This window comes from Cnephaeus nilssonii (genome assembly GCF_951640355.1).
Source record: "Cnephaeus nilssonii genome assembly, chromosome: 15".
NCBI lineage: Eukaryota > Metazoa > Chordata > Mammalia > Chiroptera > Vespertilionidae > Cnephaeus > Cnephaeus nilssonii.
Genome location: NC_137086.1, coordinates 7,559,061 through 7,625,726, shown reverse-complemented (window position 1 = coordinate 7,625,726; position 66,666 = coordinate 7,559,061). Strand labels below are relative to the sequence as shown.

The 66,666-nt window shown below is 60.3% G+C and overlaps 2 protein-coding genes across 3 annotated transcripts; one reads left to right on the top strand and one right to left on the bottom strand.

Annotated features, from left to right (window-relative positions):
- Positions 1-8,819: 8,819 nt before the first annotated feature.
- GDF7 (growth differentiation factor 7) lies at positions 8,820-12,877 on the bottom strand (the record flags this gene model as incomplete). Of its 2 annotated transcripts, none has more annotated exons than XM_079792440.1 (2): positions 8,820-9,808; positions 12,469-12,877. In XM_079792440.1, 2 exons carry the CDS (start codon positions 12,875-12,877, stop codon positions 8,820-8,822), a joined length of 1,398 nt encoding a protein of 465 aa, XP_079648566.1. The 2 variants fall into 2 exon arrangements, with proteins under 2 accessions (XP_079648566.1, XP_079648567.1); XM_079792441.1 differs by having other exon boundaries at positions 8,820-9,796.
- Positions 12,878-19,318: 6,441 nt separating this feature from the next.
- HS1BP3 (HCLS1 binding protein 3) lies at positions 19,319-39,468 on the top strand. Its single transcript, XM_079792481.1, has 7 exons — positions 19,319-19,397; positions 21,035-21,200; positions 22,451-22,658; positions 22,927-23,131; positions 30,591-30,751; positions 31,975-32,110; positions 34,559-39,468. The coding sequence occupies exons 1-7, from the start codon at positions 19,366-19,368 to the stop codon at positions 34,821-34,823; spliced, it is 1,173 nt and encodes a 390-aa protein (XP_079648607.1). The 5' UTR covers positions 19,319-19,365; the 3' UTR covers positions 34,824-39,468.
- Positions 39,469-66,666: the final 27,198 nt, after the last annotated feature.

Here is a 66,666-nt window from a genome sequence, read left to right as displayed (position 1 = left end):
CCACGCCCGCCAGGCAAGACTATATTTTTTGATGGCAGGGTCATAAAGCTTATACAATTATCGTTCCTACCTATGAGCTGGTTAAAGGGGAACACACTTTTTATCCCAAAGAGACTCCTTTAATTAGCAGTAATGAAATGAAGGAACAAAAAGGGAGCAGATTCGTTGAGTTTTTCTCCGCAGGGACTGGCATTAGCACTCGGGGACACGAGCACACAGGATGGGCACGCGCTGCCATCACGCTGCCCAGTGCTGGGTCCCACAGGCCCCACCCCCATCCCGCAGGAGCCATCCTGGCAGCAGGTCCTTCCCACCACCGCTGCTGTCACTGACCCTCTCCCAGAAACACGTAAGGAACAGATGAGGGCTCTCTCGTCACCGACAAGTCACTGTGAGCCAATAGCGGCGGCAAGCTGTGCGGAGGGTCCTCGGCCCCCGGTCTAGGAGCGAGGCCACAGGGTCCAAGGCCGTGTCCCCGAGTGAGCGCGGATCCTCGTACTTGTCTGGAAGCGCGCTGAGCGAAAGGGCCCTGCCGGAGCTGCAGGGCGGCGGGTGTCCCACACCCCACCGTCGGCCTTGCAGAGGCGGCGGCCACAGCTGGGCCTCGGGCTTCGGAGCTCAGAGCCTGTGGAGGGCGCCCCCGCTCTGAACTGAGCCGGGTCCCAGGGCAGCAGGCTGTGTGCACTCGGAGCAGCTCTGCACCACATGCACATACACACACATACACACATGCACACGCACACACACCCCAGCTGCTGGCAGTGGCAGCACTCTTACAGGCGACTGCTTCACTTTCCAACCAGAAAACCTTCTCCACTGCGTGTTGGCCCCTCTGCCCTGAGCCCTGCAGTGGCATGTAGAGTGTAAGGCTGTGTCAGGTCCCACCCAGCGTCACACAAGTCACAGGACCAGGAGCAGCAGCCGCAGCCTGAGCTGCTTGGAGGGGGAGAGACCAGCGTCAGGGCTGATGGACCCAGCGCTCCCGGTGGCCCGGCTTCCGTGCAGCCATCCGGCGCCTGCGTGGTTGACACTGTTCTCCGGGCCGAGGAGTCCGAGTCTGACCCAGAATAACAAGTCCCAAAAGAGTCCTTCTCCCAAGACCAGGCAGGAGGCGTTTTATCCATAAAATATTTAATCAGCTTATCTGTACAAAATATCAAAATGGCTACTGAAGAGTATGCAAGCGTGTGTAACAAATATATACTGCTATGTAATTGTCAAGAAAAATAGAGATTGCTGTTTTACAGTTCATTTACATCTCGATATGTACAATCTATTTAAACTTGAGAATACATGTACACAGTGGGTCTGTCCCTGCCCTTGAAGATTGCCCGGCTGGCTGGCCTGGCACGGGCAGCATTCACAAGGTCAGCTCCTGCCGCCCCAAGGGCCAGGCTGGGGGGCCAGGAGGCAACCCCATCTCCAGCCATGGAGTCCTGCTCTGGCCAAAGCAGTTCTGGAAGATTGCCCACAAAGGAGATTTCGGCTTGAGTGAAATGAGGGTTTAAAAACCACACCCGTTCCCCTTCTTACTCCAGAACCAAGCAGAGAAGCAGTGAGTGTCAATGCAAGATGCAAGGGCTTTCTAATCACCCCCAAATGATTAATGTTGTCTATAGCGGCTGAGGGAATGGCATGTCACTGAGCTGTGATGGCGCTGCTGTCACTTCGAGTTTTGCCCATTTCCTTAAAATCAGTGTTGGCGTGAGTCACTGATGTGCACGTGCTCGGTAAGGGGTGGGGGGCCCGTCACGTCCGGTGCTGCTGCCCGCCCAGGCCCTATGGAGACCGTACCACCTGGCACGCGGGTGCAGGAGCTCTGCGGAAACCTTTATGGAGAAAACAGCTGCTTCATTGTATGTATTTTTAGAAAAAAGCTTCAGAATCCCCTGTTGTCATCTGCTAAAGGGCAAGTTGCGGTCACCATCTTTTATTTTATTTATTGATTTTTAGAGAGAGAGGAAGGGAAAGGGAGAGAGAAAAAAACATTGATATGAAAGCGAAACATCATTCAGCTACCTCTTGCAGGCCCCCTCCCAGGGATGGAGCTGCGACCCAGGCAGGTGCCCTGGCCGGGAGTTGAACCAGCAACCTTCCGGTGCCTAGAATGATGCCCAAACGAACTGCCCCAACACTGGCCCCAGGGCCAGCAACTTAGTCCTCATAAAAAATGCACTAACTTTCCATCCGAGGGGAAATGCTTCGAGCTAAAAGACCTAAAGTGATGCAAATACGATTCTCTGTCACAGAAAACCTAAGAGCTGCTGGCACCACAGTGTAAAGCAAAACGCAGAGGAGGAAGACTCAGGATGCTCGTGTGCGCTCCGATGTGTTTGAAGTGGAGAATGCCAGAGAAATGCCCCTTCCCAGCGTCTCTGTGCCTGGCCGGGGACGCCGGAGCATTTCCCAGCCAGGCAAGCTTTATGCCGAGCTTGCTTGCTTCCTGGATCACCATTTTCTAAACGGAATGCTGAGTGGCTGCTTTGCTCTGACTCTGACGGGTCCTGACCCAGAAATATAAGTTGCCTAGAAATAAGCCCGGCTCGTGGGTGCACCCCCTCCTCAAGCCGCCTGCTCACCGCAAGCCAAGCGGCTGCCCCGAGCCACGGGGGACACTCAGACACGGACACGGGAATCTTTCCCTGCTCTTCAGCCTTCGGTCACTCAGAGACCAGTATGTAGACAAGGAAAGCCCTCGATATAACGTGTCCCTGCTTTTCGGGCTTGCTCACCCCGCTGACAACTGCAGGTGAGGACTGCCCACACGTGTGAGGTCCGAGCAAAGCCAGGCTCGATGGTAGGACAAGACATACAACAGGTACAAATTGTGTGCAGTTCCCCCAAACCTCCAGCTCACTGGCCTGGATGCTGCCCTTCCCGGCTAGTCGCCCTGGGAGCGTCCTCGAGGGCCGTGCAGCCCGTGCACTTGGATCAGCGTGTTTCCCTCTAATCCGCAGGACTCCTCTGAGCAAGCCTCACAGGGAGCCTGGTGTCCACGAGCACACCTCAGCCCTGGGAGGTTCTGCAGGGGCCCTAGGTTCTGGCAGTCCGGTGTCTGAGCGGGGCCTCGGCCCAGAACAGGCACCTCACCCCGTTCCGCGATGGAGCAACTACCTGGGTGTGGTGGTTGCCACCGCAGGTCGGTAGAACAGCGCAGGTGATTCTGCGAAGAAGACGGCCCCTGGCCCACCTCCAGCCTGGCCAGACCCCCAGCCCCTGCCTCGCCACACGCCTGTGTGCCGGCGCCCAAAAGGTGGGTGAGCACAGAAATGCCAAGCGGGCAGCTGGCCACCTCCCGGGAGGTCCACACCGTCAGGCCTAACAGCGCTGGGATCCCACTGCCAGGCGCTTTTCCTCGTTTTTCCAGACAACGTATTTCATATCCCGTTAGGAAAAAGGATAAGCAGTTTCTGCAGAAGGGAATGTGTCGGGCAAAAAGAGTGCAGACTGTGCTTCAGACACCAGCCCGCTGGGCCTGGGTCATCCCGGGCACACAGTCACCGGCCTGCAGAAGCACCTGGCGGGGAGAGGCCTGACCTCCGTGGGGGGGGGGGGTGGGGGGGGAGATGGATGGATGTAGGAAAGGCAGCCCGTTCTTCTGCCAGCACAGACGCAGGGCGGGCCCGCAGGACCGCTCCGGGAGGTGTGCATGGCAGGAGGAAGCCAACCATTGCCCACGGACCATGCACTTTTCAGTATAAGCCCGACCTGAAATGCAAACGAATTCTCGATGACCTCACGCCCTGCAACTGCCCCGTCCCAGGTGGCTCTGCTGTAACTACTGCTGCTGCGGCCACGAAGCACCAACCGGAACTTTTCCTGGCCAGGAGGGTCTCCGGCCGAGTCCCAGGCCCGCTGTCGGCCCGGCACCCGCGATGATGGTGAAGCTGGTGCGTGAGCATGAGCAGGAAACACCCCTGAGTGAATGAAGCCCACAGGGCAGACGCCAAGCCTTCAGTCACCCCCACAGATGATGGGGGCCAACCCTCCGACCCTCTCCCTGCAGCCCCGTCCACGCAGGTGACTCTGCAGACGGGAAGTGTGGCCTCCTGGGAAGAACAGGCTTCTCTCAGCTGGAGCCTCCCGGGGGTTACCTGCTTGTGCAGCCCCGTGCTCTGGGCCTGGATGGAGGAGCCTGCTCCGGCCTAACTGGCCAGAAGGCCCGGCTGCCTGGGAACTTAGAAACAGCATCTTTTCACTCCCCGCTTCTAGGGTTTCTCCATGTTAAACTCTGCCCCCATTTCCAGGCCATCAGGCAGGAGAGGAGGAGCCATCTGATACCCACCCCTGGTTCACGCCCCGGCAAGCTGGACCAGACATGGCCATGGGGCTGGGGACCTGCTGGGGACCTGGTGGAGCCGTCCACCCTTCGACAGGCTGGCCTGCCTGGCCCAGGGGCTCCGGGACAGACCAGGTCCCTGTCTGGGCTGCCAACAAGGCACAGCCCATTCTTTCCTCCGCTGCCCCGGGGAGCACCAGCAGCAGGTGGAGCCTTCCCAGGACGTGGCCACGGGACAATCCCAGCCCGAGGGTGGCTCTGCCCATCGCTCCATGCGCACAGGGAAACCTGAGCTGGGCTGGCAGTGCCCCTCAGCAGGGACACAGGGAAGGTGCTGGCTTTGGTGAGCTGAGCCCCAGCCCCGAGGTCCTGGCCTCCCTGCGCCGGCCTTGCCCCGGGTGGAAATCCACGCGGTACCCACGAAACACCAGCAGAAGCGGAGAGGACTGTGAACACAGGCAAGAGCGGTGATGCTGTGAGAGGCGGCTCTGGGACTGGGGTCAGGAGGGGACCTTTCCTGAGAACCACGCCACTGAGCTCGGCGGCGGGAGGAGACTGTCCACGGCTCGTGCAGACCTCTCAGGAGGCGCCTTGTGGGGCCCTGAACGGGCAGGTGGCTGCGTGGGGCAGTTCACCCCAGGGCACACGAAGCCCACAGCGGGCCAGACTGTGGCGCCACTCAGACAGCCTCGGAGGGATCCAGGCGCTTCTCGCTCACGCGCTCACTCCCAACCTTTTCTAACTGCTGGGTCCACGTGTCCGCCGCCTCCTTCCTTCCCCACCCTGACACTTTCTGAGAGGACCCTGCAGGCCCTGCCCTCCCTGGACACCCCGCTGCTTTCCAGAGCTCCGTCCGTCCGCCAGGCCCCCTGGCAGCCCACGTGAGGCCCCTGGCCCGCAGCCCACTGAGAGGGCCCTGCTTTCCACCTGGGAAGGTCTGCATCCCCACTGACACCCGCTCCCGGGAATCAGCAACCCACCCCCCCCCCCCGCCCCCCTCCCGCCCCCCATGACTTAGGTGGCCAGACACGGCTATGGTGCTGGCCCCCTCACGGGATTTCCTGGACACCAGATCCAAGCAGGGGAAGAGTCTGCCTTTTTCTGTGCACAAGCTGCTCTGGGCAAGCGTTCCGTTTTTCTCCCTGCTCCAAGGAGAAAACCCGGCTACAGCCCCCAGCTAGTTTCTGCCCTGAGTGAGTGAAACTGCGGACAGGACCCAGGATTTGTAGGATTCGCGAAGTCACTGCGCTGGGTTGGGCGGGCGTGTCTCCGCTGCCACACAGTCACACCTCTTCTCCTGGCCACGCCGCGCGAGCAAGACAAGGCCAGGCCGGCGACGTGAAGGCCTGCGTGTGCACACGGAAGGCGTCCCCAAGCCAAGGGGACACAGCCCGCCACGCTCTCGCAGGACCCAGCCCCACTGCTTGGAAAGCCAGCGTTCGGCCCAGGGAAGCGTTTGGGCAGCGGTGGGCATGGCCGCCTGCCAGGGTAGGGGTCTCCCTTCCTACGGAGCCTGCTTTCCAGCAGCAGCGACCAGACCGGGTCGGCGTTTGGCAGGTGCACCAGCCCCTCGGGCCAAGCTGGGGTGCCCAGCCTTCCTCTCTCGCAGGAAGAGTGGTTCAGATGGTCTCAACAGGGGCGCACAGTTCTCCCCAACAAAATGAGAAACTCGATTTGCTACCGGAGGAATACTGCGGTGACGGGGGGAGGCGGGGGGGTGGGGGGCTGCCTTTACTCACAGTCCTGACACACTACTCTGCTTGCCAGCCGCCAGCTCGCCCACCGGTGAGGCGCGGCGCCCCCAGCTGGGTGACTGGACCCCACTCCCCCCTGCCTGGCAGGCAGGCAGGCAGGCAGTCCAGGGCACTACCAACTGTGCTGGCAGAACCCCTTCCCCACACCTTGTCGAAGCTGGTCTAACCCGATCTCAGCAGCCAAAACCGGCCGCCTCCACACGTGGCAACCCTTGTGCTGCCATTTCCACAGTGAAGCACGCCCTCTCCGTTCCCCTATGTCTAACTCGGAGACGTCGGGGCTGAGCAGAGCTGCGCGGGGCACGGGTGGTCCCTGTGGTGCCTTGCAGCTCCAGGGGAAACTCACGAGGCATTCCTTCTGTGTGGGAAGCAAAGAGCACACTGAAGGCATCAGGGCCACGAAGGAACTGTCACTGGCCAGGGACAACCCCTCCCCACCCCCTCCCCACCCCCAGGTGCAGCCTGGGCTCAAGATGCAGGAAGACAGCTCCTCCTGTCACGTAGGTCGTGGTAGAAGGAGATCGTCAGAAGGAAATGGAGGAGTTTTACCCGCCACAGAAAGCTCAGGCTAAATCCTAACCTCTTCTCCCAAATTTTTTCTAGTCCCTAAAAAAAAAAAATCCAAATGTTTGTTTTTGTCCAAAGAGTAAGTACCCTAGAATTTCTTCAGGGCAATATTTAGCTATAGTTCTTCATTAACTCCCTTTTTAAAACCTCTAACATTACAACTTTTAGTCTTCATATGACAGGCATCGGAGCAATCGCCAGGCCGTCGTTATTAAAATCAGAGTTTAAAAAGGAGTGGGGCTTCTCTGGCAAAATCCATAAATGTCACAAGCCATCCAGGCCCAGCCACTGAGACGGGGGGACATGAAGTGGAGCAGGCACTTGGGGGGGGGGGGGGGGCGCGGATTTTAACCTGAAGAAACTGTTGCATTTTCTGGTTATTTATAGCTGCCCACATAGCCACAGCATATAAACTCACATTATAAATGTGTTTTCTTTTCCTTTGGGGGAATTTTACAGGATAAAAAAAGACTCGGGTGGGGCCCTTAAATAAATTAGCTGTATCTAAATCTTTCATATCTCCCCCCCCCCCTCTCTCTCTCTCTCTCTCTCTCTCTCCGCCCCCCATAAGAATGTAATCACTAAGAATGAAATGTGTATAATTGTTCCTGGGCCTCAGCATCCAAGACAAGACGGGTAGAATGCATCCTCTCAGGGACCCTAAAGACGAACACCCAGCACCGCCTTAAACAGGAGCACTCAGGAGCTGCGGGGAGTTTCACGCGAGTCCTCCCAGCCCCAGAAGGTGGACCCCAACTTATTTCTCTCCCCTCCGCCAACCATTTACACAGCCCACAAAGGACTCGCAGGCGGAACTGAAACTACGAAGGCTGTCGTGTTTGAGCTGCCCTTTCACGTGGACAGGCATTCTACCATCCACAAGGCGCTGTGTGGCAAAGTCAGGGCCTGGGGGATAGACTTCCACCTCTGCTCCCCACGCCAAGGCCGGGCCCTCCGGAAGGGAGCCCCCCTGCAAATGCCCCAGGACAGAGCCAGGACAGCGAGGACCTTCCTCCTGCTCTGAACCACCGGGTTTCGGGGAGCTGGATGCTCACAAAAGCACTTTGGTGTGGCTTCACTCCCCGTTAGGATCACACTGCCAAAAACTACAGCAACGACACAGTGGCAGCGTGTAAGGCACAGACTTGATAGCTAAGCACAAGCACATGTCGCCCACTCTGAGGAAGCACGCTGGAGGGGCTGCGCCTGCCCCCAGAATCCTCTGCAGGAGCCCGCCCAGGGCGGCCCTGCCTCTCTCAAGCCCCAGCGCCTCCTCCCCGCAGATCCCCAGGAAAACCTCCCGGCAGGTTTCTAGGAAAAGCCATGACTTCCTCCGGCCCCCATCCCCAGACACTGCACTAGCCTCCCCCTGAGAGCCCCCCAAGGCACGGCCACCACCCCTGGCTGCCCAGCTTAGGAGCTGCAGAGCCACCTCGCCCCTTTCATGTCAGATCAGACTTGCAGTTTAAAACCTCTCCCCTATGTCACTCCCCCTCCCAAAGAAGAATCTTTTTTCTGCTTTCTAGATCATTCCCAATAGGAACTGGTTTTTAAAGAGAGAGAGGGCGCCGGCCTTGGCAGAGATCTAGGAAGATCCACCACGTGCTCTGACAAACGCTCCCTGTCAAAACGGAGGGGCACCTTCCCCCTTAAAAGTCAAAGAAAAGCGACGAGGCCTTTGCAGCTGCTCCCTCCCAGAATGGCAGGCCTCGGTGTGCCCCAAACCTTCAGAAACAACGACGCTGCGGTCCCCGGGCCCAACACCCCAGCACTCAGCCACCCAGCCAGAAACAAAGAGGGGTGAGATCCAACTTAAGCAGGGACCCCTTTAGCTCCCCCATTCTGGAGCCGGCGGTTCCCTAGCCTGTTCCCACCTGATTTCGTGTCTGTTATTTGAACATGAACACAAACACCACCCTCCCCCCAGAGGAGGCAGTGGGTGCCTCGGTCACCTGTTTGCCGAGTGCGCGTGGCTGTGACACCCTCAGCGCGGCCATCTCCGCCCAGGGCTTGCAGGTGCAGTCACTGTCAACGGGTGCATGCGGAAACGAGCTGCGGGCGTGAGTGTGAACCTGCGCGTTCTCTCCTCCGTGCGGGCGGGCGCGGGGCCAGAGTCCGACCGGCCGGCACCCGCCCTGGGCGCCAGGCCCAGCCCTCAGCTGCTCTTCAGCAGGGGGTCCTCGGCGGCGCGGCTGCCCCCTCCCCGCCCGGCCCGCCGGCTACCTGCAGCCGCACGCCTCCACCACCATGTCCTCGTATTGCTTGTAGACCACGTTGTTGGCGGCGTCGATGTAGAGGATGCTGATGGGGCTGAGGCGCGCGGGCACGCAGCAGGAGGCCGGCGCCGCGTCGGGCGCCATGGAGTTGAGCAGCGTCTGGATGATGGCGTGGTTGGTGGGCTCGAGGTGCGAGCGCAGCGGGAAGTCACAGACGCCCTCGCAGTGGTACGCTTGATAGTCCAGCGGCGCGATGATCCAGTCGTCCCAGCCCAGCTCCTTGAAGTCCACGTGCAGCGGCTTGCGGCTGCAGCGGGTCCGGCTCCTGCGCCCGTGGCCGCGGCCCGCGCCCCCGCCGCCGCCGCCGCCGCCGCCGCCGCCGCCGCCGCCCTGCGCAGCCCGGGCCCCGGCCAGCGCGGTCCGCCGCCTCCTGCGACCGCCAAGGACGGCAGTCAGTGCCCCGGTGCCGGGTGCCGGGTCGGGCGGCTGTTCCGCGGCCGGCGCGGCCCCGAGGGTGCGGGCCTGGGCGCGGATCTCTCGGAACAGGCTCTCCTTTCTCTGCGTGCGGGAGGAGACCACCAGCAGCGCGCGGTCCTCCGCCGCCGCGCCGCCTCCGCCCCGAGCGCCGAAGCCCAGCCGTCTCAGCGCCAGCGGCCCCCGCGCCGGCCCCGCCGAGGCGCGCAGCAACAGGCAGAACGCGCGGGGGGCGCGCGGCTCCCGGCGGTGGCTCCCGACGGCGTCCGCCACGTCGAACACCTCCCAGCGCTCCCCGTGCAGGGGCTCGGCGGCCCGGGAGTGCAGCAGGCCGGGCGCGCGCGCGGCGTCGGGGCACGTGGACAGCTGCAGCAGCGGCGGGGGCTCCGGCGGGCCGCGGCCGGGCTCCGGGGGCTCTCGGCGCAGCACGCGCAGCTCCGCGCCCACCACCTCGTCCGCGTCGGAAAGGCCGGACAGGTCGAACAGGAACCTCTGGCCGGTCTCGGCTGCCGATTCGTCTGCAGAGGACGGGCAGAGACAGAGAGAGGAAGAGCCGAGTGTGAACGGAGTTCGCGCTCCTGGACGGGGGGCCTCCTAACTGCCAAAGGCCCGACGAGGATACAGGAGTGAGGCCCGCCGCAGCCGGCGCCCGCCCCCGCGTCTCGGCCTCGGCCCGCAGCTGCCCGCCGGGTTCAGAGTTAAGGAAGCTCCGACTTCCATGGGGCCAAAAGCCCCTCCACCCCGACAGCCCACCGGCATCCACTCATTGTTGAGCTGCGCGGCCAGACGCGCACCCCTCCCTCCCCGGCCCCCGCAGCCGAGACCAAGACTCCAGTCCCGCCGCCTGCCCCAGAGCCACGGATTTGCGGGGACTAAGTCGGAGGCCAGACTTTCTCGGCTGGAGGCGGACAGAAGGCCTGGTGGACGCATCCGAAGTCGTGCGCCCCTCCCCAGGCCCGGAGACTGTTTGCCCGGGGTCCCGAGCGATACGGGGGCCGCTCCTTTTTGCTCTGCCGAGCACCTACAGGAGCCGCGGGGTCCCGGCTGTACGGAACGGAACATTCTTGTCCCCTGAAAACCGCTCCTTCACGCCCTCAGCCCGGTCTGAACGTCCCAGCCGGCTCCCAGGCGGATTCGTCCAGAGGGGACGCGTCAGCAGGGCTCCAGAGACCCTCCAGTGCGCCCAGCCTCCTCGCTGCGCCCCAGGAAAACAGACCCGGGTCCGGCCCAAAGTCTCAGAGCGATGAGCGCTGCGGGTCGCGATCAGCTTCTCCCAGCGTTTCCTCCACCTCCGATGGAGGGAGAAAGGCCGCAAAGGAAGCACCAGGGGCCTTATCAGAAGGGTTTGGGCAATGCGACTGCCTGGCCACCCTGAGGTCTCTCCCCTCCAGGACCCCCGTCCCTTCGCTGGCTTCCTCTTTCTCTCTGCTATGACTTAGCTCGGGCTTCCGAATTGTATTTCTCGTCGCAGTCACTCTTTTCTTTGGGGGCTCAGGAAAAAAAAAAAAAAAAGTTGAAATTCCACCAAGCAGCAGATAAGAAATTCCCCCTTTGAAGAGGGTCATCTGGTTTCGTTTTGCCCCAAAGACTGCGCAGACTCCCCCCACCAGTGGAGATTTTTGCTCACCAACCACCGTGGCCAGGCCCTCGGCTCCTGAGGTCCGGCTCTTGAGGCCTGAGGTGAGGGCGCTGCCAGTGGCCTCCTGGGGCCTCCAGAAGCCCAGCTCCAAGGTGAAGCTCAGGATGGAGAGGGAGGCAGGAGCCTCAATGAGCAAATGCTATCCCCCAACGCACACGCACACGCACACGCACACGCACACGCACACGCCCGGCCTGCTTTCTCCCCAGGGCTGGCTCTGGAGCACTCTCTCTGACCTTGCCCTACAGCCTCTCCCTGCTTCAAGCTGCTGCCACTGCAGCCCCTCCCTCCAGAGGGAGGAAGGACAGGCGGCCTTACCTGCCTCAACAGCCAAGCTGGCGCCCCAGGAAAGGCTTTAGCTCAGGCGGAGGCGGAGGCTGAGGCAGGCCGAACAACCGAAGAAAGGGCATCTGGTGGTTCTGCCAGCCTAGGGCCCTGCACACCCCAGCTCTCCCCTCACCTGGCAGCCCACACAGTAGCCTTGGGGCCAGGACCCAGCCTTCCTATGAGTACCGGAGCCTCCAGTCCTGGGGGCGCGCCAGGCCCTAAAGTTCCCCCCAGACTACAGGGCATTGGGCCCAGGATTTCCCTGCACCCCAAGAAAAGCAATGTGTGTGTGTGTGTGTGTGTGTGTGTGTGTGTGTGTGTTGGGCGGGGTGGGTGACTTGGTCAATACTTACTTTCCATCCCCATTTCCCATCCTTTTCTCCTGCCTTTCATGCTGGGTCTCTGGCTGTTTAGAATTAAGGCTGAAATTACTTAAATCTCCCCTATCTATCTGCTTTAATGACATCAATAGAGATTAATAAAATCCAGATGACACAGCAATCACCACGGCCTCACCCAGTCCTACCTTTGGAGGGCCTGGGGGGGGGGGGAGGGAGGAAGGTGGGGTGCTTGGTCCTGGAGAGGCCTGCATTCCTGCCCCATCGCTGGGCCCTTCTGAGTCCTGGACCACCAGCGGGCCCAGGGCCCAGCCCCGGAACCCACAGCCACACACCTGCACCCAGACGCAGCAGAGACGGGCCTCTGGGTACCTGGTGATGCCGCCAGCCGCTCAAGGGCCATTTGCTTTGGTCTGATGCCTGCCTCTCCCTCTCTCTCTCATGCCTCTGAGTTACCCCCAATTTGTACAGCCCCCAAGAGACTGGGAGCGGCCTCCTAGGTTGCTGCCATCGAAGAAGAGGCCACGGCCACTACCTCTACGCAGTCCCTCTCAGCCAGACCCCCTCCTCTGGCTTCTCCGGGTCTCCAGCTCAGCCTGCCTGCCTGCCTCCTCGAGGGGGCCGCCGGCCGCCGGGCCAGGGCAACCCCAAAGAGGGATGGACCCAGCCCTCTGGGGCCGGCCCGGGAGCTGCCGCGTCTCCCGCCACGATCCAGGCGCCGCAGGTTGGGAAAACGGGCCTCGGCGAAGTTTCCTTCTAGCACCTGAGGCTGGGGCAGGCCGCGGCCGGAGTGGCATGGCGCAGGGGCACGGCGCCGGCGGCGTTCTCCGCCGAGACGGGACGGGACGGACGGGCGCAGCGGAGGCGCGAGTACCTGGGGTCGCCTGGTCTGCGAAGCCGGTGATGGTGTCCGCGCGGCCGTGGCGGCCGGAGCCCGAGGAGGAGGAGGAGGAGGCGGCGGCGGCCCCGGCCGGAGCCCTCCCGGCCAGGCTCCGGTAGAGCGACATCATGAACTGGTGCGGCACCACCGAGCCGTTCCTGAAGCCGGAGCCGGGGGCGCGGCGCGAGGCGCGGGCCCCGGGAGCCGCGGCGGCCGGGGCGGCAGAGGCGCCCGCAGCCGCGACGAGGGTGCGCCCGCCGCCGCCGCCGCCGCCGCCGCCCCCCGGGCTCTCGGCCGGCCCTGCCCCCGCCGCTCGCAGCACCGCGGCGGCCTCGAGCCCGTCGCGGGGGCGGCAGGCGCTCAGCAGCCAGAGGCACAGCGCGGCGGCCGCGCTCAGGTCCATGGGCTCCGCGGGCCGGCCGGGCGGGCGGCGCGAGCTCCGTGGCTCCGGGAAGTCCCCCGGCGCCTTTTGAACATAGTGTTTAATAATGGGGGAAGTGTGCGCGCCGAGCAGCGCCCCCCTCCCACCCCACCCCCGCCGACGCCCGGAGCAGCGCCCCCTGCTGAACGCTCCAGTGGCAGCGCTGCGCCCCCCGCTCCCGCCTGACGCCGAGTCCGGGACGGGAGCCTCCCACCGCGTCCCCACCCCGCACCGGGTCGCGGCGCCCCTACTCTGGACCCGCAAGGGCTGCTGGCCAGAGACTCCCGCACGGAGCCAGGCCCCGCCTCCCTTCCCCGCGGCCTGGTGACCCCGCTCCCCCTCCGCCCACGCCGCACCCGAGCCAAACGCGCCCTCCGGGGTTAGGGGCTCCGGGGAACCTCGCGCACCCGCCACCCACCCGGCTTCCTCCCACTCCCTGCGGAGAAGCGCCCGCTCTGTTCCTCGAGCGCCGGGGCGCCGGAGGTGGGGGCGGCGGGACGGCCCGGCTCGGCCCGGCCCCGCCCGTCGGTGCGGAGAGCCCGTGGCCAAGGCGCGCAGGACGACCACAAAGACGCGTTTTTGATCATCAGTTCGGCCGTTCCCCGCGCCTGCCACAGCCCCCGGAGGTCGGAGCCGGCGGCCGGAGCAGGGAAGGGGGCCCGTGAGGAGGAGAGCGAGCAGCTGGACGGGCAGGCTGGAAAGACAGAAGGCTGTGGACTGACGCTCGGAGAGCAAAGGTTTGGGCGCGGAACGCGCGCTTAAGCGGGAGCTCAGATCTCAAAAGAGCGCAGGAATGACGAAGGCAGCGCCGGGGTGACGAGGAGACTCCCGCGCGGGAGTGGCGCCCCAAGTTCTCTGCGCGTCGACAGTGATGCCCTTCTGCCAGCCCTCTAGGGGTCTGGCTAACGGAAACGGGCCACCGGGTATATTGGGGTGCAGCCAGAAACCGGTGGGCGGCTAAGACCCCCAGGGGGGAGGGTGCCTCTGTATTTCTCTCACCCCCGCCCCCCTGAAGCGGCTGTCGCTCGCTGGGAGCCCGGGTTGCTGGAGGGGGCTCCCGGGAGCGCGCTCACGCGAGCGGCAGGGCATTTGTGTCCGTAGCCGGCAGGGGAAGTTCCTGAGCCAAGTCTCAGGGGCAGGAGCAGGGGAGGGTGGTAGTAGGCGGGTGGGGCTCAGCTCCACCGGCAGCCGGAACTCCCCTGAGTGCGGGAGCCTCCAGCGGAATGATGAGCTGCGGTTAGGCAGAGCCCAGCGGACACCCGAAGCAGGGCAGGTGCGTGCTTTTCCTTGAAAACTGCATTTGCTACCGAACTGGAAATCTAGACGGCGCATCACGGGCGCATCACGGTCACCTGGAGTGGGTGATCAGCGTCAACATGATTCTCAGGACCCAAAGCCACGGGAGGTGCAGGTGCCAGGTGCGGTGCACTCTGACCCCGTTCCCTTGCATCAGCTGCTCCCTCCCAAGCGAACTCCAGGCCCATCCCGGCCACTGTGGAGACAAGGCCACTGGGAAACAGGGGCACAGGAGGGGCAGGAGAGGCCTGGTCAGGGGTCCCTCCTCGCAGACCCCAGGCCCATCAGGTGGATGAAGAAGAAAGGTGTGAGATTAGGTTGGGAAGGTCTGGGCGGCCAGGGTGGTGTGGCACTGGGATGGCCAAGACTGCTCAGAGAGCAGGCGACCAGGCATCGCCACAGGTATCCCTGGTATCGTCACCAGCCACTGGTCAGGCTCATCAAGGCTCAGCGTGGGGCTTCCTCTTGGGGGGCGGCAGGGGCCTTGGGTGGGGGGCCAGGCAGGAGGGAGACCTGGATGTTGCGCTCTGCCTGCTGCTAAGCGCATTTTGAAGGGGAATTCCTCTGGCCTCTGTGTTGCCCCGGCAGTCACTGGGCAGCTGCTGAGGAGCCCAGAGGCAGGTGCAAGAAGTTGGGAGAAGGCTGGGAGCGAGCTGGCACCGAGTTCTAACTTCATCCTGCATCCGTGTAATGGCCACCCCCAACCTCCAGAATCCCAGACTCCTGCTGGCTGTCTCAGAGAGAGGAGGTGAGTTTGGCTCCCCTAGGGGAGGAGGGGGAAAGCCACAGGGGATAGGGAGTGGGCTTGGGGGGGGGGGTGTTTCTTGACTGGGGTGGGAAGGGCTGGTCCCCACATTCTCACCCCAGATCCTTACCTCGGAGAACACTTTTGCTGCTCAATCCCTCCCCTGCAGAAGCTGTTCGCTTTCTCCGAGGATTTGGTCTCTGACTCAGGACACAGAATTCCAGGATCTGGAAGAAACTTGGGGGTTGTCTAGGCCCGTGGTCGGCAAACTGCGGCTCGCGAGCCACATGCGGCTCTTTGGCCCCTTGAGTGTGGCTCTTCCACAAAATACCACGGCCTGGGCGAGTCTATTTTGAAGAAGTGGCGTTAGAAGAAGTTTAAGTTTAAAAAATTGGGCTCTCCAAAGAAATTTCAATCGTTGTCCTGTTGATATTTGGCTCTGTGGACGAATGAGTTTGCCGACCACTGGCCAACCTCCATGCCATGCCTGAATCCTAACAAACTGCTACCCAGGCAGTGCTTGCGGGGACCGGTCGCTCCCCGCCCCAGACAGCCTGAATAGCTCTGAATGTGACGATGTCTTGTCTTACCAGACCCACGAGAGCCACAACATCTCCAAGGCAACTTCGCAGTGGGACTTTCCATGCCACCTGGGAACACCTGTCTGGAACATGAGCTCATGCCACTTAGGAAGTTAGTCTTGGATTCTGCCGGCTAGTCACCTTGTGGTGACCTTCAGGCACCAGAACTTGGATCAGCTGCAGGGACAGTCTACTCAGCTTCAAGCCGCATGCCAACCCCAGTCCCTCATGTCTGATGGCATGTGCACAAGGACGTCCCTTAGAGATGCGTGCACGGTTCTAAGGAAGCCAAGTCCCCAAGGTGGGCAAGTGATCAGCACCCTGTTAGTTGGCATCACAGCCACCTGGGATGGCGGGTCCCCTCTGCGCTCCTGTTCCTTAGCTCTCCAGGCAGCACAGAAGGTCTCACCACAGCTCTGCCCTGGGCGCCCCATAGATAAGGCGTGATGAGGACTCACCCTCTGCCTCGTCCACTTTTGGGGGGTGCTGGGTCCCTGCAAAAAAGCGCTATTTCGGAAGATAGAACAGATGCCCCCTGGCTACTGGTTGATGCTCCTGAGAGTCAAGAGACCAGAATTCGCCCAGCCAGTATGGCTCAGTGGTTGAGCATTGACCTATGAACCAGGAAGTCACGGTTCCATTTCCAGTCAGGGCTGGGTTGCGGCCTCGATCCCCAGTGTAGGGGGTGCAGGAGTCAGGCAATCAATGATTCTCTCTCATCATTGATGTTTCCACCTCTCTCTCCCTCTCCCTTTCTCTCTGACATCAATACAAATATATATTTTTAAAGAGACCAGAATTCAAATCCTGCCTCTAACCTCGGGCTGCAAGCCCCTCAGCCCTACCTAGCTTTAGATCCTCAAATGCACAGTGAGGCTGACAATCAAATGCCCACTGAGGTGGGCATGGGGCCATTGGGGACATTGTCACATTCAGAGCTATCAGGAGCCTGCCCTCGGCCTGGACCTACCATGGTCCCTGGCCTTTGTGACTCAGAGCGGGAAAGAGGGTTAGGCTGGAGCTCTGCCCTGAGGATGGTGTCGCTGGGAGGGCCGGGGAGGGAAGGTGGTGGTGTTACCTGCAGAGGCAGCTGCCTGCTGGCCCTCACTACCCCTGGCGGTACTGATCTCCAAATGCCTCCCCCAGAAGGGCCTGGATGGGCTGCCTGGGCCACAGGGGGGGAAGATTCCAGCAGTGCTCCAGCTCGGCTCGACTTCCTGTCTGATGCTCAGGCTGGGTTTCCTTGGCCTCAGAGGAATTTCCCAGGGCTGCCCTGCTCCTGGTTACCCCCGGCAACAGCTCTGGCATCCACACCCAGTGGGCTGCAGCCAGGCTCCCGGCCACTGGCTTGACCTGCCCTTGGGCTCTGGGCCTTTGCATGGGGGAGGGGAGGGGACAGAGAAGGGAGCAGGGTGGGTTCCTTCCCCGAAGTTCCACAGGGGACCTCTCTGAGCCCTCTGGTTGGGACAAAGGCAGAGGGCTGGCGGACACTGCCATCTGCTGGTCACCGCTAATGTGTGCTACCACTACACCCCAGCTTCGGTTCTGCATCTGGGGCTTTCCATGGAGAGAATGGGGAGCAGGTGGAGGGTCTGTGTGCTTCCCCTGGCCCTGTTTCCAGACTCAGCCTTTCCGTTCCTGAGCCACTTTGGCCGGTGTCAGGGTCTCTGCTCCCCATCCCACGGTGAGGTGAGTCTATATGGGAGGGTCTGTTACAGCCTGCATGCCTCTGCCTCTAAACCCCGTTGCCCTGATCCAGCGGCGGCCCCAAAGGCAGCCATCAGAGGCATGCCAGGCACAGAGAGTGCGCAGACAGGGGGACGGAGGCAGAGCCTGGCGGAAGGGGCAGGGAAGGGACCTGCAGGCGGCAGGTCCACAGACACACGGAGAGCCAGGGCGGGAGAGTCCCTTCCCTGAGACGCCCCAGAGCCTGCACGGGGCCTGGCGCAGAGGCCCAGCTCGGCAGGTATGATTGAATGTGTGAATGAATGAATGAGCCATGAGAGAGTCCTAGCTGGTGTGGCTCAGTGGATAGAGCGTCGGCCTGCGGACTAAAGGGTCCCAGGTTTGATTCCAGTCAAGGGCACATGGCCGGGTTGTGGGCTCCCATCCCCAGTGGGGGCAAACACACTGACTAAATGTCACTTTGTGCCCGGCCCTGGGCTGAGTGTTTTATAGGTGGTGGCAAAGAAGTGGGAAGTTTGTGGATCTGAGTTCCAGGGCGGTGGGGTGGGGAGGGGAGGCTGGTTCTCGGGGAAAATACAGTCAAGCAGAAGCCCTACCTCCTCTTCCCAGAGTGTGGGGAGCTGCTCTGGGAGGGGGTGTCCTTAGGAAGGGAGGACCAGAGCAGGAGGGTACCCGGAGAGGGGACTGCACACAGAGAGGGCGAGAGTGTGGGCGGCTCTGTGAGAGGGAAGCTTTGGGTGACAGACTCCTTGGCAAAGTTTAGACTCCTCTGAGCACTGGTCTCCACTAGACCTTGACCTCCCCACCTCCCACCCCCAGACACACACACACTTCGTCCTGCCTGGGCCACTCTGCAAGAATGCTGCTGAGTCAGTTTAGAAAGAATTCCTCCAGCCTGGATCTCTGATCAGCCTGGCTCTCTGACCAGGTGCCTCATCCCCCAGCTTTGACTCTGAGTCCTTGGCCTGCCTTCAGCAGGAGTCCTGCTAGGCAAGACTCCCCCTGCCCATGCTGTCTCCTCCGGGGATTTCCCAGCCCTGTCCTCACCCTACTCCGTGGCTGTAAGTCCCCACGTGTCCCTGCGGTGTTCAGAGATGAGCCTCAGCGCTCTCCTATTGCAATAGTCTTGAATAAAGTCTTCCTCACCTTTTTAACATGTGGCAAAATAACTTTTTTTTTTTTAGCAGAAGAAAGACTTTTTTTTTTTCAGTTTTTATTGAGCACTCCCTGTCAGCCTCTTCCAGGAGAGCCACTGGGAAGCCTCTGGAGTTAGGCCATTGTTTCTTTAGCTGACCCCCCCCCACACACACACACACACACACACAGGGGTCCAGTTTATCTTGTTTGCTGGGTTACATGTCCCCCCATTTGACCCTCCTAGCATCTCTCTGAGCATCTCTAGGGACATGAGCACTGGTGGCATTGTCCCCCCGACACTCTCCCCAAGGCAGGGAGACCAGATAGTTTCTCTTTGAACCGGGACATTCTGGGAATTCCTGTGAAGGACACCAGCAAACCAAGGGTCCTTGTGGCTTTGATTAAATTTAACTTTACATCCTAGCTCTAGAAATCATAGCTCTCTCTATATATATCTCCTTCAGGGACGTAGGCTTTCCCCTGGATCCGTGGTTGGCAAACTGCGGCTCGCGAGCCACATGCGGCTCTTTGGCCCCTTGAGTGTGGCTCTTCCACAAAATACCACGGCTTGGGCGAGTCTATTTTGAAGAAGTGGTGTTAGGAGAAGTTTAAGTTTAAAAAATGTGGCTCTCAAAAGAAATTTCAATCGTTATCCTGTTGGTATTTGGCTCTGTTGACTAATGAGTTTGCCGACCACTGGCCTGGATAATCAACAACCCCCAAAGTAGCAGAGGCCTGGATCTGACTAAGGACTTCAAGGTGCCAATCTATGACGAGCTAAAGATAACTTTTTTTATAAAAAATTTATTTGAGAAAGAAACATTGATTTGTCCCACTTGTTTGTATATTCATTGGGGGTGCAGGGCAGGAGTATCAGAAAGGCCCATCAATGAACGTCGCCTCTGGCCCAGCGCAGTGGCCACCAGGGGGCGGGCGAGGGCAGGAGCCCGGCCGTGCGCGCGGGGCGGGGACGCGGCGACGCCGGCGCCGGCAGGTCCCGTGACAGGCCCCGCCCAGCCGCCGTCATGCAGTGCCCACCGGCGCTCGTCACTTCCAGGTGAGCCAGGCTCGGGCGCCCCGATACCGCGTCCTGCGCGTCGTGGAGTCCGGGCCCGCGCGAGCCGCGGCTCCGTGCGCCCGGGCGGAGCAGCCGGCGGAGACGGCGGCCCCCGGGGGTGACCCGCCGCCGGCCGGCCGGCCTCTGTAGCGCTCCGGCCAGTGCTCTGGGCTCGGCCCCTCCACCGCCCTGCAGAAGAGGGGGCGGCATCTAGCGTCCCCGTTTTACAGATAGAGAAAATGAAGGCCCGGGAGGGTCACGAGCTCACCCAAGACCCAGTGGAACAGGGCTCCCCTCCCCCCGCTTCCCTCCCCGTTCATTTCTGTTTCGCACAAAAATCCAGCCCTGCATCCCGTCGGCGCTCAGCTGCTCAGCACTGGGGCCGGGGACACAGGGAGATGCACGCAGAACCGCGGGGACAGGTGCTGGGAGGGGTAGGAAGTCCGGGTTGCCGTGGGAACGCAGGGCAGGGGTGGACCCAGGCTTCTGGGAGGGGGTGAGTGAGGCCACGCCCTGCAGGAAGGGGGGCTGTTACCCAGGGAAGGGTGAGAAGAAGGAGCAGCTGCTCAAGGAGGCAGCTCCGGAGAAGTGCAAGTTACAGCAGCGGCCTTGGAGGGCCCCCACCCCCTCTACACCCCCCTCCAGGCCTGGAGGACCCAGGGCAGGATGGACCCCGAAAGGTGGCCAGGACCCGCCTTGACCCTGCTGCTCCTTCCTGCCTTTCACCATCTGTAAAGTGACTCACTTCCCGTATCTTCACGTCCTCCACCCCTGTTCCCCCTACATGAGATCTTGGGCAGAGACGCCAACTTTACTACAGAAATAAAGGTCCTTTCCCCAGCTGGAACGAACTTCCCTGGAACTCCAGGTCTGGAAAACAGGACCCTTTAAGTCAGTGCGGATGTGAGAGCCTGCCCGGGTCTCCTCTGCAAAATACAGCGAGGGCGCGGGCCACGGCTTCGTGGGCCGAAGAGATCTCCCTGGTGCCACCTAAGTCGCCTCCTCGCTGAGCCTCAGTTTCCCTTTCTGTAAGAACAGGGTGTGAGGTTGGCCGGCAGGCGCAGGGCCAGCAGCAGGCACCCTCTCAGCCACGCGCAGACCCGTGGGGGCGTGGCTTGGATGCGGGGTCCACACAGCCCCACCCGCGAGGACCCAGGGGCTGGAGGTGCAGGTGGGGTCCTGGGTGCCCCCGGCTTCTTGGTGGCAGGCACCAGCCAACGCGAGGGGCCACCCGCAGGGGATGTGCCCAGGAAGGCCCGGCCTCCCCCCACCATCCCCACGGGCACTCACACCGTCCTCCATCCAGCAGCACTTGACCGAGGCCTGCTCTGTGCCTGTGTGGGACGCTCAGCTGCCCATGATTTTCGCGAGCCCACTTCTGCTCTCACCTGCCTTCCTGCCGGGAACAGCCTTTGTCCCTGAACGACCCCAAGACGGGGGCGCCGGCCTGGGAAGCCAGGCTTTCGGCGGGCCTGGCGTGTGGCCGGGCTGGTGGCCTGGCGCTGTGACCGCTGAGCCAGGCCAGGGCAGCAGCCTGGCACCCAGGCCCGCTGCGCCCCGCCGGGCCCCGCCTCGGTTTCGCCCGGGAAGCCTGCGGGCCTGAGGCTGAGCTTCCCCTGCCTTCTCCCCTCCGGCAGGCGCGTGCAGAATGCCCACACGGGCCTTGACCTGGCCGTGCCGCAGCACCAGGAGGTGCGGGGCAAGATGATGTCCGGCCACGTGGAGTACCAGATCCTGGTGGTCACCCGGCTGGCTGCCTTCAAGTCGGCCAGGCACAAGCCCGAGGATGTCGTCCAGTTCTTGGTGAGCTGGGGGCTCTGCCCGGGGGCTCCTGAAGGCGCCCTGGCCTGGGAGTAGAAGTGAGCATGTTCGCGTCGTCTTGTTCGAGGTTCCCGCAGAGAAGGTGGGGACACAGGCCCGACGATGGGGAAAACACAGAGGCGTCGAGGAGGCCGAGGGAGGCCGCTGGGCCGCTGGTGGGGTGGGGTCGGGCGCAGAGCGGGTGACTCTCCTTTGAGCGCCACGTCGGGCACTGTCCGCGGTCCTATAGCAGCTCCCCCTCGGGAGACCGGAGCCACTTGGGGCGGAGACACCCTGGGAGGAAACAGGCAGCCAGAGCGTGATCTAGCTGCGGGAGGGATTCCGGAGAGCGGCTGAGAGGAGGCCGCCGTCGGACCCTGGCTCTGCGGGAAGCTGAGCGCTGCCCCAGGGTGACTCCGACGGGCAGGACGCCTTCCGAGGGCCAGCGGGAGCCCTGGCTGCTTCCTGGAGGTACCGGGGTGCAGAAGGGGCCGGGCTGATGGCAGAGAAACTGACTTGGAAGCACCTGGCTCTTCGCCACTGGAAGGCTGCGGCTGACTCCCAGGAGAGTGGTCAGAGAGCCGTGATGAGAAAAGGGACGCGTATTGTCGCTTGAAGGTGACCTGTCGGCCAGCCAGACCTGAGGTCATCTCACGCAGGCACTGACGGCCTAGCCCAGTGGTGGGCAAACTCATTAGTCAACAGAGCCAAATATCAACAGTACAACGATTGACATTTCTTTTGAGAGCCAAATTTTTTAAACTTAAACTTCTTCTAACGCCACTTCTTCAAAACAGACTCGCCCAAGGCCGTGGTATTTTGTGGGAGAGCCACACTCAAGGGGCCAAAGAGCCGCACGTGGCTCGCGAGCCGCAGTTTGCCGACCACGGGCCTAGAGGGAAGCGGTGGCCACGCACACCTGCAGGCTGGGCTCCCTCTATCCACCGTCCCCGCCTGGGCCTGTGACAGTCAGTGCCCGGGTCCGCCATGACGGCCCTTTCCTGGGGCCCTAAGACCATGGTTGAGCCAGGAGTGATCAGGAGGGATAAGGACTGGAGCCTGAGACCGGCAGCTGGGGTGGGGGGGAGGGGGGTGCGGTCAGGAAGGAGGCACAGCCAGGGCGCACTTCCTGGGACGGCTGCCCCTGGGTGGACTCTGAACAGCCCGCCCCCTCTTAGGGCCTCTGGTTGGGTCAGGGGAGAAGCCCGCTCTCCCCTCTGCACTCAGGAACCCACGTGCTTCTCTCGTTCCAGGTCTCCAAAAAGTACAGCGAGATCGAGGAGTTCTACCAGAAGCTGAGCGGCCGTTACCCAGCTGCCAGCCTGCCCCCGCTCCCCAGGAAGGTCCTGTTCGTCGGGGAGTCCGACATCCGGGAAAGGAGGGCCGTGTTCCACGAGATCCTGCGCTGCGTCTCCCAGGACGCTGAGCTGGCCGGCAGCCCGGAGCTGCTGGAATTCTTAGGTACCCGAGGTTCTGCCCTGGGTCCCTGCGGGCTCCCCTGGCCCAGAGTGAGGCCGGGACCGGCCTGGGCCGCAGCGGTCCCGGGGAGCCCCTGCCTGCGCCGCGCTCTGAGGCTCCCATGTACCCGCTCCACTCCAGGCTTCACCGGGCCGCCAACCCTCCGAGGCTCGGCTGCCCCCCGTCCACCCTCAGGTCCTGCCCCTCGGGTGTGGCGAGGCACTGGTGCCCTGGCAGTCGGGGTCAGACGCCTCTTTCTGCTCCCCCACAGGCACCAGCTCCCCGGGGGCGGCAGACCCCAGCCGCAGAGGTGTCTCTGTCCTGGACACCGGCGGCCAGGCCGGGGACGACGGGGAGGCTTTCGACTTCTTCCAGCAGCAGGAGGGCGCGGAGGGGCCGCCCACCCCTGGCCAGGAAGAGGACGCGGGGAAGTCCTCGGAAGAGGAGGAGGCCCTGGACCCCCTAGGCATCATGCGGTAGGTCTCCCCGATCCGTGGAGCGCCCCCTTCTGGCTGGCTCCAGGCTCTCTGGGGACGGCTCCTCCTTCCCCCCATCTCCCTGGGCTGTCACCGGGGGCCATCACCCTGTACGGCCTGGGGCACTGGTGTCACATCACCAGTGTCTTGGGGGCTGGGCTCAGGTATCACCTGCCCCTCCCTGGTCACAGGGTGGCCCCCACCGTGACTGCTTGGCTCTGCACGGAGGCCTGGCAGAGCTGCCCCCAGCCCCCCAGCAGCTCTGAAGCCCGGGGTGCCCGACCCCACCCGCCAGCCCAGAGGCCTGGCTTCTCTGTCCAGCTCATCCCTGGCAGCCGGTGACGTGGGCAGGTGACTGGAGCGCCCTGGGCTGTCACGTCTGTAGCTGTTTCCCTGGGCCCCGCTGCCCCACAGGGTGGTTGTAAGGCTCCCGGGAATCCCATGTGCAGAGGGCATTGGGCATTGGTGACCCATGAGGTGCCAGTGGTGTGTGATTCAAGGGGGTACAGTGCGCCAGGGTCCCTGGCCAGTGGAGTGTGTCCCCTTTATACGTATGTGCACACACATGTACACACAAGCAAGCATGTGCAGGTGCAAACACACACACATACACTGGCTGAGAGCCACAGTGAGGGCGGCTGGGTTATGTCAGGAGAAATTTGTCATAACCTTCCTAGCAGCCTTACGTGGCCCGCACGCCCTTCTGGGGCTTTTTTCAGTAAAATGGGACTGGGGCTGAGCTTGAACTCACGTGCTCTGCTGCTCTGAGTGGCCGCACACAGTGCCAAGCTGAGATAGACTTGGGGGTTTGTGCCATCCTAAGGGCATGCCTAGCAAAGCGGCTCCTTTTGTGGGAAGGAAAGTGCTCTTTGGGATTGGCATGGCCGCCTGGATTTCCTCTTTGCATCAGTAGCAGATTGTCGGGCAATGTGTCCGCCATCCTGGGACCACCTGTCCCCCAACACCATCCCTAGCCCTGCACTCCAGGGCCTCGCTTCTGGATCCGAGGAAAGCTTAGCACCAAGAGGGGTCCCCAAGGCCTCAGACCTTCTGCCGGCTTTTCAGTTAATGTGACAACAGTCAGTGCTGTCACCACTTCAGGAATAATAATAACAGCTCACATTTTTTTTTGAGAGATTATGAAATGCTGGGAACTGATCAGAATTGACGGGAATAAGTGTTTCCTATCCTATTCCTTCTTTTAATTTTTTTAAGATGCACCAGTTGCTTTCAGGCCCACGGTGGGTCTGGTTTGGGGAACGGAGGCCGATACCAGCACGGCCTCATTTTGTGTCTGAGGAAGCTGAAGGTGGGCGTCCAGAGTCAGCCACAAACAGCAGCGTTGGGGCTCAGGGCCACCTCCCTGCACTGCCCCTCGAGTCCACTCTCTCAGCGGTCCGAGAGCTGGGCCAGGCCCTGGGAGCATCCCCTTTGCACCGAGGGGGACATTGAGGACAGAGCTGAGTGGGGACTTGCCCAGGGTCTTGTGTGTGGCAGGAGCACCTTGAAGTCAGGTGTCCCCCGGCCTCTCCCGGGACACCGAGGTGGCCTGTCCTTTGGTGGGGCACTTGCTGTTCTTTACAGATGACTTAGGCTTTGCATGAGTATTTCTCCATCCTGTGCCCTCAGTTCCTCTGCCCCTGCAGCCCCGCCTTCCCAGCTGTGCCGCGCCCCGCGCCCCGCCCCCACACCCCCAAGCGCGCATCTGGATCCGCTCCCGCCTCGGTGTTCTCCGCCGCGGCCACGGGAGGGCGCTGTTGCTCCGCGGCTGGAAGGCTGGGAGCCGCCTGCACAAAGCCGGGAGCAGGGACCGGCCGGGCTTTTCTTTGTCCTTTAGACCTGGTGTTGATCAGGGAAAAGACCAGTTCGCAACCGTTAGAAAGCGCTTCACGATAGAAAAAGCCCTCACCCGGCCCATCCCGACCGTCTGCGCCCCCGCCTGGGGGGTTGTGTGCATCCCTGGCCCAGCGCGACCCTCGCGATCCGCGCAGCCGCAGACGTCAGCGCGCGTGCCTTTCTGTGCGGTTTCTCCCCACTTAGTGGCCTCTCCGTGTCGCTTTCCATGGCATACATGGTTTTTGTATTTAACTTTCTGTTTTGGAGACTTCGCGGTTCTGAGGAGGGTGGAGTTCTGCCAGAACGGCCCTGCCTGCTGCTGGCAAGATGCCGCTAGAAGCGTGTTTCATTTTAACTCGAAGAAGATGCGATTAGCATGTAAAATGGAACACACAGTGAAGGTGTATACTTTGGGGTATTCCTGTTTTATTGCCGAAATGGGATGTGTCCCACGCGCCATTCCATACTTTGGCTTTTTTTCAGCTCATGGGCTCGGTTTTGCAGATGGATCCGTGGGCTTCTGCGTTCTCTGTGCTGGTCCATAGGGGCAGCGGCCGCGGGCTGCCAGGCTCTGCTCGGCGCCTGTTTTCCGTAGGTTTTGCTCTCACGGGCGGAGAGGGGCTTTTTCACGGCCGGAGTAGTTTTGCTCTTGAGCTTCCCCCCAGACCCCTGCCCCCGCTCCTGCCAGGGCCTCGGCTGTGCCCCTCCGAGTAGGGAAGGGCTCTTGATGGACTTCACACTCTGTCGGGAAAGCCTCTGCCTTTTCGAACCCTGCCTGGGGGGCCCCCTCCGCCTCCCCAGGCACTGGGGGACCCCCTCCAGGCCCCCATCCCTGAGGACTCTCGCCTGCGCCAGGGACAGGCTGGTTCCCGGAGCTCGCCTTCCTAGAGGCCTGGGCTCCCCACACTCGCTGGAGGAAGGACCAACTCCGGGCGGGCGGCGGCCTGGGTGGTGAAGCTGGGTGTTTCCTGGGAATGCAGAGCTGGGCAGTGCTTCCCGCAGACAGCTGGGTGGACGGTGACGGGGGAGGGCCGGAGGGGGACAGCGGGACCCCAGGGCCCTGGCCCGTGGGAGCAGCCTGCATCCACGTGCGCACGACTGTGAGTGAGCGAGGAGGAAGCTGGGCTGGGATAGAGCGGCTCACCTCACACCTGTGGGCCTGACCCTTCGCCGGAGTCAGAAACCTGGCATCGCCCGAGGCACGCCTCTTCCGCCCGCTGACCACTTCAGCACCCACACTTACCCACTTTGCCTTCTGATGTTCTCCTGGTCTTGTCCCCCCTCTCCCCCCCCCCGCCCCCCGACACACACACACACACACACACACACACACACACACAGTGGCTGCTCCCCCCGCCCCCCCTCCCCCAGGCCCTGAGCATTTCTCCAGGGACCTTGAGCAAAGCGTCCACGGGGACAGGTTCCGGCCGTGCCCAAGTCACACCCCCACAGACCCTCTCGGAATGAGGGTCTCGGCTCCTGTGCCTGAGTCTCCCTTCCCCCTTAGCGCCCCCGGGCTGCTGCCCGCGTCCCCATCACCTCTTCCCGAATCGCTGCCCTGTGTGTAGCCCTCTGTGGCTGTGCCGCTGGGAGGCCGGGGACCGTGGCCGGGCTCACTCACTCTGCCGCCATCGCCCGCACAGGTTCTCTCTGGGAAGGAGCCTCGGGAGTGCTGGGCTGAGTGCAGGCTGACTGCTCCCAGGACGGGCAGCCGGGGCTGCGGAGAGACCAGCCGGAGGGGCTGAGCGCGCTTTGGAGGAGGCACGGGAGCCCAGGGCTTCCTAGCTGCGTGTCTGAGTCTCGGAGTGATGCTGGGGAGCCCCCTCCCTTCACTCCCTTCCCCCTCCTCCCTGGGGGAGCAGGAAGAAATAAGTCCGGACAAAAGACTACTGTCACCCTGTCTGTCCATCTGTTTGTCTGTCTGTCCTTCTTTCCCCCCTTCCTTCCTTCTGCCATCTGTGCATCTGTCTGTCCATCCGTCCATCCATCCTTTTTTTCCCTTTGATATTTTATCCCTCTGGACCAGGCACACTACTGAGCCCCAGAGACTGACGTTTGGGGACCCACCAGGACAGGACCCCGGGGCTTTCGGCCAGCCAGGGTCCCTATTTCCTGCTCAGTCAGGCGGCGGGGGGCGGAGCACGAGGGGGGCGGGGGGTGCCTGACTGTGCAGCCCCATGGGCCCTGGGTTCACTTTAACCCAACATGACAAAAGATCGAAAACCTGTCCAGGGAGGAAAACAAGAACACCCGTCCCGTTTGAGAGGAGAACTCCCGGGGAGGGGCGTCAGGCCTGGTTTGTGCTCCCGGATCCAGGAGGCGGCGGGAGAAAGGAGATCGTGGGGGCCTCCGAGTGGCTTCACCAGAGACCATCACCTTTTGCTCTCGCTCCCTTTCTTCTCTGGAGCGTTCCTTCCTCCATGCCGCCTCCGAGGGCTGGTCCGGGAGCCTGGGCCGCTGCCGCAGGGCCCTCTGCTGGGTGGCACGTGAGCTTGTTTCTCCAGGAGCTGTTCCGGGCCTGCGAGGTTCTGGGCGGGGGGCGGGGGGGCCGGGCCCGGCTCTCCCTCGGCCCTCCCTGCTGCGGTCCCCGCTGTCCCGGGAGCCCGGCCAGGCGAAGGGGAACTGAGGGGCAGCGGTGGGGCCAAGCCCCAGGCCCCAGGCTGGTCCGGCAGCTGCCACACCTGCCTGATCACCAGTTCCACGGGGGCTCACACACTTCCAGACTGGCCCCCAGGCTGTGACTCGGGAGGTCTCGGCCGGGGCCCCTCAGCTGGCCTGCCCTGAGAGCCACGGCCTGTCGTTGGCACCCACTGCTGTGGGTCATGAACTGGTCTAACTGCCCGATCCGTGAGACAAAGGGGGCAGCACCCCAGTCAGAGCAGCCGCCCTGACTCTCCCAGGTGTGTGCCGGCGGCGCTGAGGGTTCGGGAAAGCCCTTGCTGTGAGGATGGGGCCTGGGCGGCTCTCGGCTCTCCCTGTAGCCAGGCAGGGCCTGGGCCTGGCGCCAAGGCAGAGGCGTGGCCCTGGTGGCCTGTGACGTGAGCCCATCGGCTTGTGCCCAGAACGGAGAGAGAACGGAATGGGTGCCTGGGCTTCCCGGCACAGCCCCCGCCCCGTCTCTGCTCCCTCTCTACCTTCACAGTGGGCGCTGTCTCCCCCAACAGCAGGATCGAGCCTGTGTCCCACCCTGTCCCGTATCTCATTCCTGCTCCTGGGACACTTGGAGGGGCAGGAGCAGGGGACCGTGACCGCCCTCGGTTCTCGTCAGTGTCCCTGCCTGCTGTGCGGCCTTGAGCAGACCCCTAGCCTCTCTGAACCACCGTGTCTTCATCTGCCCAGGGAGCCTGACGGAGACCCTCTGGCCGGGGCTTGGGCCCTGAGTGCGGAGGTGTGCTCCCCCCCGCCCCCCCCCCCCCCCCCCCCCGGCCTTCCGACAGGTGCTTCTGGCTTGTGTAGCTTCTCCCCACCCCCGCTGGGAGCTGAAACCCTCCCAGGCCTCTAAATGCAGCCCGCGGGGATGGCGGCCTGGAGCACTGCCCTCCGGCACCCCTCCGCTACTTTTAACTGCTGCTGGTTAATCTTCCCATCGTTTGGGGGCAGAACCAGCCTGTACACGCAGTTTCGCCACGTGGTGTTGCCAACAGGAGCTCAGGCGGTGACCTCTGTCCAAGGGAGCTGCCCGCCAGGCAGGCAGTCGAACCAGAAATCCTGTTTCCAGTAAAAAGCTTATTCTCGTTTTCAGGAACCTTCCAACGGCTCATTTAGGCATAAGGGGTAGGGATTAGATCATGTTAAACTAAACACAACTTTATTTGTGTGCTGGCAGCATAACCTACAGTGACGTGCGCAGAACTATGCGCTCAGTCCACAGGAGTGTGCATGTGCATTCGTAACCACCACCCGGCCAGGACAGAGCACCCCCACCGCCCGGAGCTCCCTCCGGCCCCTCCTGGATTCCCGCAGCAGCTCCTGGCCCAGAGCAGGACCCCTTAGGGGTGACAGAGCCTAGTGGGGCTCTAAGTAGCAGAAGGGCTTCCTGAAGGAGGTGGGGATTGCTCAGGGGGACAGAAGTGAATGGTACTCTTTTGTGGACCTTGTGAGAACAGAATCCTATTAAGGGATTAAGTGCAGTAGCGCCCTCTTGTTGGCATTCTGAGAACAGCACCCTGGTAAGGGACTGGGAGAAATAGTGCCTGCTGTGGGCATTCTGAGACCCCCCTCCCCCAGCCCCCCCAAGTAAGAGATTAGGTGTAATAATGCCCTCTTGTGTTTATTCTGAGAACAGCACCCTAGTAAAGTATTAGGTGCAATAGGACCCTCTAGTGGGCATTCTGAGAATAGAACCCTGGTAAGGCATTAGGTGCAATAAAGCCCTCTTGTGAGCATTCTGAGAACAGCACCCTAGTTAGGGATTACGTTAAATAGCGCCCTCTTTGGGCATTCTGAGAACAGCACCCTAGTTAGGGATTACGTTAAATAGCGCCCTCTTTGGGCATTCTGAGAACAGCACCCTAGTAAGGAATTCATCTAAATTGCGCCCGAGTCCAGCCAGCACTTTTGGGCCTCCACCCTTCCTACAAGTCTCTATACAGTCTCCAGTTTCCGTTTTTGGTTATCAGGGTTCTCTCAGGCTAGTTTTGAGTGGATTATTCAGGGTGATTTTTTTGTAATTTAGTTGTAATTCCAGTTTGGTCCTGAGCCTATGTCTGCGTAACATCCACTTACTCTGTGGCCGTTTTTAATCTCCCTTCTTTTGGACATTCTGAGAACAGCATTCTGATAAGAGATTATGCTCAGTAGCACCATCTTGTGGAAATTTGGAGAACGGCACCTTAGTGAGGCATTAGGCTCAATTAGCATCCTCTTGTGGTCATTCAGAAAACTGCCCCCCCTAGTTAGGGATTAGGCTCAATAGCGCCCTTTTGTGGGTATTCTGAGAAAAGCACCCTGGTAAGGGATTAGGCGCAGTAGCGCCCTCTCGTGGGCATTTCGAGATCAGCATCCTGGTCAGGGATGTGTTACACTGGTGCTCTCCTGGACATTCTGAGAACAGCACCCAATAATGGAGGAGTTGCAATAATGCCCTCTTGTGGACACTCTGAGTACAGCACCCTAGGTTGAGGTTATGCCACTCAAGGGATGGGAGGGTGTGTATGGGGAATGGAACATTTACTAGGGCTCCTTTATTCTCTCTCCTGGAGCTGGGTTCTGAGGTGTGTGGCCTCAGACTTTGTTTCCAAGTGGCACGGAGTGACTGAGTTGCACCCCAGGGAGCACTGAGCTCAGCCACCCCCACAGCCTCTGGAAGGAGACCTGTGACCACGCAGGTGAGCCTGAGGCCTGAGCGGCCCCTCCCGCTGCGGGTCCTCTGGCCACGGGCCACGTAGCCCAGACACCCACCCTCTCCTCCTGTGCATCCCGACAGTGTTTCCCAGGGTACTGGGCTCGGCCCCTTCTGGTATCAGGGTCTTCCCACCTCCAATGTCAGGTCCTTGGAAAGGCCCTTCAGGACACAAGTTCAAACCCACCTAGTGTCTTGTGTGGCTCTGACATGGCCACCTGGGCTGCCCGGCGGGGCTGTCCTCAGATGTCCTAACCTTGAGTCTTATCTGTGATTCTCTAGCTCCAAGAAGCCAAAAAAGTGCCCCAAAGTAGCGGTGAAGCCCAGACCCTCGCCACGGCTCACCCTCTTTGACGAAGAGGTGGACCCTGATGCAGAGCTCTTCAGCCCAAGCAGGAAGCTCTCCGCGGGGGGCGCCGCAGAGGACGCACCCCCCAGGGACTGTAAGTGGAGTCCCAGTGTGTTCCTGTCCCCCTTGGTGCCCCCTGGGTGACCAGCCCAGCCTCTGTGAGTGGCTGTGGACCTGCCTCATGGGAACAGGTTTCGACGTGACACAGACTCGGCTCAGATGTTCTTCTACTGGAGAAACCTTGTCTCGTGCCTCGTGTCTCACAGCCTGGAACATTCTGGGCTTGTGTGTTTGTTCTGCTCATCACAGAGTGGGGGAGGGGACTTTTCTCTGTTGCTTTGAGAAGTGTGGATTGGGATTGGGGTGGCCAGACGTGGGCACGGGTGGAAAGTGGATGCTGACTGCCCCGGGCGTTCCTTCCGCAACTCCAGGATTAGGATTGTGACAAGAGGTTCTGTCACCCATGTCGACCCCACGGGAGGGTGCTGGGCAGAGATGGAAAAGGGAAGCTGGGCGTCCTCAGGACTTCTCCACCTGCCCCTGGGTCTGATCTCTCCTCACCTCTCCTCACCCTGCCCGGGTCCTCTTCCAGGGCCAGGAATGGATGTCACCCATTAATTCAGCCAACACTTGGTGACCACCCACCGAAGGCCAGGCTCTGGGCTGGGCCCAAGAACATAATGATGAGCAAGACACACTCCTGCCTCGGGGCCTCCCACAGGAGACGGGACGTCTCCCGACAATTACAGGAGAGCCTGAGTGTGTAACAGGTCTGAGTGGCGACATCAGGGAAGGCTTCCTGTAGGAGGGGGCTCTACTTGAGCTGGATCCCGAAAGGTCAGCGCCACTTTCCTGGTCTGCTGAAGAAGGAGGGCTCTCCCAGGTGGAGAGGCCGTGGTCCCTTCCTGAGGGCCGCAGAGGCAGGGGCTGCACCCAGGCTCCTCGGAGGCAGGGGCTGTGGGGAGCGTGGTGTCAGCTCACCCCTGCATCCCCACAGGCAGCAGCCCTTGGCCCTGGGTGGTGCTCAGGAAGCACTTGGGAAACTGGGGTGCAGCCATCGCTTTTTCCTCCAGGACGTCCACCTGGACTTGAACCAAGTGGGGCCATCCGCTGACTGGGGGTGGGAGGTGGCACCTGTCACCTGTCACACAGGTGTGCTGGTCCCAATGAGCACCTGGCCCTTATACCCTGGCCCCATTCCTCTGGTTCTGTGCTCTGCCTGTCCCTGGCTGGGCACCCCTCCTCCCCCCCCCCCCCCCCCGCCACGGAGGATGGGCAGGGCTCCCTCTGACGGCTCTGCTGCTCCCCTCTCCGCAGCCCTGACGCTGTTTGATGATCCTGACCTCGGAGGGGCCGTCCCCCTGGGTGACCCCTTACTGCTGCCGGCAGCACCTGCGAGAGGAGGGCCCGCGCCTCGCCGGGGCTACGGAGAGGCCTCCGAGGAGCTGTTCAGGTACCCCCGCCCCCCGCGTGCTTCCCAGCTCTGAGAGTGGCCTGGGCAGAGCCACAGACCGGTCCTAGCGGGGGAGCGTTTCACCGGCCTTGGTCTCTGAGGGAGGGTCCTGGCCTGGGAAGGCAGCGCCGGTGGGGGGCAGCTGGCCCCCGGGGGGTTCCAGGAAGGTAACTACGCCCAAGTCATTTTCTTTTCCCTCCACACTCGTCCTTTGATAGTTTACATAAAGAATAGCAGTGTTTTAATTTTAATTTTTAATTTTTTTATTGATTTTTTACAGAGAGGAAGGGAGAGGGATAGAGTTAGAAACATCGATGAGAGAGAAACATCGACCAGCTGCCTCCTGCACACCTCCTACTGGGGATGTGCCCGCAACCAAGGTACGTGCCCTTGACCGGAATCGAACCTGGGACCTTTCAGTCCACAGGCCGACGCTCTATCCACTGAGCCACACCGGTTTCGGCAAGAATAGCAGTGTTTCAATTGCAGGGCAAGCACCCCTGGCATAAAAGGGCTTGGGGACAAATACAACCGGCCCTTGGCAGCTGCAGCTCCGGGACAGCGGCCGTGCCCACAGGGGCCCGGCAGGAGGGTTGAAGGGGGAGAGCGAGGCAGGTCTGTTGGGGAGGGGGCTTGGCAGACCGCGGGCTCCCAGAGAGCCACCGCTTACGGCGCGCCGGCTGCGGGCCCCGCTGCGTGCTGGGCTCTTCGCACTTGACCTCAGTGCTCCCCATTGCTCCGCTCGGTGCTGTTACCTCCGCTTTGCAGGAGATGGAGTGTGGGAGGGGTCCGAGGGCACTGGCACCCAGGTCCTCCTCCCTGTGTCCCGTCCTCCCACACCTTCGGGGGCCCTCCAGCACCTGGACGAGCAGAGGCTGGACGGCAGCTTCCGGGGCTCGGGGTGCTCAGCACCGGGCGTCTCTGCATCACAGCCTCCGGCCCCCGGGATGCAGGCCGGCCCGGCGGTCCCCGGGAAGCTGAGCCGTTTCTCTCCGGGAACAGCCGTGTGGCGCCGAGGCACTGGCCTGGGCGTTAGCAGCCTCGGGCATGGCACGGTCTCTGCGTCCGAGCCCCCCCCCAGGCGGGCTCCTCCTGTGTCTGCATCTCCCCGCGCCCCTGATCTGTTCACGCTGCCCCGTGGCCTCGCCCCGGTGGTCTGGCAGGCTGGAGGAGCCGGGGTTGTTACGTGTTTAGGGGAGAAACTGAGGCACAGGGAAGCGGAGGACGGTCAGCTCTGGAGGGCAGAGGGCCCGGTGGGGTGTGTCCCGCCCAGGGAGCCTCTGCCGCCTGGAGCTCAGCCCGTCCCCACGGGCAGCTCCTGGCGCCGTCGATTCTGCATCCATGGCGCAGCACTCACAGGCCCCGGGTCTACACCACATCCCTGGGGGGTGTTCAAAGGGGTGACCTTCAAAGGGGCCCTGTGGCCGGACGGCTGGGGCGGCACCTGTTGAGCAGGCCTCTGAGCACGTGAGTGGCTTCAGGGGGAAACATTTCACTGCGTCCGTGGGACCTGTTAGCCGGGACGCAGAGCCCGGCTGGAAACGGCGCTCAGAAAGGGGGCCCGTGAGACCACCCGCCCCGCGGGAGACCACCCCCCCTCCCCCCGCCGCCGCAGAGCCACGGGCGCCTTTAGCTCAGAGGCGCTGCTCCGCCCCAGTGCGCTCCCGACGGTGACACAGCATGCAGCTGCCGCCCGTGGCTCAGGGCCCCCGTCTGAGCAGAATGCAGTCCCCTGAGCTGCTCCTGGGCCCCGGACTCCAGCGGAGGATGCAGGGCTGCCCCCGGAAGGGCTCCGTGGGGGGCATGGGCACCTCTGAGCTGAGGCTGCCAGGAGCCACCTGTCCCTGAGCAGCGCCTCCCGGGATGGCCTGGCGCCCCAGCTAGTGGGTGGGTGGGGTGGACTGAGTGGGCCCCCATCGTGCACTGGTCCCCGGGCTCTGAGCCCCTCCACCAGGAGCTGGCTGCAGGCGCTCCCTCAGCCTAGAGGCCGAGGCCGGACGTGGCCCTGACTCCTAACCGCCGTGCGGTTCCCGCGACGGCCCGTGTGCCTGTCACATGGCTGCGGCCTCTGTTACCCCCCCCACCCGCTTCCATGGGCTGGGAGGTCCAGGGCCACGGTGGAGTCTCAGGGGGGCCCTGGCTGGGGTGGCTCCAGCCCTTGGTGGGCTCTGCCCAGCGCCCGTGTGGCCCACTGAGGGGCCTGCGGGGGGGGGGGGGGGAGGGCAGACCTGCCTGAGGGCAGGAGCCTGGGGCAGAGCCTGGGGCAGAACCAGGACGGCTCACTTCAGGGGCTAAGCTCCCTCCGGACCAAGTTCAGCTGGAGGAGCAGCGGCGGAGGGGCCCTCACTGTCATGGCCGGGGGGGGGGGGGGGGGGGGGGGGTCTGCCCGCCCCCAGTGGCTCCGGCCCCAGGAGGCTGTGCTCAGGGCGTCTCCCTCTGGTTCCCTAGAATTGAAGAGGACTTGGACCAGATTCTGAACCTGGGGGCTGAGCCCAAACCCCAGCCCCCGCCTAAGCCCAAACCGCCCGTGGCAGCTAAGCCAGCGCCACCCAGAAAGCCAGCTGCTCCCCCCAGAGCCGGCCCGTCTGAGGCCGCGGCCGGGCCGCCGCCGCCGCAGCAGCAGCAGCAGATCCACGCCATGGACGAGATGGACATCCTGCAGTACATCCGGGACCACGACGCGCCTGGCCAGGCCGCCCCCAGCCTCTTCTGACCCGCCCTGCCCTGTGCGGGCCCCCGGCCGGCAGCCCCGCTCCCGTGGGGGGGCCTGTGGCGAGGTGGGGGCCGTGCCTCGCAGGCCCGGATCTCTAGTGCCGAGCGGGGAAGCCGAAGTCACAGGACCCCTGTCCTACCTTGTGCCTTTTCCTCTGGCCCGTGGGGTCACGGACCCCTGCGTGGTACAGAGAGGGGGTCCCCAGAGGAACTGAGCCCAGCTGTCTCGGCCACAGCACGTGGAGGGGGAGCAGGTGGGGATGCTGGCTAACCGGGAGCCTGGCCCCAGGATGGACTGGGACGGGGAACCCCCGGCAGCTCATGGGGGGCAGGAAGACGCTGTGTCCACTGTGCCCACCGGCTCTGCCACTCAGCACAGGGCGGAGCGCCTGCCACCCTGGGTGGGGCTGGGGGCAGCATGGCTCCTGGGCCTGTGGCTCTGGGAGGGTCCCCCAGGAAGGGATGTAGAGTGGGTGCCTGGGGGAGCCTGGCGGGCTGGGGCGTCCCTGAGTCGCCTCTGGTTCCCAGGTGCTATCAGGGTGCTTTCCTGTGTCCAGTTGAGAGAGATCAGGCCAGCCCTCCTGGGGATTGGATGGCCCAGGTCTTCCTCTCTTCCTGTCCCAGGGGAGACCTGGCCAGACAGACCCTGGCCCCCTGGGGCCTCTGGCCTTAGAGCCGGTGCAGCCCGCAGCTCTGAGCTGTGATCCCCGCGCCCTGCAGGGCTCGGCCGGTCCTGGGCCTGGCGCGCGCCTCCTGTGCCCAGTGGGCTTCGTTCAGCAGGAGGCGCTCCAGCTGCTGCTCCGAAGGCCTTTTCTGTCCAGCGGCAGGTGCTGCCAGGCCTCCCTGTCCTCCCGGGAGGAGGGGCCTTGTGCAGGGCAGGGCCAGTGCCTTAGTCTCCTCTCGGACCCCTCGCCCGGCACGGCCGGGGCCTGGTGCGACGCTCAGGAACCCTCCGTGAATGAATGACGTTTAACGAGCCAAGCATGCCTTCTCATGATGGAGTCTTCACGCTCAGACCCAGTTTCATGAAACACGGTGTTTTGTGAAATGCAACCACTCTCGTCCCGTGGCTTGTCCTGCCTGGCGGAGGCTTGGGAAGGGGGGTGAGACCAGGACCCCAGACCTTTCCTGTTCGGGGCCAGCAGACAACCCTGAGGGAGGCCCCCTGCCCGAGCCGGGGGCTGGCTGCCATAAGAGCCTCTGGTCCCCTGTCCCTGCCCTGCGCTGGGGCCCAGGGTGGTGGGAGCACTCCGTCTGACCTGTCGTGCGTCTCTCTCACCCGTCAGCTGTCCCTGCTCTCCACCTGCGCCAGAGTGAGAGGAAGTGGGCAGGGCGGGGGCTGGGAGCTGAATTCCTCTCCTCTCCGCCTTACCAGCTCCCAGGGCCCCGTCTCCTGGCCCTGAGTGGCTCTGGAACAGCCTCAGCCCCGTGGCCTCTCCCGTTCACTGCCGCCGCCCCGCCTCGCCCCGCCCTGCCCACGCCCTTGCTGAAGGAGGGGGGCTGGAGGGATGGGGGGTGGGCCACTTCTGCCTGGGCTCTCACCTGCCCAGTTCTCAACTCTGCACCCCGTACCAGCGCCCTGCCCCTCCCTGTCTGCCTCCCCCCAACCCCCACTGATGTGACCTGGGAGCAGAGAGCACCCGTGCGGGGCTGGCCCTCTGGGGGGGGGGGCGGGTCACAGACAGAACCTGCCACTCAGGTGTGAGTTCCTCCGCTGCGGCCGGCCTCCTCGGCGCCCTGGTGCTCGCCAGGCATCTCTGTGGCCCTGCTGGCGAGCCAGTGGCTCTGGTCCTGCAATAAAGCCCATCGTGACTCCTTCCAGCACTGGTCAGGGCGTTCTTTTCTGCACCGGGGACGATGGGGGACAGTGCACGGGTGTCTCTGTGACAGTGAGCTCACCCAGAGGAGCTGCCGTGCAGGGCCCGGGGCCTCCAGTTGCGTGGAGTGAAGGCAAAGGGAGCGTCCCGCTGTGTAAACTGAGGCCCAGGGGCCCGGGCCCAGGGGGAGTCCGCGGGGGCAGTAACTGCTCAGCCAGGACCTGTTGGGGAAGAGGACTCTTCCTTCCCCAGACCTCACCTTCTGGCTCCTCAGGGCGGGGACTGGTCTGGGCGGCCCTTGTCCGCCTGTGCACACGCCTGTCCTGGCCGCCTGTGCACACGCCTGTCCTGGCCGCCTGTGCACACGCCTGTCCTGGCCGCCTGTGCACACGCCTGTCCTGGCCGCCTGTGCACACGCCTGTCCTGGCCGCCACACCCCCGCCAGAGCCCGGGTTCTGAGCTGCTGCTTTCTGCCCCGGACCCCGAGGTTAGCCGCCCTCCCGGGAACCAGGGAGGCCGTGCAAGGTCCACTCGGCTCTGGATTTGCATCTGAGCTCCAGCTGTGGTTTTGGCTCCTGAGGACGAGGAGGGAACTCAGGGGCAGGAAAATACACCCGGGCGGGCCCAAAGCCCTCATCAGGCTCCAGGGGCTTGGGCTACACTGGGCCTCAAGAAACAGCCTTCCTGGGAGGTGCGTCCGTGGTCCCCTCGGGCCCCTGGAGCGGGCTTGGCAGTCCCGGTCCTGCTGAAGGTCCCACACGCCCTCCCTGGGCGTTGGAAAGGGCACAGCACTTAGCCGGCTGGGCTCCAGGACGCGCCGTTTTCAAGGGGCAGAGCCAGGCTGCTCCCAGGCCCCGCGGGCGGGGCGGGCAGGGTCCGGGTGTGGGCCTCTGCGTCCCAGGACAGCCTCGTCCTGCCGCAGGCTTTGGACAGGGAGGGGGCAGGTTTAACTTCGTCCCTCGGCCACATGCGCGTGGACACGCCCTATAGGACGCCATGCTCGGAGATTTGCGCAAGGTGCCTCATTTCCTCTTCTCGAAACCCTGGGCGTTATTGCCTATATTCTCTTACAATTTTATAAATGATCATCGTCGTCGTGATTATGGCCTCATCTTCCTTTCTCAGGGGTTTTGTCTAGTTTTTTATGGGTTATATTTGTCAGAAATGTGTTCATCTTTTCAGAGGTCCAGTTTTGGGTTTTAGAGGTCTATTTCACTTTTTTTCCCCATCTCCTGAATTCATTTCTATTTTAATTTTCGTATCCATTTCTCCTTTTCATGTTTTTTTTTTAAAATATATATATTTTATTGATCTTTTACAGAGAGGAAGGGAGAGGGAGAAACGAGTTAGAAACATGGATGAGAGAGAAGCATCGATTAGCTGCCTCCTACACACCCCCTACTGGGGATGTGCCCGCAACCAAGGTACATGCCCTTGACCGGAATCGACCATGGGACCCTTGAGTCCGCAGGCCGACGCTCTACCCACTGAGCCAAACCGGTTAGGGCTCCTTTTCAGTTTTTAAGGTGGTTTTTTTGTTTGTTTGTTTGTTTATTATTGTTGTTTTTTCCCTTTAGAATGACATCAATTATTTATTTATTTTTCTCTCGGTGGTTGATTGTCATCAAAGCATTAAAGGCTCCAAAACTTCCTCTCGCACAGTTCTGGCCACCCTGCGCCGATGTTATCACGCAGTGACCTCATTTTCCCTCATCTTCACCAAGCCTGAGTTTGTCGCTTGGACTTCCTGTTTACAGCCGAACACCCGTTCTGCATGCCAGTAGTGTTGGCATGTTGGTGCCTCTGTTTCCAAGGTTTCGTCACTGTTACTCTCGTTGTCCTTTGTCATTTATTTCCCGTCATAGGGTCTGAGGGTGGGAACCTGTGACTTCTGCTCTCTGTCACTTAAAAAACTTTCCCCACGGAGATGGTCAGTGCTTACCTGGTCTTTGCAAACATGTATTATGGTGGTAGGGTATCTGTAATTGTTACCTAAATGATGACGTTTCTCCGAGTTCTGTATTCGCGCTGGGTTCCCCTGCCCCGTCCCTCCTGCGGGGAGACTGTAGGTCTCCCACTGTGGTGAAGGTCTGTGCCGTCCTCCCGGCCGTCAGCTGGTGTGGGTTTTGGACGCAGGTCCCCGCCGGTCTCTGGCCTGGTCGCAGAGAGGTGCCCGCGGGTTCCCAGGAGGATGTGACCTCCCATTGGCTTGCGGTCCTGGGCTCGCCTGGCGGCTGTCTCTGGATTGATGCTCCAAGCCCACTGTTTTGTGGCTCAAGTCATTGTCCTCATAGACGTTGCCTGGCCTCCCAGGCACGGGCATCCAGGTGGGCACTTACAGGATTCCCCTCCTGCTCAGAGGGAAGGCGGCGAAGAGATCCTGCCCACTCATGGGGTTTCCATGCCAAGTCAGCAGGCCCCACCGGCCGGGGAGCAGGGGCCCTGCATCACCTGTGTCTCATGGATGGACGTCCGTCCTCTCTGCGCTCCTGCCAATCAGCCAGCAAGAACTGGCGGCTTGTTTTTCTCGTGGCCACGCAGCCTCACACAGAGCTCTTCTCAGCGAGCCCGGCCTCTCAGGCTCCGGAAAACCAGCTGCTTTTCCAAACCTCCGCATTTCTGAGGTTTGTCCCCGCCCCTTTCTGCTCAGGACTGAGGGAGAGGGCCAGGGAGGAGAGATGCTGCCTGCCGCGTGGGGACCACATGACTGAGACACACGGAATGCCTCCACAAGCCCTTGGATAGGGAGCTCACCTGGGGTTCAGCAGGCATGACGGGGACAAGCCCAGCAAGGGAGGCGGCCTTCCCTGCCAGGCCAAGGGGTCCCAGAGTCACTGGATGATGGGGAGCAGGGGGCGGTGGGAAACGGGAGGGCGGGCTGGGGTGGGGAAGGTGGAAGGCCTGAGGTGAGTGAAGCGAGGGGGGCAGCCCATTTCTACAGCTGATGTTGAAATCCTGGTGGGAGGCTGCTGGGAGGGCGGCCTCCCAGGTTTAAGGAGCCCGTGTGTGTGTGTGTGTGTGTGTGTGTGTGTGTGTGTGTGTGTGTGTGCGTGTTTCCTGGGAATGACATGAGCTGGGGGTTGTCTTTCTTGGCTGCATCTACACTGGAGACAAGCTCTCCCTGGTCTGGCAGGAAGCACTGAAGCTACTGCCAAGACATCTGTTTCATTTTCCTTGGCAACGAAAGGCGTCCTGAGAGAGACTCAAGGCTTAGCGTCGGGAACATCCATAACTCTCCTTTCCTCGCTTGGGAGTTTAAACGGAAGCTCCCAAGCTCAAGTTTAGAAAGGGTCACCCTGAAGGAGCCTGGGCTGTGAAGACTCCAGAATGTGGGGGAGAAGTAAATGGGGGCGGGGGAGCTGGAGGGCAGGCGTCCACCACGAGGTGAGGCCTGAGAATGTCCTGAAAATCAGAGCCCGGAGCAGGGTCCTCTGGGGGTGGGGTGGCCTGCTTGACTTCTGAAATGGAGAAGTTGGGGGCCGCCACACAGCCTCCCTACCTCTTGTTCATATCTGTCTTTTCCATTATAGCCATGCTCATGGATGTGGAGTGGCATCTCATTGTGGTTTTGATGTGCATCTCCCTGGTGACTAATGATACTGAGCATATTTGCTTGTTCTTAGTAGCCATTCATATGTCTTCTTTGGAGAAATGTCTGTTTAGATCAGTGGTTCCCAACGTGGGGCACACGCCCCACAGGGGGGCAGTTTGATTTTTAAGGGGGGCAATTTGAGAATGAGTTGTTAACAGTGAATTTTTTTGCATTTCTTATGGTTCTAGGGGCCTCATATACAGTATATAAATATATATTGTGACATATTTATTCATTTCAGTTTCCTATTATATGTTTTGAAACTTTATTTGGTATTTTTTCACATCACTTCATATTATTATTACTAGAGGCCCGGTGCATGAATTCGTGCACGGGTGGGATCTGGCTGGCCCGCCCCGATGGGGCCCATTGGGCCAGGCTGGCGGGGGGGAGGGGCTGCGGGGGGTTAGCCAGCTGGCCCACCCTCGATGGGGGTGGGGGGACCGATCTGGTTTGCCAACCACTGAGATACATCATTTGTAAGTATTTTTCCCATTCTGTGAGCTCTCTTTTCTTGTAGTGTCCTTGGAAGCACAAACGTCTTAAATTTGTATGAAGTCCAGCCAACCTAGTTTTTCTTTGGTAGTTTATGCTTTTGGTGTCATAGACTTACCAGGTTTTGTTTGTTTGTTTGTTTGTTTGTTTTATTTTTTATCTCAGAGAGGAAGGGAGAGGGAGAGAGAGAAACATCAATGATGAGAGAGAATCATTGATTGGCTGCCTCCTGCATGACCCCTACTGGGGATCAAGCCCGCAACCCGGGCATGTGCCCTTGACCAGAATTGAACCTGGGACCCTTTAGTGTGCAGGTCGACGGCTCTATCCACTGAGCCAAACCACCTAGGGCAACTTCCCAGTTTTTAAAGAAATATTTCACAGAGAGAACCATGCCCAAACCAAAACGGTGATTGATTCCTTTTTGCTCTTTTAAGCTGAGACTTCTAAATCATTCTTTTATCATACTCCGCTTCTTTCCAAAAACAATTGGATGCTACTTATAAAAATTCAAATAATAAAAAGGGTAGCAGGAATAAAGAATTCTAGGCAAAATCAAAGTATGTCTCTGAGATGAAGCCAAAGGTAAAGTCAGTGTGCAGAATCACTGCATTCCTAGTGGCCAAGCAAAGAGGAAAATGCAATGCTTTACAAGATCCCCAGGCCCACGCGACAAACAGGTATCTACAGCTCAGGCAAGGCATCGCTTTTCCTGGCTCCGCGGCCAGAAATGCATGGGTTCTACGGCTCCTCTTAAAGGGAGAGTGTGTTTGGGTTTATCGGCTAGACTAGGGCACGTGTATAATGCCCCTGATAACCTATCTCTTCGCAGCACAACTTCCTTCCCTGGGTTTCCAGACCCCCGTCCTTTCCTGCGCACAGTGTTGCCACATGAAATCGTCCTTGTGTGGTAAACGTTTCAAAACACATCACTTCCCTTCCTGCCCCCGGGATGAAGTTCACCCTCTGCGTGCTAACCCTAAATACTCAGTCAATGAAGTCACCCGAAGGTGACACTTCTCAGCCAATAGCCGTGGAGATCAGCCTTTATCTAAGGCGGTAGAACTTGGACCCTTCACAGTGACAGAGCTAAGGAGACATTCTTTTCCTTGTATTCTGAGAACATGCGCTGTTGTTGAGAACCATTTCTGTAAATACTGGTTAATGTACTCCCCTTGATCTGAGCCAAAAGGCTGAGAAGCGATTTCATGCTGGTGAAAACAGAACAAAGTTTTTTAAAAAGTATTTGAATTGATAAAATATTAGTTATCAAGAAAACTTGATGCTCCTAAACAATGCTTTCTCATGGGGTTCCATTCACCGGAGTTGGATGACAGAGGGAAAGAACAACCACCCTCGAATTCTCAGAGCCGATTTTTAAGGAGAATAAAAGTTTTCAGAAATATAAAAGAACTGTTTATTATAGAAAATACAGATAGCCTGGCCGGCGTGGCTCAGTGATTGAACCAGGAGGTCACGGTCCAATTCCCGGTCAGGGCACATGCCCAGGTTGTGGGCTCGATCCCCAGTGTGGGGTGTGCAGGAAGCAGCCGATCAGTGATTCTCTCTCATCATTGATGTTTCTCTCTCTCTCTCCCTCTCCCTTCCTCTCTGAAATCAATAAAAGATATTTTTTAAAAAGAGAAAATACAGATAAATTTTAAAAAAAGAAATTAAACATAATCACACTTTCCAAAGATAATTACTACTAACATTTTTTTTGAAATACTTTCTCCTGCATTCTTGTTGTGTGTACATATGTATATGATTTTTTTTACAAAAAAAATGGCATCTTGTTGACAGTTTCCGTGACCTGTTTCCGTGTATCGTGAGGACTTTAATGTGTTAAATATAATCAACGCTGTCATGTGAATGACTGTAAACTGTGGGGTTGTTTGCCGGTGCCATGCTGTACGTGAACCATCTGCTGGACGTTCTGGTTGTTTCTGCTCTCCCTCCCCCTCCCTGCTCCGGGCTCAGGGTGAGGCTGGGACGGCTCTGAGGGCTGAGGCATCTCCTGGTAGGGTGTTGCGACGCGGAATAATGGCGCTTTGTGGCTTAACGAGAACAGGGCTCTATTAATCCCCCTTTGTCTGACCTCAGCGAGCCTCCATCTCAGTGGAAGCAGGATTCTTCGGCCCTTGGAACCCTATTGAGCTGTTGTCATAGCGATGGGTGTGGGGGCAGGGTCACTGGGGCCATGTCCCAACCAGAACAGCTCTGTCAATGACACATGCAGGTCGTGGCTGCTAGATTCCAAACTCAGGGAGAGAGAGGACTTAACGGGGGCGATGTCAGCGTTTGCTCCAACTGCCCTGAGGCTGGGGGACCCCCAAGGCTTTCTGGGACCTGTCCTAACTGTCCTCAGGAAAACAGCTCAGCTCACCTACCCAAAGAGCCCCCAGGGGGCTCTGCTGTCAGCCCATGGCCCCGGGACCACTGCCCAGCCCACGGCCCACGCCTCTGAGGGCTTGCATCTGAGGGGAGCCCCAGACCGGGACTGGCCGCCACTGCCTCACACCCGAAGCTTCTGGGTACCTGATGTCAGGGCTGGGAGGACCTTGGAGACTGTCGGGCCCACCTCCTCATGGTACAGATGGGGAAACTGAGGCCCAGGAGCCAGGTCTGACACCACAGCATTCAGCAAGTGGGGAGCACTGGGTGAACCAGGCGGTTCCCATCTCTGCAAAGAAACGTGTTTTGAGTCTCTTGTAAGACAATGGACATGCTTACAGTAAGTTCTTCAAGTCTGACCTTTGAAAAACAAAACTTTATTATTTCATCATCACCCAAGTAGTCCATCAATACATTTTCTTGCAAAAATAACAAAATAGGACACGGCAGAGAAGGTTCCAAGCCCCCGTGGCCTCTGTCACCCATCGCAGCCCTCTCCTGCCTTGGTTTGGATCCAGATCTGACGTTAAAGTACCCAGATCTCACTTGCTTGACTTGGGTGGCCGGGACAACTGGGGTGACGAAGGCCCGTGTCGCCAACTGGGCGTGAGGCCTGCTGTCTCCCTGCGGTGGCAGAGTTGCCCACGAGGGTGCATGTCCCCGGCCCCAGGGTGGCTGGGAGTGTGGGCCAGGCTGGCCCCGAGTCCTCACTCAGCCCGGGGCTGTGACAGCTCCTCCATCCTCTCGCTTGGGCTCCTGGTTCAGAATCCCAACATCTCCCTGGGACCACGAGGCCAGGAGTCTGAGCAGAAACACAGCAACTTTCCCAGCAGGGAAGTCACTCCCGGAGGCCACAGGCCCCCAGGGACCGTGCTCAGGCTTTGGGTCCCTGTGTTCATCTCTGGTTTCCACCCCCACCCACTCCCGCCACTGCCCACCCCTCCTCACCTCCCCAGATTCTGTCCCTTCCCTCCCAAGCATCTGAGACCGTCCGCAAGGAAGACACTCCGCGGACCCCCGCACCACCCACTGGAGAAGGAGGAGACGTACCTGGAAGAAGACAAGCTTAAGGCACACGTGATAAGCCTGAAGAAGTTAGTCTTCATGGAGAAAGCCTGACACTGAGCACAGTCACAGGGAAGAAATGGGCTTTCCTACGGCCCTGGGGGTGACGGGGAGGTGGGGGGGCTGCCCCGGACCCAGAGCCCGCGGGCGGGGCTGAGGAGGCTGCGGCCCTCTGGCCTGGCCTGGGAAAGGTGGTGACAGTCTTGGAAACAGGAAGCAGGTCCTGACCTTTGAGAACCTATGACAGTTTCACTTGGGATTTCCAGAGCATGGCTGTGTGCTGCTGGGCTGGGTAAATGCAGGGCTGAGGCGGAGTGAGGGCCTGTGACCCCGTGTTGCAAGCCCATGCCATAACATGGGGGAGCCCAGGGACCCCGCAATGGGGGATGAGGCACCTTTGGGTGGCTGGTCTCCAGGCCCTGCCTCCTCTGGGTCTCTCTCTTCACCTGGAGATTAGGGATGAGTCAGGCTCAGCCGTGTGATGTGGCCTTGAGGGGAGGCCCTGAGCCGGACCCTGGACACACTCCAGGGGCCCAAATCCCAGCCAGAGTCCAGTCGCTGAGGCCCCAGGGCTGCCTCAGGGAACGTGGGCCTCCCTCAGGGGACGCAGAGGCAAAGACTCCATGCTCGGAAGGAGCCCGGGCCCACGTGGGAACCGCAGGAAAATGGGGCCTTCAGGGACAATCGCAGGAATACTCTGATGGCGGGAAGGATGAGCAGAGAGGTGGGAAGGGACCACTTCGCCTGCGTTTGTGGGAGCAGAGGGCTCTTTCTTGGCAGCTCCCCTGGAGGAAGGGACGCGTGGCGGGGACACGGGACAGTGGCGGGGCAGGCTCTGGTTCTGCCTGCTGGCTGGCTCCAGGGCCCCAGCAGGGCCATGCTTGGGGCTGGCGTCCCTCCCCGGGGGCTCTGCTCTGCTTAGCGATGCTGCGCTGGCCAGCCCTGGGGGCGCTGAGAGAGAGCCGCGAGGGGCAGGGTGGGGACTCCGGGTGGCCCTGTACTGTATTTCATCCTTTACCTTACGTTGGAGCATCTGAGCGTCCATATTTTGCTATTCAGCATTGCCTTTATTAATCATTTTTGCCCATAATTTTCTGTTCGATTTTCTAAGTATTTCCCCAGAGAAAATTCCAAAACACCTATGTTTCCCAGCGAACTGTCCTTGGTCAACTCCATCAGTGTGTTTCTGGAAGGGTTGCCCCTGGCTTATCTGCCGCCTCCAGCTCACGGCTGGGAGAGCCAGTGCCGTGGATCTGCACCAGCTTATGGTGACACCCGTGAAGCAGATCCTATCAGCTAAAGGGCAAATGATGGGATTTCAGAATTATAATATGATGTGGTGGGCAGTTAGACAGACATGGCAGAGCAAAGACCATGGGCCAGGAACAGGTCACCAGCATGGGGAAGCCCCCAGGGGCCTGGCAAAGGACAACTGTAGGGTGGGACCTGGTCCCCAGGGAGACTTTTCCCTCCGCTAGCACATCGCGGGTCATGGATATTTTCTGGGGCTGGAGCTGAAATAGTGTGATCTTGGCTCTGACTCAACTCAGGTACCGAGGTTGCTGAACCCAGGTCCAGTCTGGCCCCACCGGTCAGACACCTGGTACCGTTCCCACGGCCTACAACAATATGGTCATCAATGAAACAAAAGTATTCATGTTTCTTAAACCATTTAAAAACTTCTGGGTCCGTTATCTGCTTTCTTCACCTGTTTATCTAACAAGGTTTTGATGGGTTTGTTTTAAAAGCATTGGATGAGCTCTCTATATGTTGCCATTGTGGTATTTGTGGCGTATGTGTTTTACTGGTGGGTTAGTCACTTCTATTTTTTGTTTGGGAGGTTTTTATTGTACCAAAGCTTGGTGTTTTTATATGGTCAAAGCCACTGGCCTTTCCTTTTGTGACATTGTCTGTTCCTGGAAAATAGCCTTTAACATGGGTCAAGAGGTTGCATCTTCCTCTTCTCGGTTCTCTATTTTTGGTAAATTTTGAACAAACATCCTTTTTCCAAATCCCGTTTTCCCTGGAACATCTGGAACACGCTTGCTTGTACGTCGTCCTCCCTCGAGGCCAGCGTGCTGGGCTGGAAGAGGCTCTCTCTCGGTGGGATGGTCTCTGGGTAAGACATTGGTGTGGGGAGATTGGGGCTCCAGTCATGGCTGTTCTCTACCTTCAAGGTGGCCGTGCTCTGTTCTGAGAGACATCTGATCTTTCCCACCAAAGAAATGAAAACACTGTCAGAAAACCTCTTAAAGGAGCATCAGCAAGTGAAGCCATCTATGGGTGGGCCTCCGGCCACTCAACGGGCTTGTTTCTGTCCCCTTGAGCAAGACCATCCTGGCTCCTTGGTAGCCAGATTGCCTGGTGGCCTTGTGGGTTTGTGGGTCCATGCCCCTGATTTAGCCATTTCCAACTCTACCATGGACCCGTTAGAACCCCATTCCCTTGTAGCCCCAACAGCAACCCATTGCTGAGTTTCCATAGCCGATGCACCAAGATGGCGCCCCATGGGGAATTCACTGGGACCCCGAGTTCGAGCCCAGCTCTGCCTCCTCCGTGTTTGACCTTGGGCAGCTTCCTTTCTGTGGAAAGAGGACCAACACCCAGCTTGCAGGGTTGGTGTGCAGATTGGGTGACCGTACCTTGTACAACGGCCTGGCACCCCGTAGGCACCATGCGGCTCCTTCATCTGATGACAGTGATGCTGCCGTTGGCAATGAGCCAACCAGCTTCGTCACGCGATCTCTCGGAAAGGGAATAGCCAGGCAGCGATGGCCAATGTGGGGCCTGGGAAGGGCGCCAAGATAACTCCAGGACTTTAATTGTTGTTTTTCTACTATTTGGAGATACTAGATTCTCAGCTTCAAAGCATCAAAGGATTTGAGGAGAGGAAATCTGATGTTGTGGCTAAGCAAAGAGGCTTTGAAGTCGAGAGCCGAGTTCTTACGTTTCTGGATCTGCCACTTGCAACTGTATGACCTTGGGCCAGTGACTTCTCTTCTCTGAGCCTTAATTTCTGCATCATACAATGGGGCCCCCAGCAGGGCCCCTCTTGTGGGGCATTGTGGGGATTGAGTAAAATAATATCTATAAAGTTAGGGTGACTATAGAGTTAACTTCCGAACTAGGGAACTTGGAGAATGAAAGAAGGCGCTATTAGTAATCGTCCAGCAAACTGTCCCAGGACACACGCTCACCCTGTGTAAAGCAAGGGCGTAGGGCGGGGACCGACTCCGAGCATGCGCTCGGTGACTGCCGCTGGTGTCACTGGAGTGTGTGGACTCGTTCCACAGCTGGGTGGCCCATGCTGGAGGCAGAAAAGAAGCATCCACTTCTCCACAGAGCCCTGGACGGGGTGGGGTGGGATGGGGTGAGGGGCTAGGAGTCACAGCTTCAACTCAGGGTGGAGCCAGGGGCAGCCGGAGCCTGGCAAGCCCTCAGACCCTCTGGAGTGAGGGGGCAAGTCCCTTTCCCCAGGGCACCCCAGGGGAGGCCCCACTTGCACCAGCCCCTCTCCACTCGGCCCCCGGGGGAGAAGGTCCAGAGCCAGCTCTGGGCCAGGTGCAGCCTTCAGTTCTGGCCTCCCCTCCGTGGTCCTCTGGGGCCCCTGCAGAACAGCATCTCCGTAATTCCCGAGGTCACACCCTCGTCCCCCCCATCCTGGAGAGGGCCCCTCCTCTCTCGCCCGCCGGATACAGGGGAACAAAAGTGTGGTGTGCGCCGACCCTCTGCGAGGCCCTCCGCCTCCCTCCGCTCGGTGAGCATAAACACATTCCTGCAGCCAGAGCCGGAACCCGGTGACTCAGGCCTCAGGAATGTGCAATCGGATCCCCTCTCTAGGGGGGCAAGCTCCTCCTGGAAGGTGGGCAGCCGTGGAAAGCCTGCTGCCCGCTGTGTGGGGGGGTCTGGAAGGCTCTGAGGGAACCTCTTACAGCTGCAGCCTCTTCTTCAGACCCCCAGAGCCTTATGGGGTAGAGGTGTGTGTGTGTGGGGGGGGGGGCCGGGAAGGGGAGGCGCTCAGGGACCCCTTCCAGGTCCAGGTTCGGAGCTCACGTCGCTGGAGCAGGCGGGCTGAGTCAGCATGGCCAGAGGCCAGAGCAGAGCTGTCAGGGGGCCGGCCATGGTTCCCTGAACATGGGAGAGAGGACACGCCCCTGATGGGGACCCAGGAGCTGTGTCTCCTGCCTCCCCGCACAGCCCTGCAGGTCCTGGCTGCTTTCAGGGGGGCCGCCGGGGAGGCTGCTGCTCGGGTTCTTCACCCCCCACCCGGCCCAGCCTAGCCAGGGATGCTCTGGGGACACAGCTCTGTGTCCTCGTTCGGTGCCACCAAGCACTTGAATAGGGAATTGCTTCAAGTCTCAGAAGAAGCCCCCATCTGATGGCTGTGAGGGTGGCCATCTGCTCAAGGAGCAGAAACAACCCACTTCGTTAAGCCTAAGTGTGTGAGCAGGTGCCAAATGTGGCCAGAGGCAGAGCCCTCAAGTAAGGGAACGCAGGTGAGAGACGCGGGACCTTTGGCCTGGAGCATGGCCTGGGCCGCTTGGTGGGGGGCCCAGGGCTGGGACTAGACGCAGTCACTGGCCATCACCATATAAGGAACAGTGTGCTGGCCGGAGGCAGAGAGCGACCTGCCTCCCAGCCTCCCTCGGACGGACGGGTCAGAGGGACCTTGACCGCTCTGCAGGGCCCCGCCTGCCAGGATGGGCACGGCCAGGGGAGCTCACCCCAAGTGCGGTGGCCAGACCTTTCCTCAGCTAAAGGGCTCCCCAAGAAGGTGACTCCCCTCCTCCCACCCTGGAAGGTGATGTGGGGGTGCTGTCCCATCTCCCTCCTCGGCCAGAGTGATGGCTGGGACTTACCCTTGACCAATCGGGCCCTTCTCCCTGGAATGCTGCAAGGACTGAGAATCCAGCAGTGTCTGTCCAGGGGTGGCAGGTCCTAGCACGCCATCCCCACTGAGATCCAGCTGTGCCCCCTCCCTGGTCCCTGCCTGTTCCCAGCCCGGTTCTCCAGCCTTCCTGATAACCCACTGAGCCGCCCAGGATCCTTCTGTTAACGTCTCCCCCCCCCCCCCCCCCCCCCGCCCCTGAGCGAGTAAAGGTAGTCTGTGATTTGCATATGAAGGCCAAGTGCAGCAGATTGACGTGTGCCAAAGCCTGGGTGGCAAGAGAGCCTGCTCAGCACAGCACCGAGGGGTCATCCGTGCCAGCGCCCCCCTTGGATGGCATATGCCTTGCCCTGGACTCCTTGCTTGCGTAGGGCGTGAGCAGAAGCTGGGGGTGACCGTGGGTCTGGGATCTGAGTGCAAGAGCTGGTCCTGGGAGCTCTCAGGTTAGACGGACAGAGGCACGGAGGCCAGAATGAGAGGGCGGTTGAGACAGGCCCACAGTCCAGAGTTCAGAGTCTGGTGAGTTTCACAGGGTTGGGAGTCCTCGGCCCGGTCAAAGCAGGCCGGTACCCCAACAGCCCCCAACTCCAGCCCACAGCTTGGCAGGTACAAAGGGATCAGAAGTGGTCAAGGGGCAGGACAGACAGAAGTACTCAAGACCTGGGGGCGGCAGGCAGCTGGGCAGGAGATGCACATCCGAGGGCTCTAGCCTGCGGGGCCACCGCGTCTTAGTACCTTGTCCCTCAGCAGGGCATGGAGGCCAGGAGCGGGGGGCCCCCAGGACGGGGCCCAGGCGCCAGAGGTTCTGACCCTGCAGCGAGGGTCCCTGCCGGGTCTGACCCCAGCATAGTGGGTGCTTGTTCCTGTTGGACAGTGTTCCTCCCTGGAGCAGGATGAGCTGAGCCCGGCCGGGTGAGGTCACGTCTGCCCAGCGACAATCCTCCCACTGTCTCTGAGCCGACTGTACAGCGCCCTCCCAGCTGCCCCTGAGCCGACCTCTTAGGTGCCTGTGAAAGCCAAGGGGAGAGGGAGTGGGAGGCAAGGATGTGGGGGCAGAGGACGAGGCTCCAATGCCAGGGGCTGACACGGGAGGGGAGAGGGCCCCTCTCGGTGCCTCTCAGCTGGACATGGAGAAATTGAGTGGCACCCGTGGGACCCCCAGAGCTCACTGCTGCCCTCGCCCTTTCCTCATGGCCTGAGAGGCCAGGCCTCCCCCGGGACCTCCCACTCCTCTCTCCCAGCCTCCTCCACACTCAGCCCCGCCTGGGGGCTCAGAGCCCTGCCCTCTCCCACCCTGCCCTGGGAAGGTGGTGTCTCCCAGGCTCTTCTGTGCTGCCTGAGGGTTCGTCTCCTTTCAGCAGACTAGGGGCCTTGTCCTTCAAGAAGGCGGTCAGTGTGTGGGCAGAACCTAGGGTGGCCCCATGACCCCTGCCCTATGTTCGTATAATTCCCTCCCTTTGGGTGTGAGCGGGCCTGCGACTTGCTCCTGGCTGGCGATGATGGCCAAAGTGAAGGGATTTTGCAGGTGTCCTGAAGATCCCGAATCAGTTGATTCTGAGTTCCTCAAAGCAGAGACTGTGTGGGCCGGGTCTCATCAGGTGCAAGCCTTCCAGCAGGGATGGGGCCCGTCCTGGTTGAGAGCCTTCCTGCTGGCTGGATGGAGTGAACAGCTGTATGGAGGACGCCCCGTCAGGAACCCCAGTGGCTTCTAAGACCTGGGGGCAGCCTCCAGCTGACGGACAGAAGAAGGCCTGGGCACACTGCTGCAAGGAAACCCAGGACCTTGGAGGCAGATCTTCCCCACTTGAGCCTCCGGAGGAGCACACTGCCCAGCTCACCCTGATGACAGTCTGGTGTGACCCTGAGAAAAGGGCCCAGCGAAGCCGTGCCCCGACTCCTGACCCAGGGAAACCGAGATGGTAAAGGGGTGATGTTTCAAGCTGCTGAGCGGGTAGTAATTTGTTACACAGCCGGGAAACGAGGCCAGCAGTGAGGCGGAAGGGTCGGATGTCGGGCTGGAGCTTGGAAAGTGAGTGGGGGCTGTTGCCTTCTTCGGGGTCAGAGGCCTGATTCTAATCCCCCATAGGTCCACAGCCAGCAGCTGGGCAGTGTGTTGGGGTCAGAGCCCTGATTCTAATCCCACATAGGTCCGCAGCCAGCAGCTGGGCAGTGTGTTGGGGTCAGAGCCCTGATTCTAATCCCCCATAGGTCCGCAGCCAGCAGCTGGGCAGTGTGGGCTCCAGGCCGGGAGGCCAGAGCTGGCCTGGGCTGAGGGCCCTCCCTGGGGCCTGGTTTCCAGGTTTTGCTGAAGAAAGCCTGCTAGCCCGCCCGGTGTGGCTCAGCGGTTGAGCATCGACCTATGAACCAAGAGGTCGCAGTTCGATTCCCGGTCAGGGCACATGCCCAGGTTGTGGGCTCATCCCCAGTGGAGGATGTGCAGGAGGCAGCCAATTGATGATTTTCTCTCTCATCACTGATGTTTCTCTCTCTCTCTCCCTCTCCATTTTTTTTCTGAAATCAATAAAAATATTTAAAAAAAAAAAAAAAAAAGGAAAGAAGCCTTCGAGCTGGAGAGGGTGTCGCCAGGAGTGGCTGCCTGACACTCCCCTGGGGATGGGTCCCCTGCGGTGGTGTCCTGGGGCCTGGTCCAGGCCCCGTGGGGTGAGCTCGGCTGGAGTGGGCTTCCTTGCACCTGTCCGTGCACACTGAACTTGCATAATGATTTTCCTGCCTGCTTACTCATCACTTGCCTGCCTGGTCTCCTCCCACCAGCGCTCCTGAGGGCTCCCTCACCCCACATCCTTGGCAGCACTTGATATTCTCCATCTCGGTCCTGTTTGCAGATCTCCCGGGTGTAAGAGTGTCTCCTGGTTTAACCTACATCTCTCTGGTTACTGGGGAGGTGGACAACCTTGCATGAGCTTGTTAGTCATCCAGGTCTTCCTGTCTGCAAATTCTCTTCCATGTCTCTGATTCCTCTCAAAAATTGATTTTTGCTCTTTTCCCCTGGAGGGATTCGAGGGCCCCCAGCTTGGTCCAAACCCAGGGGCAGATGCTCAGCCCTCCCTCCTATTGCCCCCGCCCCTGTGGATGTGTGTCCTCACAGGTGGGGAGCTTGGGATTCCTACCCTAGAGAAGGGTCTGTAGAGATGATGGTGGAAGCAGATCCGAGCTATGTCTCTTCCTGTTGATCCACAACCCTTTTACTTGATTTTCTGTTTTTAGCCAGGAGGGAGATAGAATGTCTGCTGTCTCCCAGGCCTGGCCCTGGTCCCGTATCAGGGGTATTCTTAGGGGACTTGGGTGGGAGGGTCCGAGGGGAGAAAGGGGACTGGATATTGATTTTTCTCCCCTTGCAGGGAGCCAGGCCTGGTGGACCCCCCTCTCCCCAAAAGGGCTATGGTTTTGGAGAAGCCGGGGGGGAACACAAGTGACCCCATTGAGCCCGCAGTGCCCGCGGAGGCTTCCGGGCAAACAATGGCCCGCTCTGTCTGGTTTCTCCCGCGGCCGGAAGCCCTGGTGCGTGGCCCACCGATGAGTCAGGCAGGACATCTCCCAGGCCCGCCCGTGGAGGCCGAGGATCTCAGCTCGGTCTGAAAGGGCAGATGATCTCATCAGCCGTCCTGGGGAAGCCCTGTCGCTGGACAGTCCCGGGAAGCTAGCCGCCCACTCACGGCCCAGAGTCCAGGTCCCCTGGCCTTGAGGGAATTCCTGGAGGTGGGCGGCGAGTGCTGGGCAGAGAGAGCCAAGAGCCGGTGCTCACGGAGCCCGGGGAAAGCCCCGTTTCCTTCCCTCCGCTCCGGGCTCGGCACGTGTGGGGCCGCCCAGCCTCAGCTGTGTCCGGTGGAGTTCCCTGCGCTCGGGAGGAGCCCCAGACAAGGGCGTGAGGAGGTCCCTACGGGGAACCAACCTGGGACTGGCAGAAAGCCGAGGGCTGGGGCGGCCGCCAAGCCTGGCTTAGCCTGGGAGGCCTGAGAGGACTTTCCACTTGGCCGCATTCAGCAGGAATTTCAGAACCAGAAAGCCACATGGTGCTAAGGCCATCTCAGACCTGGGAACCTGGACAGGGCTGTTATGGCTGTTGGTTTAGATCAGTCACAGATCAGTGGTGCAGATCAGTCACACAGCCACACACTCACCAACTGTGGCCTTGAGCAAGGACTTCACCTTTCTGAGCCTGTTTCCTCCTCTATAAGATGGGATGGTGGTCTGGCCATGGCTGTGGAGGGCACCTGAGTTCCACATGCCCGGTGCCTACCGCGTGGCCGGCCCTCACAGCCGTAGACTCCTCTCTTCTCTCCACTCCCCCAGAGCGTTGAAGATGCTTCTGTTCGGGTTCACCTCCCACAGGCTCATGGCCCGAACATGTTGCTTGGGGATGCCCACCTGTCTCCCGGATGCAGGTGATGGGATGGGCCACCTGCCAGAGCCTCAGGGGTAAGAACCACCTGTCAGTCAGCCTGAGGCCCTGAATGGTGTCACTGCCACCTCCTGCTGGGGTTCATGACGGGTTGGTTACCATGGTGAGCGATGGCTCAGAGGAGAGTCGCAGGAGAAACACCTGTAGCTGGAAAAGTCGAGGCCTTCAGGGCCCTGGGCACAGCTGTGGGGAGCCCAGGGCTCGGGCCCAGAAACCACTGAGACAAGGCCCCTCCCACATTGACTGTACGCACCCTCCTCCTGCACTCACTGTACCCGGCCAACCCTGGGGCAGCTGCAAGCCTCAGGGCAAGAGAAGCCTTCCCAGCAGGCCGCCACCCCACCTCCGCCCTCCACCACCCCCGATTAGGGAGCACTGCCCTGAGCCTTCTTCCTGTGCCCCGTGCCCCGTGCCCCGTGCCAGGGATCAGCAGGTGCCCTCGGGGGAAATGACGCAGCGCTGAGTGCTCCGGTCAGAGGTTCCCAGCCAGGTGGATCATCGTGAGAAACTGGACACGTTACCTGGCTTTTACAAGTTCATGGTCAACCCCCGCCACAAAACACCCAACTGTGAAGGGATTGAAGAGTCACACTGGAGCCCGGCCAGCTTGGCTCAGTGGTTGAGCATCAACCGACCTATGAACCAGGAGGTCATGGTTCGATTCCTGGTCAGGACACATGCTTGGGTTTCGGGCTCAATCCCCAGTGGAGGGCCATGCAGGAGGCAGCTAATCAGTGATTCTCTCTCATCATTGATATTTTTATCTTTCTCTCCTTCTCCCTTCTTCTCTGAAATCAATAAAAAATATATATATTAAGAAAAAAGAATTACTTAAAAGAGTCACACTGGAGAGGTTGGAAGAGAGAGGCCACGGTGGGGCGGGGCCTGGAAATGCCTTTCAGGTGGTTCTGACCTGGCCAGCCCGTGTGTTACTCACCTGCGTCCACAGGCTCCGGAAGACCCGCCCACTGGCCCCAGGGCTGGGAGCTGTTGATTGGCCTGTTCCTCTCACGCGGCCTCCTCCGCCTGCGTGGGTGGTGGTGCTCTAAGCATGTGACCTAGCCCTAAGGTTCAAAAGCACAGCCATTGCAGCTTTGCCGCAAGGCCTCAGTCCACCTGGCCCCTGCTCGTCTCCGTCTGCTGCCCGGCTCGGCCTGCCAGTCTCCCCATCAGCCAGAGAGAAGCACCCTCCTGGGGCCTAGCCCAGTGGTCGGCAAACTCATTAGTCAACAGACCCAAATATCAACCGTACAACGATGGAAATTTCTTTGGAGAGCCAAATTTTTTAAACTTAAACTTCTTCTAACGCCACTTCTTCAAAATAGACTCGCCCAGGCCGTGGTATTTTGTGCAAGAGCCACACTCAAGGGGCCAAAGAGCCGCATGTGGCTTGCGAGCCGCAGTTTGCCAACCACGGGCTTAGAAGGTCTTCCTTCCCCCTGTGCCCGCTGCCCACGGTGCAGCTGTATCAAGTCCCTGACTTCTCACAGGAAATGCAGGGAGATGGGAAGACCGCACGGACTAGGACTTCTCTTAGGGAGCACACTAAGGTTCAAAGGAGGTCTCGGACAAGAGACTTGGGGTGGAGGGGAGACCCGCAGGAATCTCGCTGGCCCAGAGATGGTTGGGGAGCTTTCTAAGGAGGCTGGGCCTGCAGGACTTTGGTCTTTCTGAGTGTGGGGCTGGGGGTGGGTCGACAGAAAGACTCCTCCTTTCCTACCTTCTTCCCACTCTGCTCTCAGCCTCAACCCTGCACCTCTATACTGAGCCAATATAAGAGTATCAATGTATAGTCTCCCCAATTCTTCATCTCCCGAGAGCCCCGTGTCTCAGTCAGTCCCCATGGTGCACCCCTTCTCGCCCTGCAAACCCAGCCCAGCAGCTCTTGCTTGGGGAAGCTGGGCACACAACGAGCGCTAAACACTGCTTTCTGCCTTTCCCCAGCACTTATCACCGGGCCGGGCCACGTGTGCGAGTCCGTGCACCAGACTGTGAGTGAACGCCGGGCCGCTCACCCGGAGGCAGCCGTGGTCACTCTGTTACCCCCTTAGGGCCACAGGTGCACATACGTAGGTGTCCAATGGGATTATGTCAAGTGCCCAACACCGGGTTCTTGTCCTCTCCTGCACCAGACGCGCTCCCCTTTCTGACATCCCTGCTCCCGTCTTGGCCTCGGCCTAGTTGGAGTCTGTCTGTAAAGCCACACACACACACCTCACTGCAAGGGCCAGGGCCCAAATGCCGGCTCTGATCCTCTCTACCCAGGACCCTCCAGGCCTCCCTGCCGCCCCCCTGCCCCCCGCCAGCCGGCCCAGGAGCAGCCAGGCCGACGGTCCCCGAGTGCAGCCTTCTTCACCCCCAACTCCTAAGCGTTCTAAGGGTGGAGGGTGTAGGGGAGGTCCCAGGGGAAGGTCTCACTAGAAGATTCCCAAGCTTTCCAGGTGTGGCCTTTCAGGGTCTAGGTCTCCGCTGGCTAATTGGTCGGCGTCAGGGCGAGGGGTCATTACCCAGTGCAGCTGGTCCCGAGGTCAGCTGTGGGGCCGCTTGTCTGGTTCTGTTGCTTTTCTGGGGCCTGGAGCTGAACTACCACTGAGGCCCAGAGGTTATCTCTCGGGAGGAAAGGTCAGGGGTCCACAGCGCATGACCAGTGATGTGCTAGGGGAGGAGAGGTCTCCAGGGGACGAGCCCCCCCCCCCCTACAGTGGTCCTTGGCTAGGCCCCCGGGGGCTTTCCACCCTGGTGACCTGTTCCTGGCCCATGGGCCTTGCTCTGCTCATGTCTGTCTAACTGCCCACCACGGGCCTGGCTTCCTCTGGCCTGGTCACGTCTGGAGCTAGACCTTCAGGCGAAGAGACTGTCCAGGGACTGGAGACCCCCAGCCAACTAGTGCAGGGAATTCCCAGGAACACCCGCCCTGGACATCCCGATGGGAAGAGGTTCCTTAGTGGGAATTCTGACCCCATTGTTCGCGTTCTGCTGAACGAAAGGATGTGACTGGGTGTGTTGGCTTTTCGAAAGCAACTGCTTCTACAACAGAACAGAAACAGAAACTTGAGCCGCGTTTTCCCTCCCGTAATGAGTTCTGCTTCCCAGAACGCAGAAAAGGCCCCAAAAAACAGTGTACACTCTCCGTGTGACGGGATCAGTTTCCATTTCTGTTGGGAAATGAAAAACCCCTTGGCTGTGGTGCGTGCCTGGGGCTCTCACGGAGGGCACCGTGTAGGGCCTCCTGCCCTGCAGAGTATCAGCGGCAGCAGCAATTGTTGGCACCTGTGTGCCCGGCATTTCACAACACTGTGCGGGGGGGAGGGCACACGGTCCCCACTTTAGAGAGACGGTCAGATGGCCGAAAGTGTCAGAGGCTGTAGGCCAGGCCCTCTCTCAGGGAGGTCCCAGGCCAGGGGGGAGACCAGAGAAAACGGGTATCAATGTATAGTCTCCCCAATTCTTCATCACCCGAGAGCCCCATATCCTCAGCCTGCCCTGGGCCACCCCAGGCTGCCCCGTGTCTCAGTCAGTCCCCATGGCGCACCCCTCCTCGCCCTGCACACCCAGCTCAGCAGCTCTTGCTTGGGGAAGCTGGGCACACAACGAGCGCTAAACACTGCTTTCTGCCTTTCCCCAGCACTTATCACTGGGCCGGGCCACGTGTGCGAGTCCGTGCGCCAGATTGAGTGAATGCCGGGCCGCTCACCCGGAGGCAGCCGTGGTCACTCCGTTACCCGCTTAGGGCCACAGGTGCACGTACTTAGGTGTCCAATGGGATTATGTCAAGAGCCCAACACCGGGTTCCTGTCCTCTCCTGCACCAGACGCGCTCCCCTTTCTGACGTCCCCTTTCTGGGCAGGGAAGGCTTCTTGGAGGAGGTGGGATTCTGGCGGGTTCTTTGAGAACAGAGAATAGGAGGAACAGGCAGCGTCTGAATGGAGAGAAGAACGTGAGCAAAGATCGAGAGAGAAAAGGCTGGCTAGAAAAAGACGGGACGGGATGGATTTGGGGGCCCTCCCCAGTAACCCGTCAGAAACTTCTTGGGCAAATAGGCCCCATGCCCGCACTCATTAAAAGATGACTAACAGTCACTCACACTTGAATTCCTCAGCTGTCCCTGTCCTCCTTGGAGGGACGGGGTGGAGGCTGAGGAAGGCGGTGGCACAGACACGACCGAGGAGGCCTGGGCCAGGGGCCCCTGTGGAAGAGCCGGGTCCAGGGGCACCGGGCTTGGGAATAAAGTGCTTTGAGGCCCCGAGTCAAAGCCCTGAGCCTGGAGAGCAAAGCGGGGAGGAGGCTTCCTCCCCGTGCCCTGCCCTCACCTGGAGCTGCGGGCCCAGGGGTGCTAGAAGAGGGGCTCACTGCCTTTGAGGACCGGCAAGGTGGGAGCAGTGTGGCTGGGGAGCCGGGGGCCTGCAGCTCGGGCCTGTGTTGAGGGCAGAGGGTGACATGGAGCGCAGAGCTGTAGGAGAGGGAGGCACTTCCTGGCCTCCTGACCGCGTCAGCTGCTGAGTTAAAATAAGCCCAACAGGCTTGGAGCTGGAGACCCTCTGGGGCTGACACTGCGTCCCTGTGCTTCCTGCCCAGCCTCGGGGCAACAGGACTGGGCCAGGTAAACAGCCCTCCAGGCCCCCTTTGGGGCTGTGAATAGCTACAGAACCAACCCATTGTTCTGGAAGTCCCAGAGAAAGCAAAACACACTCCCAACAATGCGGGGGTGAGGAGGCGGGCGGAAAGGGCCGGTGGGCCTTTGTCCTTAGGCATCCAGACGCTTCCATTTTCCACGTTACTGAGCAGGGAAATGGCTCTCTTTCTGCCAGTAATAACATCCCTCCCTCCCCCATGTTCTCATTTCATCCCGGCAAAACCCAAACAAGGTCAACAGTAACATCCCGGTGCAGAGATGAGGGGACTGAGGTTCCAAGAGGCCCCTGACTTCCACCGGGTGCCCGCGTTAGTCAACCCCAAAGTCGGGACTCGAACCCAGTGCTCTGGCTTCTCTCCAGTCCAGCGTGGTGGGGCCAGCTGCACCCATCCAAGGGCAGGATCAGCAGGGACGGTCTTGTCTGGTTCCCTTGAGCTGCCCAGTGCGGAATCAGCCGGGTAAAGAAGCAGACTCGCTTGTGAGGGGGCCCGGAGGCCAACCTTGCCCGGCGCAGCTGCCTTGAGTGCTGGTGCTCAAAGGCCAGGTGCCAGGAAGGGGCTGGCCAGGCCCTGGTCCTGCCATCAGCCCAGGCTGGCCATGTTTCCTGTCTACAGCCTCACATTTCCCCAGCCGTGCGGCCCGCCTATCCTCCTGCCGATGCCCTGGCCCTTGGGGGCCTGAGGTGGAGGTCTCCCATGTTCCCTCGCCAAGGCCGGCTCAGCCCCGCTCGCCAAGCCTAGTGCCCTTGGCAGCGGTGGGAGGGAGAAGGTAGCAACGGACAAACCGCTTGTAGATCCTCAGCAATTGACTCTATCTCCTCCCACACCGTGAGGTTTTCACAGGCTGATATTTTTAGCAGCAAAAGAAAAGTTGCTGAACTCATGAATTGCGGTTTTTGTGTGCTCATCTATTTGCAAAGCTCACTGCTAGCTGGCTAGGAGCGTCTGCTTTGACTTTTGATTGTGGCCATTGAGGAGTGCAATTCTAACAACAGTCTTGCTGGAGTCTCACAAGACACAGCTGGTACCCAAAAGCTGTGTGCGATTGCAGGCCCGGCTGGCCGACGGCCTCGCGGCTAGGCACGCAGAAGTCCGGAGAATGTGAACGCAGACAGAAGCACGGTCCATGGGTGCCGCTGTGTTCCCTGCTGTGAGCACGGCGTGTCCCTGGGTTTGGGAGGGTAACAGGTACGGGGAGGACCTGGCTTTGCATTCTCCGTGGCCTTCAAAACCACGTGCTTTCATGTCTGACATTGGTCTCCCTGCTCACCTCTGTCCCCTCCAAAGCGTGTGGTATAGCCACGCCCTCAGCTCTCCTCGCCTTGCGGGCGGGTGGGGGGGTGGGGGGTCAAAGTGCTGTGTCCCCTGAGACACACGAGTTACTGGCTCTGACTGGAGGTTTTGCTATTTGTTATTTTTAAGGGAACATGACTTGTTTTTGTTCCCTGCAGACCAGAAGAAAGCAAGCAACCTAGCCAATAGCTGGACAGGAAGGGGAAGCCGTTAGCTCCTTACTAAGCTCCCCCCTGGGCATTGTGGGTTTGGTGCAGCCTCCATAAGCAAAGGCCAGGAGGCAGTGGCTCCTTGAGAACCGCTGGTCCGCCCTGGTCTCGTTTGGGGAAGCTCTGAATCTCAGGTTTCCAGTCTACAGAAATGGTGGCTCAGAACCTGCCGGCTGATGTGGGTCTCGGGATTAAATTGCATGAATCTGGGGCTTGGGGTCTTCCTGGGAAAAATGGGTTACAAAGCATACCGGAGAGAGAGAGACCCCAGACACCGAGGGTGGAGCAGGGCGTGGCAAGGTTGAAGAGGAGAGGCGTTTTTCTGTGGGAAGGGTGAGGTTGGGAAAGGCCAGACAGGTTTTCAGATATGCTGGGCCTCCCTTCCTTAGGACCCCAAGGCCTGGCTCCTGGACCCAAGGCTGGCAGAAACCAGGGGCACGAGCTGGCAGCACTTGCCTAGGTCCCAGGTGGCATCACCCAGGTTCATATGAAACCTCAGGAACTGGGCCTGATCACCCAGGTTCATATGAAACCCCAGGAACTGGGCCTGATCACCCAGGTTCATATGAAACCCCAGGAACTGGGCCTGATCACCCAGGTTCATATGAAACCCCAGGAACTGGGGTTGGAGAGAGGTGTCTGCATGTCCACCTACACACCCCACACCACGAGCCCAGCTCTGTGGGAAGAGGCTTAGTGGCGAGACCACCTTTCTGTTTGGGGCTTGGGAGTTGAGGGAATAGGGTGAGGGCTGGCCAGGCTGCTGACCTGGTGAGACCACCCTGAATGAGGATACGCCCCTGAGGAGAGGGCTCTGCGGGCGCCCCTGCCTGCCACACCTGTACTCGTTTCTTATGACTGCTACAACGAATAGCCATACGCCTGGTGGTTTAAAACAACAGAACTTTATTCTCTCACAGTCCTGAAGGCCAGATTCCCAAGTTAGTTTCACTAGGTTGAAATCAAGGCATCACCAGGTATGCGCTCACGCTCACTCGGAGGCTCCGGGGGAGAATCTGTTCCTTTCCTCCTCTAGCTTCTGATGGCTGCCAGCATTCCATGGCTTGTGGCCACATCACTCCAATCTCTGCCTTTGTTTCCACATGGCCTTCTCCTCGTATGTGTCAGATCTCCCCCTTTCTCTTATAAGGACACCAGCCATTGGACAGGGCTCCCCCCTGCCCCCCCCCCCCCCGCCACCCCAATGCAGGATGGCCTCTTGTTGAGATCCTTAACATAATTATATCTGCAAGCCATCCAGATAAGGTCACATTCACAGGTACCAGGAGTTGGGACTTGGACATATCCTTTGGGGATATAATCCAACCTACTGTGGTAATATTTACAGGTTCCAGGGATTGAGACTTGACATTTTATTTTGTGGGGGGGGGGGGGGGGGGGGACATTATCCTGTCTACTACTTTCCCTAAGTTTTGATGGCTACCAGTGGACTCTGACCCTGGGAACTGGGGAGTCATGGATGTGCTGGGTGACAGGTAGGCTGCACAGCACCTCTGCTCCCTTGGGGGTGTGGCAGGAGGCAGTTAGAAATGGGGTGGGGGGAGGCCTACAGTCCTAGAGCAGGGCTTCCTGTGCCTGTCACAGACTCAGGGCAGGCCCCTTGACCCCTGGGTGGTGCAGACTGGGGCTCTAGTTCCCTGCTGGGAACAAGAGGAAGGAGCAGAGGTTGTGATAATTAGGTCCAGTTACGAAGGACCTTCTATGTTCTAGGTACTTTTCCTGGTTATTTCATTGAATCATAATAATTCCGGCCATCTCTAGGTAAGGCTCAGAGAGTGTTCGTTTCCTGACCCAGATCTCACAGCTACTAAATAATGGAAGGCGCAGGGTGGAGGAGGGTGCCGGTGATTTCAGTCTTAGGGCTACACCAAGGCCTGAATCAGAGTCTTTGTAGCCCTGTGGCCTGGGTCATGGGTGGCAGGGCAGTGGGAGGGGCTTCGGGTGAGAACAGAGATGTTCAAGGAAAATGTATGCATGGTACTTGTTAAAGAACGGTAAGGCAGACTTCATTCAGGGGGATTTCGCAATCGTTATGGGGACCACTGCCATGGGTAGGGTGAGAGTGGGCTCAACTCTGAATGCAAGGAAAAGTGGGGATGGATAGCCAAGAAATGGCGGGGGGGGGGGGGGGGATGAGTAGATGGAAAATTACTAAGAGGAAAGCATCAGAAGTAATGGGGTTCTGGGTAAACCAAACAGGATTCTTTGCTGGAGGCAGGCCAAGGCGGTCACACATCCCTTGTGGGATGAGGAACCCAATCAGATATCAAGAGTGAGCAGATAGCAAAGATGCGGATTCTTACTAACACTGGACACCGCAGAGTGAAACATGGAGGCCCGAAAGCCAGGGCCTGGGTGAGCAGAACTCAGAGGAGCCCCAACCTGGACTCCTTGGGGTTCTGAGCTGGAAGGAGGTCACCAAGCCCAGAACGGGCCTGGCGGGAACCTCAGAAGAAGTCGCAGCAGAGCCAGGCCTGTGCCACGATCCCCAGGCCTCTCCCGGGGCCCACCCTGCCCCTCAAGGAGCCAGTGTCCCCGGAGGGGGAAGAGCACAGGCTGGGAAAGCAGGAGTCCAGTCCCAGTCCCAGTCCCCGTCCCCGTCCCCATCCTGGCTGTCAGCTCTGGGACTTCAGAGGACGACCCCTCTGAGCCTGGACTCCTTGGTGGTGAGATCAGGAGAGTGGAGCAGACACGCTGGGACCTGTGAGGGGTCGCAGTCTGCAGGTCTGTCCTCCTCGGCGCTCTGCCCGCCAGAGGAGGGGACGTGGACGGGGGACCATGTCACCAAGTGATGTGTGTTCTGTCCCAGCCCCTGGGAGTGGCACGGGGGGAGGCAGGCTCCACTCCAAGCTCATGAGGTGACACCTGCTGTGGTTGAGGTCGGCTCTGGCTTTGCCTGGGGGCCCAGGGACATCGCAGGGCTCACTGCCCCCGGGCACTCAGGCTGGCGCCAGAGAAGGATGCCCTCATGAAGTGCTGGCGAGCATGGGCCCAGGGCATGGTCGCGGGAGTCCCTGTCGCCAGAAGGAGGGTCCGGCCAAGTCTTGGGGGGCGGGGGAGGGAGAGGGGGGTGCCTGCTGTCTTTCCTTCTCAGTCCTAGGGGCTCTTTTTTCCCCACCCCGTGGCGCCAGTCCCAGTTTGGCGGATGACCCCTGAGCGAGCCAGGGCAGTAGCGTTGGAGGGGCCCAGGCGCAGGAAGAAGGACACAAAGGCCAACAATGTGGGGAGTGTTCAGCAGGAAGAGACGGGAACCGGCGGCCGGGCTGCCGGGCAGGCCCCGGCTCCAGGAGTCTGGGCGTCCATGGCTGACCCCGGGCTCGGGGCCGTGCAGGAGGGGAGGGGACCTGGGCCCAGAGGTGGAAACACAGAGGGAGAAGGGGTGCAGCCTGAGGAAGGGGTGTCCGGTGGGAGGGGCAGAGACGCAGCCGTCTCCGGAGTCAGGCCTGCGTTTTGTCTGTTTCTTTGTTAAGGGCAGGGATTCCTGTTTGTCCTGACCCCAGGTGACTTCGCAGACGCTCAGCTCCTGCCGCCTGCAAGGCCCGGGCTGTGGGGGTGCGGAGGGGGGAGGAGGTCAAGGACACAGGGTCCCAGCCCTCGAACCTGGGCCTTTCCCGGCGGCCTCACTGCTCAGGGGAGGTCGGTCTCGCCTTGAATCCTGCAGCCCTTCCTAGCCCTCCTCGGCTCTTCGGGATGAAATCTAAGCCCCCAGCTGCCCGTCAAAGCTTTCCATGATGTGCCTGCCGCCCTCCTGGCCCCCTCCCCCGCCCCTCTGCCTCAGAGAGCTGCTGGCTTCCAGGCCTCCAGGCCTTTGCCCACCCTGCCCTGCTCCGAAACACCATGTCTCCTCTCCTGCCCCAGCAGACTCCTCGAACCTCTGGGGACTCGGTGCAGGCATTGCCTCCCCTGAGAAGCCCACCCTGCTCTCTCAGCCTGGGATCACCGCGTGGCGAGGAGACGTGCCCCGCCTCCCTCTCACCAGCCGGAGCGCCGAGGCCACGGGAGCCTCTTCGTGTCGTTCCCTGCCCGGGGCCACCCTGAGAGCAGGCGTCCAGAGGCCCTTCCAGAGGAGTAAGCCGTGACCCACAAGCTCTAGGACTCCATAAAGCGGCAAAAACACGTTCCTTTGGGTCACGATGGAACGCTTTCCAGTGGAAGCAGGACTCCAGATTCGTGTCTGAGCCAGAAAGATGGGAGAAAACCCCGCTCCACACCTGCCCCGGGAGGCAGGTGCTGCTGAGGGGAGCAGGCTCTGGGGGTCAAGAGCCCTGGAGGGCTTTGAGACCGGGGTGAAGGGGTGTGGGGATTCGGGGTGGGGGCTGGGTAGCCCTCTCCTGAAGGGCCACCCCTTGGCTTGCCTCCCTCGGGGGGGTTGAGGCGAGGACAGAACTCCTCCTTAAAGACCAGATGGAGGGTCCTGAGTCCACGGGGGGGACGCTGTAAGGGGCGGGGGACAGCACCTCCTGCCAGTCTTTCCTGAACTTGGAAGGAAGGAGCGGTGAGAAGCCAATGGGGGTTGGGGCAAGGTTCGGGGATATGTTGGGTTTGGCTTCGTGGGTTTCTAAAGCCCCAGTCTGGCCTATGACTTGAGGGCACCACTGCCCACTTCTAGGGGCCCAGGCTGAGCTGGGCCGGTGGCTGGAGAAGAGCAGAAGCAGGACAGGCCTCGGGGACCCCCGGAGGCTAGTGGCCAAGAGTGACATGATCGGTGGACTTAGGGGAAGGGTGGCCAAGTAAAATACAGGTTCAATTGGAATTGCAAATAAATGAATAACTATTTTACTCCACGTTTGTCCCAAATATTGCATGAGACATACTCAATTACTAGTTGTTCATCCGAGACTCAAATGGAGCTATACTCCTTTTTTTAATCCTCCCCTGAGGATATTTCTCCATTGATTTTTAGAGAGAGTGGAAGAGAGAGGGGAAGACAGAGAAAAATATCGATGTGAGAGATACACATCGATTGGTTGCTTCCTGCACGAGCCCCGATTAGGGCCCCAGGCTGGGGAGGAGCCTGCAACTGAGGTACGTGCCCTTGACCGGAATCAAACCCAGAAGGCCGACGCTCTATCCACTGAACCAAATGGGCTAGGGCTGGAGCAGTACTCGCATTTGGCAAATCTGGCCCCTCGGTTTAGTGTCCGCCTGGTGTGAGGGCAGCCTGGCCTGCAGACCCCATCACCCTAGAAGGTTTCTAAAACAAACACCACCGCCAACAGCTTGCACCGAAAAACAAAACATGTTCACTTCCTGAGAACACGGCATTGTCTGAAAGTGGAAGTCTGTGATTTTGAAGGAAAAAACAAAGTTTTCTGCTGAGGAAGAGTGAGTCACAGGCAAGCTGAAAATGTTTCTCTGGCTTTGGGGGGCGTGTGGACATGGGCCCCCTTCCCCCCTCCTTCTCACATCCATTCATTCAGCCTCCCTTGGCAAGGTCCAGGTGGGACTGGGCCCTGGCTCTAAGTCTACCAAGAACCCCTGACCGTGTCCCTCCTGACCACCAGCTCCTGGGCCCCCAGGCCTCTCCGGACTCCAAACTGTGGGGGTTGCCATAGGAGGAACATAGGAGGCCAACAGTGGGGAAGACTCAAATTGATTAGGTCATATGGGTACCAGATGGGCTGAGCCCCAAAAGGGCGCCAGCACCCAGGGATGGGGAGTCAGGTTTTAAAGGACTCTAGACGGGCTTTTTTGGGGGGGGATTCTCTGGGCGGCCTGCATCCCCCGCACGTCCAGAGGGGAAAGTGACTGGTCTTAGCAAATGGAATGTGGTCTAAGCGAAAGGGAATGTAGGTTTCAAAATTATCTCAAGGTAAGTTTCCCAGGGGCAGGGATATTGATTCCCTTATTTGATCAGACCTAACACCAACCACTGGCCCAGCTCTGCCTGTGCCCTGGAGGAGGGTGCTGGGTGCTCACGTCACAGGCCAGAGCAGCCAGGAAGGCCTCTCGGGGGCCGAGGCAGGCAGGCACCGAGCCAGATGAAGAGAGGGAAGGTGTGTCCCCAGAGAGTTCACCAGAGAGGCTCAATATTGTGCTCTTTGAGAGAAGCACCGTGTCTCTGTGCTGCTGGTCCCCCAGCACAGCATGGAATGGCTGTCACCCTGCAACTACTAGCCCCAGGCCTGGGGGACAGGCAGAGATGTGTGCAGGGTGCTGGGCCTGGGGCCTCCCAGGTGACTGCAGCTTCCTCACTCCCTCCCCTCCCCGTACCCTCCCCCCCCCCCCCCCACGCCTGTCTAGTCTGCAGGGCAGTAGAGGCCCCTGTAACACCCGAGAGTCTGATCCCAAGGATCCTCTGCTCAAACCCCCTGGGGGCACCCGTCGCCCCCAGCGTGGGCCCTCAGGCCCCACCAGGCCCCACTCTGCCCCATCGCCTCCCGGCCTCTGCTCCTGGGAGCCTCCCCTGGATGGCTCTGCCTTCCTGTGGGCCCCGGATAAGCAGGGCTTCACACTGCTGTCCTTGTTCTGGAATGCTCTTCCCCACAAGGCTTATCTCCTTCGTCTTCTCTCAAAGGTCCCCCTTTCCGAACTCCTGGCAATCAAGATCACAATCCTCTCCCCCACCCCCAGCACCACCTTCCTCTTTCCTCACCTTCTAAGCATGCCTCACCTTCTCAGATCCCCTTAGGTTTCATCTCACTGTCTGTCTCCCAGGCATGTTGGGACAGCTGGGGCTCCCAGCTGGGGCTCCCAGCAGGGAGGCTCTGGCCCTGAGTGAGCCCAGCGCTGGGGGAGCCGGTGAGGTGGGGACTGGACCTGCCACTGCCTAGGGGCTGACTGTGCAAAGGAACACCAGGGACCCCGGGCAGCCTCCGTACTGAGGGAGGGGGACACCAGGGACCCCGGGCAGCCTCCGTACTGAGGGAGGGGGACACCAGGGACCCCGGGCAGCCTCTGCACTGGGTAGCCAATACATAACTTCAGGGTACAGTTCAACCTTTGGGGGCCATCTGTGTGAGCTTCTATCTGTGGACACTTCCCTCTTCTCTTTTCCAAAGCTGCTGCTACAAACTTG

What these genes read in the sequence shown, in the direction of transcription:
- HS1BP3 (XM_079792481.1), top strand. Translation starts at nt 19,366, where the DNA reads ATGCAGTGCCCACCGGCGCTCGTCACTTCCAG. An exon ending in GGAGCTGCTGGAATTCTTAG is followed by an intron (nt 22,659 to 22,926) that starts GTACCCGAGGTT and finishes GCTCCCCCACAG; the next exon opens with GCACCAGCTCCCCGGGGGCG. An exon ending in GACCCCCTAGGCATCATGCG is followed by an intron (nt 23,132 to 30,590) that starts GTAGGTCTCCCC and finishes GTGATTCTCTAG; the next exon opens with CTCCAAGAAGCCAAAAAAGT.